This window comes from Rosa chinensis, chromosome 2 (genome assembly GCF_002994745.2).
Source record: "Rosa chinensis cultivar Old Blush chromosome 2, RchiOBHm-V2, whole genome shotgun sequence".
In the NCBI taxonomy this organism is placed as follows: Eukaryota; Viridiplantae; Streptophyta; class Magnoliopsida; order Rosales; family Rosaceae; genus Rosa; species Rosa chinensis.
Genome location: NC_037089.1, coordinates 14,100,382 through 14,160,340, shown reverse-complemented (window position 1 = coordinate 14,160,340; position 59,959 = coordinate 14,100,382). Strand labels below are relative to the sequence as shown.

Here is a 59,959-nt window from a genome sequence, read left to right as displayed (position 1 = left end):
AGTGCCATGATAGGGACCCTAGCACTTTCTGGACTTTCAAGGAAGTGAATTTTCTCTTTTCTTACAGCACTCTGCTGCGTATGAAGCTCTTCACCTTGTGGTCTACCATTTTCATAAAGCTCTTCAGCTAATGCAAAGAGAGCTGGGAACATCAGACCACTGCTTCTTTCTTGAAAGGCAAATAAGAGATTATCTAGGATTGCCTTCTAGTGATAAGCTAGTCTCTTGCCAGTTCGGAATACAGGAGTATCAAAAGTTCTCAATTCATAATTAAAAACATTTATAACTCCACTTGGAGTTGGTCTGCTTTTTGGCAAAGCAGCAACCATCAACGGTCTTGATGAGCCTTTACTGTCTGCCGTTTAAGACGGGCTAGCCAATCCTTTACCCTGGGATTGATCAGTTAAGGCCAAGCCTTTTGAGCTTAGCATAAACCTTTTAAGGATTTTTCTTTGGGATCCTCTTCAGGTTCTTTCCCAGTTCTTCTGCTTCTGGGATTACAACCTTCGTCGTCATCTCTTTGGCTGAACATTGCCATGTCTCTGGTCAATGCGTCTGGAAGATAGTTCTTGTTTCCTGCAATTAATTCAACAGTATAATCATATTGGTTAAGAAATAATTGCCAGTTTGCTAATCTTCCTCTATCAGCAGCTTTATCAAGTTTGAAATTTTTGAAATTCTTTACTCTAGCATAATCGGTGTGGACAGTAAAGGGTTTTCCAAGATAAGCTGGAGAATTTAAAATTATTTTCTTGACAGCCAAGATTTCTTTTTCCCCTGTGGGATAATTCAGTTCTGCAGGGCTGAACTTGCCACTACAAAATTTGCAGATCTTTTCAATGTTAGTCCCAGGCGCTCACGCTAGAACTACACCGGACCAGTAATTATCACTCGCATCTGTCTGGAGGATAATTTCATCATTTTCCTTTGGTTACTGTAGAGGAGGGAGGTTTTTGCAGATATTTTTTATCTGCTTCACGATCTTTTCATCGTCTTCTGTGAAGTTCCATTTTCTTTTGGAACTTGTCTTAGGAGATAACATTGCTGTTAACCCTGAGATTTTAGGGATGAAATCTCTCCCGTAATTTATGACACCAAGGAATCTCTCTAGACTCTTAGCATCAGGAATTTTATCTGGGAATTTCCAGATTTTCTCAAGAATATGTGGTTGGAGTTTTATCACTCCATTCTTGATGTTTATTCCTAGGAAATCAACTTCATCAAGGATAAAGAAGATTTTCTTTTCTCCTAGGATAATTCCACGCTGAACTATCAGCTTTACTACCTCATGGAGGTGTTTCATGTGTTCTTCTCTGTTTTTGGAGAAGACCAGAATGTTATCTATATAGACAACGCAGAACTCCGCAACATGTTTGAAGATGTTGTCCATCTTTCTCTGGAAGATTGAGGGAGCTTGCTTTAGACCAAAAGGCATTACCAACCACTCGTAATGACCTTGTGGTGTTCCAAATGCAGTGAGAGGAATACTCTCAGGATGTATCTTGACCTGCCAGAAACCCGACTTTGCATCGAATTTCGAAAAGACTTTAGCTCCTCTGAGCTGGTTGATCAGTACTCTTACTTGAGCAATTTGATAACCGTCTTTGACAGTCTTCTTGTTGACATCTCTGTAGTCAATCACCATTCTAGCTTTTCCTCGTAGATTTTCTGCATGATTTCTCACGTAGAATGCTAGAGCATGATGAGGGCTAGTGGAAGGTTGAATTAATCTCTTGTTCAGGAGATCTTCAATATCATTTCTGAATTCTTTTTTATCTTCCTCTTTGTACTGAGGAATGGCTTTGACATGACAGATGACATTCATGTCATGCAATCTCAATTCACAGACCACTGGGTCTTTTTCCCAAAACTTCTGAGGATCTACATCTATATTCTGCTCAAGTAGTTTCTTGATTTTTTCAAGAGTGAGAATTTGCTGAGACTCAAGCTTGTTTTGGAAGTGCTTGAGGTTATGCTCATGGATGAAACTAGCTTCTTCATCTTCACTAGTTTCTTCTTCATCTTCTTCTTCTCTTCAGAAGATTCTTCAACAAGTAACTCTTCTTGTTGCTTGATTTGGAGTATAGGCTCAAATTTGGGTTTGTAGGGGGTAAGATCACCACTATTCTGTTGCGATCTCTGATACTGAGTAGTAAAACTAGGACCTACTACACTTTTTACTTGTGTAAGTCGGTCTGCCCAGAATAACCGTTCTCCTTTTCTGAAGCCTATCGCTTCTTCATCCTGAATGAATCATTGTTGGAGAATAAAATCATTTCCCAACAAGTAATCAGATCCTTGGCCTTCAGATTGCCAAACATTCTGGATGATAAATGTTCCTCCACCAATGGTGATATGAACATTTTTTGCTACTTTTTTCATGGTGAGATGGCTCCCATCAAATGTAACACCAGTAGCAGATTTTTTCTTATCTTCTTTCCAGAGTTCGTCTGGAATTGCAAATCTCTTTGCAACAGTAAATCCCGATCCATTATCTACAAAGGCATGTAGATGATATTTTTTATGATCAGGGAATTTCAGTCCAATTTCTATGTAGTTGTTGTATCTACTAGTAGAGACGACTTTCGATTGTTGAACCTCATTTTCCTGAGCTTGTTCCTTTGGAATGAATGGTTTACATTCTTCTGGAACAATTTCTGGTGTTTCAACCAGTTCAATATCTTCATCAATTTTTTCTTCACCGATGATTTCTTCCTTTATTTCTGAGGAAGAAGGTTCCATGGTTTCCTGGAACAGAGTTTCTACTTCTTTCGCTTTTTGCTCAGCGAAATACTCTTCATATTCTTGTTCAACCAATTGGCTTACAAGGCGGTTCTTGGTTTTCTTTCTTGCTTCAGCTATGAAGCATTCTTTGTGATAAGTCTTCTTAGACTCTTCACAAAACATAGGGAGACCATTCTTTTCGTGACATTAGCAGTAGTTACAAACGAATGTACCAGGGTTTACCTGATAAGAAGACATAAAAGATTTTGTCTTGCTTTCTTCCCAGTTTTTGATTCTCAAAACATTCATTTGTTTGGATTCGAAGTACTCTACTTCAGAATCTATCTCAGACTCAGATGAAGTTTCTTCTTCAGACCAGGCAGAATAAACTGACCTGTCATCATCTTCATCATCAGAATAGACTATCTCATAGCCTTTTATGTTTGCAGTTTCTACTATTTGCTCATATTCTTCAAAGATAGCTTTAGTAGACTTTTTACCCTTTTCCGGGCATTCATTGGCATAGTGCCCTTCAGCTTTACATAACCAACATCTGCAAGCTTTCTTGCTTGGTTGCTTATGCTGATGAGTATTCTTCTTTTTCTTGAAGAATTTCTTTTTAGGATCTTCATCCTGCTGCTTCTTGTAATTGGAACTTCTCTTGAATTTCCAATCTCTTTTCTGATTACTCTTTTTGAATTTTTTAGAGTAATAATTTTTTTTCTTCTTTCTGTGGAATTTGGATTCATTACATCCCCAGTTTGTGGGCATATCCAGTATTCTGTAACAGAAATTTTCAACTCCTTTGAGTTGTTTCTTAGCCATCTTAGCTCTAAGATTGGCTTTGCATTGCTCTTTCAGTAATTGCCGGATTCTGTCGGCAATTCCTCCAACTGAAAATCTTTCAATTGGATTTTCAGCTATGCTTTCTCTCACAGCTGTTCTCCATGGTTCAGGGAGTTTTCTGTGCAACAGATTAACTAGATCAGTATTCTCTAGTTCACCAATTGTACAGTAATATTCTTGAAACTCATTCAAGTATTCTTCGAAATATCTCATGTCACAAATCTTGAGAGCATAGATATTCGATTTTGCCGTTTCTTTGGCTTTTTCACTCAGATTTGAGAGATCTCCACAGAACTGATCGTACAGGGGTACTGCAAAATCATACGGAGACTTTGAATTTTTGATCTCTTCAAGCCAGTCTTTTCCTCTGGCAGTTTCTTTGAAAGATAGGTAGTACTTTTTTGCCACTCTAGTAAGAGTAGTTTCATAGTACACCTGCAAATCTGGTGCTTCAAATTTGCCAAGGGTAAGTGCAGAAGCCATCATCAGGCTATCTACCCATTGGTTAATGGTTTTTCTTTTATCTAGACTCTTGTCTAGATTTAACCAGATGCCGTAGTTCGTGATGGGAACTCTTGGCAGATTGTCCTCTGGGACAAATCTTTGGGAATTTCTTTCCCCTTTTTGACCCGTGGGGGCTTTCTGTAATGAGAGTTTTACTTTCCCTTTTTCTCTGCTAATGAAAGTTCTGGAGCTTTCTCCTTCTTCCATTTCAACATCTTGGTAAGGAAAGACTTTTCTTGTCTTTCTGATTTTAAATTCTTTCATTTCTTCGATTAATTTTTCTAATCGTTCAGGATTTTCACAATTCTTAGCTTCTTCACAAAGATTATAGAGCCTCTTAGCTCTGAGCATATGGACTGGTCTGTTTAGATCAGCTTCCAGATCTTCTTCTGATATTGGCTCTTCAATGGTGGGTTTTGTTCCACTGACACTAGCTTCTCTAGTGCTGTAGTTTTTTCTGAGAAGATTTCTGTTTATGCTGATATTCTGATGACTGACATCACTTTTTCTGTGATTGTCAAAATTTAGACTGATTTCTCCAGTCTTTCTACTTTCGTAGATTTTTGCTTTTGCACTTTCTGCTGGTAGTTTCGGACCGGATAATTTCCATTCAATAGGAAAAGTTACTTCATTCCAAGCAACCTTGTGAATCTGTTGTGAATAGTTCTTCTGGCTGGTGAGGAACCCAGTAGTGAGACCAGGGATGTTGGAGATCCGTGTCTTCGGCTCTACTGTGGTGCTCATCAGTTTATAGTATATTCTGTATACTATCGCCAATTCCTGCATATCATTTTTCATTGATATGCCATCTGTCTTGACTCTTAGTCGAAGACAGTGGGCTGCATCCTTCAAGCTGGTTGAGAAGTTGGGAAAGCAGTTGAAATATGCCACTTGATTACACAGTGATGCTTCTAGAGTTCCCAGCAAACTAGCTTGAAAGTCTGTCAGTCTGTTGTCTTGCAGGACACATAGGACTGAACAGTTGATGCCTTCTCTTGCCAAAAGCTTTATGCCGACTTGGACTGCTCCAATGTGCATAAATTGATACATCTTTGCTTGTGCTCTGGCAACTTCAGCTGGAGTGATCATCAAGAGATCTGTCTCTCCCGCTGTTGAGGGGGTTGTGAATTCAAGTAATTTGAAATGATGGCTGTCCATCAGGTCAAATGTTCCCCTTTTGTAGATCTGTTTGAAATCTAGCTTTGGAATTGAGGCGTTTTTTACCTCATGCTCGATTTCATTGTATTCAAATTCTTCAGAATTCAGGAGTTGTACTCCTTTCTTTTTCCCGAAGATGCTCATCATTTTGACATCTCGAGTTTCTTTCGGATTTTCATACCAAATACTAGTCTGACTAGTAGATAGTTCCAGAAAAATCATGTTTGGAACACAATTTGAGTCTAGTTTCTCTAATGGTTTGAACCCATTAGCTTTCTTTTTTACTGTAGGCACTTTCTTGTCCTTCAGTATATTTTTCATAGAATCCAACGTTTTTTGCTGTTCATTGATTTTTCTGCTAACACTCGTTAGCTTTTCTTCTTCCGTTTTTGGAAGTTCCTTGATATAATCTAGTTTGCTTTCCAATCTTTCCAATTGGTGGATTATAGCAGGTAATTTTTCTAGATGAGTTTGACATCTAGATAATTCTAGTAACAGCTTCTGATATTTCTCATCAGAAGATTTCAGTTGAGAAATTATTTTCTCTAATAACAATTCTGACATTGTCCCCATTAAAGAGGGGTTCTCCTTGAGCTATTTTACAAGCTCTGATACCAGTGATGTGCGGATCTAACCAATGCTCAAATAATCAAGAGGTTTTTGTTCCTCTTCCAGAACATATAGGAGATTATCTATCTCTTCTTCTATTTTATAGATTTTAGTCTGAAGTTTATAAATGATATCCCAATAGTTAGGAGAATCTCTATTAAGTCTTTCTCTAAAAGCTTTCAACTTTCTTAGTTTTTCTCTCTCTTTTTGTAATTCTCTACTGGTATTTTTGCAGATTGCAATCAACTCAAATCTATCTACAATCGAAATTATGAATAGTAATATGCACTGTTTACCTTTGAATTTAGAGGATGACTGTTACCTCTGCATTTATATATTTAAATTAAACTCTGATGGGCCCACCACGTTTCTAAAACCTTTAAATAGACAATGAAACAGACCACAAACCAAGTGAAAGAGACAACAAGCATATGCATATGCAAACTCTGACAAACTTTAATATGAAAGAAAGGGTACTAATGGTAGAGATTTTGAAAAGATGGGTAGGTAGGAAAGGAAACAAGGAAAAATTGTGTAAGGAGGAACAAAAATAAGACACTGGGGGTGTATGAGAAGTATTCTCAAGAATTTGGGGTGTATGAGCATTAACCCTTAATTATTTCTGAATTATATATAATTATTTATATCCTTCGTCTTGTGGAGTTTTTAGCTAATTTAATCAATTTATACATTTTTTAAGTTAAATGGGTCGCATTGTTAACCTTTAAATGATTCATTTTGTCTAACACTACACTACCTATTTATTAAATGGGTTAAGCGGGTTGGAAACGGATAATCTGTTTAATAAATAGGTTGGATTTGAGTTTAAATTTTTGACACGATTACTAAATGAGTTAGATTTGAGTTTGTTTCTTGCGACACGACAAATACCTTCACCCAACCATTGACAGTCCTAGAATTTACCAAAAAAAAAAAAGTTCGCTCTGTTTCTTTTTGTTGGTATGGACTTCTTCCTTTGCCAATGGACCTTATCCATGTTCAACCCAAAAAGAATTAGCGTCGAAGTAAAGCAAGCGTATATAATTGTACTCGATCCCAATAAAAATCAGAATCACTTCCCAAACACCAAAAACGACAGGTCGTCCGCTTCATCACTCTCTCTCTCTCTCTCTCTCTCTCTCTGCAGCTTCTTCTCAAAACCCGGCCACCATCTATATATATTCATGTAAGTTTTCCTTATTATATTTCTCACAAATCGCATTCTGGGTGCTTAAAGTATGCGACTTTCTTGTCCTCTAATCCCTAATTTATGTTTATCGTGATTGTTTGTAATCTTAGGGTTTTGGGTTTTAGTATTGTTTCTCCTTTTGATCAAAGTTTTGATCTTTTTTCTTTTAACGATTTATATCATCTTCTGAATAACACTGTTGTTCATAATGAACTGACCCCAATTTCAATAGATTAATTTTGATTATGAGTAATTTTTGCGCTTGTTTTAACAATTTGGAATCAATATTTTTGTTTAGGGGAATTTTTTCTATCACAGACTTTGATTGAGACTTTCAATGTTAAGACCATGATTTTGAGACTAGAGTTGTAATTGTTTTGCCATTTAACCTGACAGACCCATAAAGAAGGGCAAAGGAGAATAAGACCAGTCAGCAGTGAATAGCAGGTTTTCTTATATACTTGTTTAGTCTTGAGATTCTATGACATTGTAATTGTTTGTTTGAGTTGAAGGCTACTTTTGTTGTTGTTGTGTAGCACAAATGTTAATCCCTATAGCTAATTAGTTTTCTGTTTTCTGTAGCAATGATTAGGCTTTTTAAGGTAAAGGAAAAGCAGAAGGAACTTGCTGAAGCCAATGGAGGATCACCTCTTAAGAGGCAAAGCGCTGGAGAATTGCGCCTTCATAAAGGTTTTTTTTTCTCTCTCTCTAAGCTTTTGATTTGTTATATTTGTGATTGCTGCTGTGACTGTTTCATCTTTTTTTTGAAGTTTTTGCATGCCAGTGATTTCTGATTGTCTTGAAAGACTGAAAAAGGATCAGTTGATTAGACGATTTCAATCATATGGAATGTTCGTATTGTTTGAATTTTGGTGATGAGGAGTTTGAGTGTTCTAAACCACAGTATTTATAAGTTGGTTTTGAATGGTGAATGTAGAACATCCTTATCGTTCCTTGGTTTAGTAGTAAGACTTAGCAAAAGGGTTTTCAGGTTTTGTAGCAAGTCAAATAACCTTTTCTAACAAATGGAATGCTGAGTGTGTCATCTTTCTTTAAACTGAATTGATAGATCAAGTTGAGGTAATTTTGGACTTGGCTACAATTGGAATGGGGCAATTGAAATTTCTAAGATTCTTGATTGCATGTTTAAATGTTGTTGCTATTATGAACCATTATCCACATTCTTTACTGTCTTTTTCAGCCTATTTGTGTTATTGTTATCCTGAATTTTATCATCAGTTTAACAGAAAGTACTTTGTTTGGCATCTGATGCAGATATGTCTGAGTTGAATCTACCAAAGTCTTGTGCGATATCATTTCCCAATGGCAAGGATGATCTTATGAACTTTGAGGTTTCAATTAAACCAGATGAAGGATACTATACGTAAGAATTGCTCTACTTTTTGTCTGCAAAAGTTTGTCCAAACAGAATCTTCTATCAAAACTGCAAGTACTAATTTTAGACACCACATACATGAATATACTATACCCAGGCTGAAGTGTATATACATACATATGTGCATGGATTTTCCATTGCCGGACATATTGGATCTTGTAACACAAACACAATCAACAGTGTTGTGGGTTGTCTATTTCTGTTTTCATTTAGTAAAATGATTATATTTCTAATAGTCTTACATTTGTTGTGACAGAGGTGGTAAGTTTTTGTTTTCTTTTGAAGTTTCACCTATCTATCCACATGACGCACCAAAAGTAAAGTGTAAAACCAAGGTAGACCTGCACATCATAATTTATTCTATGGCTTTCTTCTCTTCTAGTTGTTTCGCCTGTATGGTACATTGTCTCATACATGGTACAACCGATTCTCAGGTCTACCATCCTAATATTGACTTGGAAGGAAATGTCTGCCTCAACATCCTACGAGAAGATTGGAAACCTGTCCTTAATATAAACACCATCGTTTATGGATTATATCATCTTTTCACGGTATTAGAATCGTCTCGACAGTTCTCTGTGATTTGTTGCCATCTGGTGTCAGAATGTTGCTTATTTTCTCGTCAACTTTGTTTGCAGGAACCAAATCATGAAGATCCCCTAAACCATGATGCAGCTGCAGTGTTGAGAGACAACCCGAAGATGTTTGAGTCTAATGTAAGAAGGGCTATGACCGGTGGATATGTGGGGCAGACCTTATTCCCAAGATGCATATAGCTTTTATTTGGTTGCACCAAAGTGCTAATTGACTTATTATCAAACTTAAAATGGATGTGGGATTGTAATATTTGTTGTTCTGACTGCATTTTCTTTCTTCATCTTGTTCAAGTATGGATGGAATTGTGGTGTTTAAAACAGTTCAACTTTTGTGATGCTATTATCCTACTTCAATGTATTAGGGACAGAATGCCTGTACTTAATGCATTTTCTCTGAGTACTAGTTATGTTGCAGTAACTCGAGCCTATGCTTGATAGGGATTCAGCCGAGGCCATTGATGTTACTATTTCTAACCGAAAAAAATAGTAAAGTTTTGGAAACTAGTGCATAATATCATATTACCAACTGCAAAAGTACTTATTATTCTCTTTAGCATTGACATCAAGTTTTTACAAACCCCTGAGGTTTCAAAAATACACGAGCATTCCCAGAGGTTTCAAAGTTGTTAAAGCTCTAGAATCAAATCACATTGACCACAATGTTCATAGCCTCATAGATGTGTATTTCTCAATGCTCAGCTTGGCATTACCACCAATGAATCATAGAATCAGAATGGAATTAGCTTCCTGTCACAAATCTCTTAGCCTCAAAGTAGAGTATGACTCTTCACAAAATATATTCTCAAACTTGTCACTGTATATTCCGGGTGAATGCGTGTAACCTTCAAATACTAAATCTAAAGAAATTGCCATAGCCATGAGAAATGAGAAGCCGAACGAGTTCTATTTTCACACGGATTTGCTGCTCCTTCAACCTAAGAATTACCTCATTTCACTTCGTTAGGCTCATCTCTTCCTCTTTTGCACTGGCAATTCTAGCACTCTCGCGGTCCTTTCTGAAAATCACATACAAAGGCGTATAAAACAAGCAACACAAACCAAATGGAACTGCCATCATCGAAATAAGCCCTTGAGATAATGCAAAGGCCTCCCTAGTAGACCCTTTAATCGGATCCACGGATTTTGCATCATAGCCAAACATCTTCTCTGAAAGAATTCCAACCAAAGGAGCAGCAAAAGAAGAGAAGGATCCTTCGAAAGCCCGATCAAATGCATAAATCATAGTTCGGTGTTTGGTAGGAACAACCTCAGCAAACATAGGACCATTTGCAGCAGTAGCATTCCAGCTGATAGTTAAACCCATCAAGGTGAGAGTGACGGCAAAGGTGTAATAGCTGTCTACTGACTGCGGGATTACTTTGAGTAAAAACCAAGAAAATGGAATTCCCATGAAGGCGCTGAACTGTGCACACATGATGCGGCCAGTGTGGGGGTAGATTCGTGACATTCGATCTGCTATTATTCCACCAAGAAGAGACCCCGTAGCACATCCAACAGCAAAGAGACTGAGCAGGGCTGCTGTACTGTTGTGATCAAAACCTGCGAAAATGGACTAGAAGGTGAAAACTTTGTGCATAATGAAAATAGAACTGGAATTTGCAGTAGTAGTAGTTACCTATAAGTTCGAACCACATAGTGAAGAACACCATGGCAGTCCATGGTAGCGACCCAACAACGCCCTGCAAGACAATTATTTGAAATGTCGGCACTTTAACAACCGACTTCATGGCTGTCCAAGACTCTATCCAAACTGATGCTGCAGTTGAAGTAGTACTGCCCTTTATTATCAAATCATTCCTACAACATAAAACCCCCAAATCACTCTTCTCCACCCACAATAACAAAATCCACAATTTGTTCAGGAATTCAAATTTACAAGTACCTCTCAAAACTCTGGTCAGCACCATGAGTGATAGGAACTAGTTTTCTAGGGTCAACCACAAACATGAACACAAGGAACCCAATTAGTGAACTCAGTGCTGCCATTAGAATGAAGGCAATACGCCATCCAGGTATGCTCCAGTACATGTTACCAGCCATAAGTGTGGCCACAACACCGCCTCCAATGCCACCCAAAGAACCAACAAGACTTACCATCCCAAACCCAGCCCCTCTCACGCCATCATTATAGCTATCAGCAATGAAAGACTGAAGGGCTGGTATGACAATTGCCAGCCCGAACCCATTCACTGCTCTCCAGAGTGCAGCTTGAGCAAAATGGTGGCTTGCACCCACTGCAGCAGTTGATATTGCCCAGCAGAAAGTGCCCATTGCAAGCACGGTGGGGCGGTCGTATAAGAGGACTAGTACACCTGCAAGGGGAGATGCCATTCCCTGCACAAAGTTCCTGATGAATGTGAGATATCCGAGGTCAGATGGCCCGGCATTGAAAGCTTCACTGACTTCTTTGTACACAGATGGGAGTAGATTCTCATCGGCTCGCTCCATTATAGCAGCCAAGTTGATGAGAATGAGAGACAGAGAAACCCCCAAAACCTTTCTTGTTCTGTGAAAACAACACATATTGACAGGATAAAGAAAACACTGTCAATCAATTGTGAAACTCTTTCATCATATAAACTCTTCAGTACAGAGGATTTTGCAATCTTGTGTCATAATTAAAGGGATTCTCTTCAATCCAAAATTTCAAGGTGAATCAGAATCAACACAATCATATCCCCATGATGTTGACAATCTCACATTCTTAAACAAAACTGAAAAATTAGTAAAACCATGTAAAGGAACTTCCTATTTTATTGCATTGAAATACTTTAGTTCCATTCCATGATCACTAACCAAATCAAAACTTAGACACATACATCCCATAAGCATAAATTCAATAGCAACAAACACTAAAGAGCATCCCTTAAATGGTAACCCCTTCATTGTAAGGATGCGTATTAAGGCGAAAATTCTACGGTGCTCCGAAGTATTAAAACTCCTAAGCCATGAGGAGCCATTAGATTAGTCATTGTTTGAAGGAGTTTCAATACTTCGGATCACTGTAGAACACCCTGTATTAAGGTGAGGAGTGGCTTGCCAGATCTGAAAGCAATGCTAGAAATCCTAGAACACTCAAAAAGCATTGACTTTACCGATTCCAAACTTATCGGAAACTAAAAACTGATACTTCAGGCATCAACAACCCACAAAAAGCAACCAAATCCTTATATACCAAATTTTTCACTGACAAAACACATAGACATACAAACTGAAAGAACAACAACATAGGAAGAAACGACGGTTAGCGTCAACTAACCTCATGGCTTCCAAACGTCTAAAAAAACCGGGTGTTGATAGAAAAGAGGAAGATGGGTATCTGGAGGCCCGTTTAAGGCCCATAAAATCTTCTGCCCTCCAAAGAACTCGGACAAGCCCTCTGCATCTATGGCGGATCTGAAAACACACAACCCTGAACTCGATTCATATGACGTTGGTTGCACGGCCATTGCAGTCTCCTACTTGCTTACGTTTTTTAAAATATTTACGAGATTCGATTTTTTTTTTTTTATTGATTTTCATTGTTTTGGGTCGTTCCAAAACGCGCGCGCCCCGGATTTGTCTTGCCTATAATAAATTATCTTGTGCTTAATTTTCTTTCCGTGTACGGTCGGATCGAGGGTGATGGGATTTTGTTGACTTGCTTGTGGGTTTGATTTTATCCGTTGATTCTGTTTTTGTTTTGAATTTTATTTGGGGCTTTTATTTTCTTTGTATGCATTTTGTCGTGTTCTTTGATCTCCAGTCAACGCACTACTAATGGAGTGTTATGATTGTAACTTGTTTGGATAGAATCTTATCGGATATCTTATTTCTGTGTTTACTGTAAAGACTTGAAAGTAATTCAATGATGTATTATAAATTTAAGAGTTATGATCAACTTTAGAACAGTAGTGAGAACTATTTTTTGAGTAAATCCTATTAATCAAATTGAAGAAGAGTATCCAAATTGTCAAGGGAGAAATCTTTTAAACAACCCCTTTAAGAGAATATTTTTAAGTCTTCAACAGAGAAAGTCACGAGTGTTGTAGAGAATCTGAATTTTGGAGGAATTTGCTGTGTATTCTCATTGATAATATGAGCCTCTTTATATAGAGGATTACAATGTATAGAATCTCAATCATACAAGGAAAGTAATCGTACATTGAATAGGAATCTAGATCCTTCTAATTTAACCATATTACCACTAGGTCAAGTAACCTAGAGTTTGGGCTAAACACAAATAGAGATATCCTTAAACACTCCCCCTTGTGTTGTCCAAACGCGGTGCTTCTCTCGTTGCCTAGTTAAAAATCTTACCGAGTAACAAAAACCTAGTGGGATAAAAATAACCTCGGTCGAAGGGGAAAAAGAGCACAACACACCTTTCACGTTTCGAGACCATACATGTAGACATCTCCCCTTGATGTCTGCATCTCCCCCTGATGACTACGGTCATGGGAGTTCGGGTAACTTTCGCAAACGATGCTACTAACATGTCTCTCGAAAGTGGAATTTAGGCAATGACTTAGTGAGCAAGTATGCCTCACTGTCCTCAGATTGAACCTAGTTCACTTTGATCTCGAGGAGAGTCTGTTGTTGCTGATTATGCTTGGTGTTATCGCTTTTGATGTAGTCTTGCCTCATTTGTTCAAAACAAGCAACATTATCCAAAATGCTCGTAGGCTCATCTGTGGTAGACTTCAAACCAGAATTGTTCGAACATACGTAATTATGGATCCAATCCATTTACATTCACGAACCACTTTGTGAAGAGCAATGATGAGCATTCTTCGAAGATATAGCAACTAGGGTCTATTCTGTAGGCCTCCAAGATATCACGGTCTTTTCCCATGGTGAACACTTAACCAGATTGGGAATGACCTTTGTGTGGGTCAGAGAGATACCCAATATCAACAAAACCTTCAAAACACATGTTGTTTTAGGATGGGGATAATGGACGCAGGCCAGTGTTGGTGGTGTTCCTGGTGTGTGATGGGTCCGAATCCATCATCTTTTTGTAGGGATAGAACAAGCCCATATCAATCATACATCTCAAGTATCGAAAGATATATTTTACACCAATCCAATGGCGTCGCGTTGGCGCAGAGCTATATCTAGCTAACAAGTTCATTGTAAACGAGATGTCCGGTCTTGTACATTGAGCTACGTACAATAATGCTCCTATTGTACACAAGTAAGGCACTTCTGCCTCTAGCACATCTTCGTCATCATCCTTCAGACGAAGATGATCATTTTCAGGATCAAGACTACGGACAATAATGGGGGTGCTTGAAGGTTTGACCTTGTCAAAATGCCTAACCATCTATCGACATGATGCTCAAGTTCCAAACTGAGACATGATCGTGTTCTCCCATAATCCTTCATCTCAAAATCGGATTTCAAGTGTTCAACGGTTTCCCTTAACTCTTTAAGGGCTTCTAATGAAGATCATGTCCAACATGAACCACGATGGAATCAGAAACTTGTTATAGAAACACGTGGGCATATCCCTTCCCAATCAAGTAGTCATTTTAATGAGCATTTCAACCTCTTTGTAAACGCGCTCTGTGGTCTAGAGCCACTTGACTTGGGTAAATGAAGTTCACCATGAACCTTCATGTATATTCCGTATCTAGATCCTTATAGAGATACGTAGTGACTACATTTGTAAGCTGCATGTTCAGTTATTCGGAAACTACCAAACTGACAAGGTAGTGGAGTGCAATGACATCCATTACGAAAGAATATCTCTCATCATAGTCGATTCTAGGGCGTTTTATGAGAAGCCTTGCACCATAAGGCGAGATTACCATATCTTTTTCTCACTACGCTTTCTAACGAAGACCCATCAGTCAATAGGTTTTATGTTAGGAGGTGTTGGCATCACTAGCTCGAAAACCTTCCTCTTCGTTAGAGAATCCATCTTAACCTGGATCACATCTTTCCATTTAGGCCAAATCTCTCTACGTTGACATTCATTCATCAATGGAGCGTGGTTCGATATCATCTGACTGAACAAACTCATGCGCAACGAAATGCGCAACTACATCATCAATTATGATGGAGTTTCTATCCCACGTCTCATGTACACTAGTGTAAGTTTCATAGAGCTCTATATTCTCATGAATAAGTTCTGACGTTGAGGAGTCCCCCAACGATAACCATAACCCGGAAGATACTCATAAGATGAATTTTGAGTGTCGATGATCCAAGGCTTGGTTTGTGCCAAGGTATCCTTCGAACCCACGGGCCTCCCACGTATCCTAGTTGGGGCCATGGCCTGTAACGCCAGAGTGCCACTCTCTTTGGCTTTGGCGCCATGCCTACCTCCGTGTAGGGTGGCGCTACATCCTCTCGTAGGGACGTCCTTCCTTGCAGGCATATTTGCAGCATATTTGTGTGTTCTCGTCACTTTAATAGGGATTGAGATGAGACATAGTGGAGACAGACTACGACAATTCCTGTCGTTCCTGTTGAACATTCGTGTTCTTATTTCCCCTTAACGACTGGAAGACTGTCTCATCAAAGTGACAACCCGCAAATCTAGCAGTAATGAGATCGCCTCGCAAGGGCATTAAGTAGCGGACGATTGTTGGAGTCTCAAATCAAACGTAGTTGCCCATTCATCTGTAAGGACCCATCATAGAGCGTTGTGGCGGCGCAATTGACACATAAATTGCTCACTCAAATATGTGTAAGTACAATACTTGTACCCAGTTACTAGCTGTAACGCGGAGGTACATTGAGTGGCGGTGGGTCGTAGACGAATTAGCATAGCTGCATGCAATATTGCGTTACCCCAAGCGAATATAAGGAGATTGGTGCTCATTACCAATGTCCGAACTACCATTGTAGTAGTTTCCGCAAGACCATTTGGGTGTGTACATGGGAATATGATGTCCAACATCAGTCCTAATGCAATAACCATCGAAGGTCTTCGATGTAAACTCTCTAGCATAGTCAAATCCAATTGACTGAATATGATGATCTGGGGAGTGAGCCCGTTGTCATATGATATGTGCTAGGAGTGGAGCATAAGCAGCATTTATAGGTGGACAATGGCACAACACGTGACCAGCGTGTTTGCGTGTCAACCAACATCATGAAATATTTAAACGTCCGCAGGTTGGTTGAAACAGTCCACAGAATCCCTACGGATTCTATGTAAGAACGGAATGAGTATTTTCATATCCTTTGCATAGGACGGTCTCAGTCCTAATTTCCCAAAGGAACAGGCTTTGCAAAATGAGCGAGGGGCCTTAGAAGCAACCACTGAGGATTTTGGTTGGGCCTGAGCGTCTGTAGCGCTATTGGAAGCAAAATGTGTGACTACATCTCCCATCATGGCCATGGAGCCATGGAAATTAGCATGTATGGCGTCATGGCCACTAGGAGGAACAACCATGGCGTTATGCTCATGGTTGGCGCCTTTTATGGCGTCATTAGATTCTTGCTTCGTTTTGCTCAAAAGGATGGATGTCCGTGTGAAGTCTTCAGTAGACGGATCATCATGTCATGACTAGGATGATCTATCCTGTCGTGACAAAGCCAATATGTGTCTAAATCCAAAAGATCTTCTCTCATAGCTTTATTGGATTTAATAGCTCAAATAGTGACATAGAGTCTACTAGAGAGACACATAAACTTCTCTAAGATGCGCCTTTGTTCGCAATCATTAGAGGTATTGCAAAGTAACTCATCTCCGTTCTCTACATGCGTTTTCGTATGGAATCCGTTGGCTATTTATAGGGCAATTTTCCTTAAGAGCGTAGAGAGTTTCTTTGACAGTAATCAAGGTGCCATTTGGCAATGGGAACTTGGGCTATTCCATGTCCTTGAATTAATATTGATGGCCCAGCCATCGTAGTCACAAAGTAATATGCTCAGAATCAAAATTGAGTCATAATGAAAAGAACTCGGAATTTTATTTATAAGCCAACAGAGTACATCATTGTCTCTTAACCATTAGGAGAATCTAATCCTAATGCTAGCTAATGCAAAACAAAGGTAGTTGTTTGACTTCTTTTGGTAACTCAAATATGACCAGGTGAGTAGAGAGATGTCGGTGGAGCAAAGCTCGCTTAAGTACCACTTATCTCAAAACTTTCCTAGACATCACACTCATTTTGGATGAGCCTATGTGAAGAAAAACTAAACCAATGGCATTTACTACAAAGTATATGGCAATTGCCTATTACATCTCTTGGAAAAATAAAGACTTAAACAGAATTGGCGATATATCGATCCCAGCTAGATTTGTAGTCTTCAACCCTTCATTCTAGATCATCTTCTTGATCTTCTTGTTCCACATAGTGAGCTTCTCTTGCTTCACAATATGCTTTGTAGGCGGTGACAATTTCTTCACGAGCTCTACAAATGTGTGCCCAATGATCAGACACTCCACATTGAGAACATACATCTCTTTGCTCAAACTCCATTGATTGAGGCACTTTGAAAGCTTCATTTAGATGGCTCTTAGTGTTGGTGGCGCCACCAACATGGCCAGAGGCGTTGCCTCCCTCTCTCTTTCCACGTTGACCTCTTCGGTTCTGTGTTCGCCTATATTGGCGGTTACCTTCCCAAGTAGAGCGATTATATGGACCAGAACATCTAGAAGTATCCCTAAGGTTAGGGTTTCGCTCTTGGCGCCTTCTCTTAGGGGCGCGACTATAATTGGATTCCGGAATATGCTCTATTTCCACGGATCTCGAATTATAGTTATTCACAAGGATGTTGTCATGCTTTTCAGCGACATTCATAGCTCCAATGAGCTCATGAAACCTTGTGATCCGTCCTGTAGCAACATCGATTCGATAGTTCTTAACAACCATCAATGCAGAGACAGGGAAGGTAGAGAGAGTCTTCTCAATCAACATCGCATCTGTGATCTCTTTACACAGAATTCCATTAAGGATTTAATGCGAAGTGCTTCCGAGTTGTAGTCAAGAACTGACTTGAAATCACAGAAGCGGAGGCTATGCCATCTCACTTCTAGGTCAGGAAGCAGGGAGTCACGGACGTTGCCAAATCTTTCTTCGAGTGAGACCCACAGCCTTCTGGGGTCTTCTTCATTCATACACTCGTACTGAAGCGAATCATCCATATGACGATTCATTAGGATGATGGCTTTCGCCTTATTTACCTCTAAGGCTGCTCTATTTGCTTCCAAAGCTTGAGCTTGCTCAACAGTTAGCACGTCCTGGCTAGGCTCGAGAATCGTATTCAAGATTCCATCAGCCTTGAGATGGTGGTGGATATTACGAACCCACCTATGATATTCAGAGCCAGTTGTTTCCAATGGAGCAAAGTCCAATTTGTTCAGGTTACTCATCCTGAAAGAGAACAAGAAATTTGAGTTAGTTTCGGAGTGAAAAAGGCTACCACGAAAACAAATAAAATTTCTGAGCGTAGTCGCTTTCAAGAAATTACGAATTTCCGAGCGTAGTCGCTTCCAAGAAATTCGATTCCAAGAGGGGTTGGATTAGATCGAAACAATGATGTTTGCGGTCGATCGTTTTATCTCAACAAACTCTAAGTTTGGAGAACTCTACAAGCTCCAAGCTTGGAGTGAGCACGAACCCCCACAGTTCGGCTTAATTTGGTCTCCCCTATGATAACGAAAGGGGGGTAGAAGAAGGGAGGTTGCAAGTCCCCGAAAAGAAGAGAAATTGAATTTAACAACTCTAAAAAAAGGGGAACGTTTAGTAAAAATTACTTCGAAATAGGTCGCTGGAAAATTTGACTGGGAAAGTGGTCGGAAATGTCGTCGGAAAAAGTGAGCAGAAAAGTCGTCGGAAGTGGCCGGAAAAAGGTTGACCGGCGTTGACTGGTCGTTGACAGGAGGGTTGACTGGTCGTTGACCAGAGGTGCTGACGTGGCGCTCTGATGCTGACATGGCAAGTGATTGGATGACGTGGCCGCTGACTGGGCTTGCTGACGTGGCAGGGGCTGCGTCAGTGGGCTTCTGGCGTTGGGCTTTTGGGCTCCGCAGGGTTTCTAGCTTGTGGACTGCGCGCAAGGTTCCTGGGCCGAGTCTTTTCCTTGTTTCTGGGCTTGCTTTTTGGTTGGGCTGACAGAAGCAGGGGCAGGGATGATTAGGTAGGCTGCCGACGGTTCAAGATGGAACAGCTTCTGGTTGCCGGTTTGAGGTCCTTTTGGCTGGTTCCTGGAAAAATTTTTCCTGTTCCGGTAATCTGGGATCAGGTCGCAGCTTCTGGTGGAGTATGGCTGCAAGAGGATGGGAGGAAGGCTTTGAACCGGGCAGAGGGACTTTCGCTACTTCCGGTGGCCGGTTCGGTGGTTTTCCGGCCGGTTCTGGGATGGGGCCGTCGGTTTTGGACTCCTGGAGTTGGGATCTTCAAGGTGGGCGGCGGTGGTTTCTGGGATTTGAAGGCTACGAATTTAGGATTTCAGGGTTAGGGCTTCGTGCTGATAACGTGTTGTAGAGAAACTGAATTTTGGAGGAATTTGCTGTGTATTCTCATTGATAATAGGGGCCTCTTTATATAGAAGATTACAATGTATAGAATCTCAATCATACAAGGAAAGTAATCGTACATTGAATAGGAATCTAGATCCTTCTAATTTAACCCTATTATCACTAGGTCAACTAACCTAGAGTTTGGGCTAAACACAAATAGAGATATCCTTAAACAACGAGTAAATTATTTTCATTAAAAAAATATTGACTTTATCTTGCGTATATGCAGTGTTCTAAAAATCGGCCGCCCAGGCCGCCTAGGCAGCGCCTAGGCGCTGGACGACAGCTCTCCGCCTCGACTAATGCAAAATCGGGGCTTTTGGGCGGGCAAGGAATGGGCGGCCGCCTAGACGGCCCAAGCGAGCGACTAGGCGCTTGGGCGGTCGAGCTAGGCGGGTCTGTTACTGGGTTTTGCTGGGCGTCGGCATCAGAATCTCTTCCTTCCCCATCAGATCTTGGGTCGAGACATCATCGTTTCATAGCTTTGGATCACAAAACACATCGATGAATCCCTTTGAAACAATAGCAACAAGGTTGCTGACATAATTACAACACCACAACCACAATCAAAGACTTGAAATCCAAACCAAAAATTGAAGAAACCCAAACCAAAAATTGAAAAATCAGGAATGCCCAAAAGCAACAAGCATTACAAAAGATAGTAACAAAAGAAAAATCGTTGGTGAAGGCCATGACCACGAGCGAAACGCCGGCGAAGACGATCTGGGAAAGATGCAGAGCGAGGCTAGCTGTCGGCGGTGCTGGGCATGCACTGAACGAATTGAAAAGGAATTGAAAAGGAGAGCAGATCTTAATAATCTCAATGAGACTGTTGGGTTTGTCGGGATTTTGATTCTTGAACAAATTGAAAGGTAAAGCAGAGCTGCAGAGGTAAACAATGAAAGTTGGAAGTGAAAAGAAGAAATGAGAATGGGAGCTCGGCTCTGACATGAGCACATGGGCTGATGGGCAATGAGAATTAAAAATACTTTTCATATAATATTCTTATTACTCTTATTTATAAAATATAATAAATCTTTAAATATTTATTTAAGTCTTTATATATAATTATATATATATATATATGTACATAATATATTTGTATATGCATTAAAATTAAATTATAAATTAAAAAAAAAAAAAAAACTGCCTAGGCGCTAGTCTCTTGGCCACCGCCCGACTAGCGCCTAGCGATTTTTTGAACCTTGCGTATATGTGACTAGTGAATGTGAGATGAAAGTGTATGTACATAATTTACGAGTGTAACTTTGAGCTAATCAGGCATACATTAAAAAAAAAAAAAAAAAAAAAAAGTCTTAGCAACTTCAACATAAACAAACTTACTTTCTTCAAGCCAATGATTTTCCTTACTCCATTTCTTCTTGTAATTTGCTCACCAGATGAACTAGTGTTCAAATTTGTACGGTTGATTTTATTTTTTTTAATCGATATAGTTATTTGTTATAATATACAGAATCGAACTTCTATTTTAACGAAATAAATATATAAAATCGTACTCTCGACACGTAAACTAATCCTAATTTGTTATGTTTCCTCGATAACTGCGAAATTCATACAATACTCGACGTCTGTGTCTTACCGCTACACGGCGCAAAAGCATGTTTAGGGGTGGGCGTTTGAGGCCGAAAACCCGAGAGACCGATCCGATAACCCGAGAAACCGATGGATCGGGTCGGGCTTTGCACTGTTTTTTCACAGTCCGGGCTAAGACCGAACCGAAAGCTAAGAATACGGGCCGGTCTCGGTTTCTAATATTTCCAAATTCGGGTAACCCGAACCGGCCCGACTATTTGAGCATGTATACGTGTCAAGCTTTCATTGGTCATTAATTAGTCCCAAACCTAAGTCAAAACAGAAAACACGACCTCACTTCGACAGTTCGACCTCACCTCATTTCTTCCCCGAAACCCTAGCTCCCAAAGCCCCAAACTGTTCTTCCCCAATTTCTTCCCCAATTGACCAACTCGTGCCCAATTTCTTGATTTTCTTCCCTCAATCGAGTGTTTGTTCGATTCCCTGTCCAATATTCTGGCTTCGATTCCCTCTCCAATCTGATTCTCTCTCCAATTTCTTCAATTCTTCCCCAAAATCTGGCAAGGATGGCCTCACCTGAGACAGCAGCAAAGTCAGCAACAAGCATGGCTTCTGGGGGCGCCGGAAATGCTATCATTCCGGCAAGTTCAACAGCGGAAGCAAGTCAGTCCAATCCAGTAAGTTCAACAGCTCTACCACCTGTTGACCCGAAAGGGAAGGGGAAGAGGAAGAAGGGTGACAAGCCTGGAAAGTTTCGATTCGAAGTTTGGCTGCACTTTGAGAAGATTGAGAAGCCTGTGTTCGAAACAGTTGATGGGAAGATGCAGCAAGTTCGAACTGTCACTCGTGCCCAATGTAAGTATTGTTCAACCGATTTGGCTTGTGATCCATATGATAATGGGACTAGTTCTCTTAGGAGACACATTCAAGATGTTTGTAAGAAGTATCCGGGTAGGGCTGACATAGAGAAAGGGCAGACGCTATTGGGTGGTGATGGGAGTGTCAGTGTTAGTGGTGAACCTAGTCTAGCTGTTAAAATGTGGTCACAGGATCGGTGTAGGGTAGCTGCAGTTGAGATGATTGTGATGGATGAATTGCCATTTAGCGCAATTGAAAGGAAGGGTTTTAGGCATTTTTGTTCAGTGGCTGTCCCAAAGTGGGAGGTTCCATCTAGGAGAACAATAGTGAAACTGTTTTTGAAGATGTATGATGCAAAAAAGGTGGAGTTGAGGAAGGAATTGCAGAGTCATAGTGTGTGTTTAACCACTGATACATGGACATCAGTGCAAAACATAAACTACATGGTGCTAACTGCTCATTTTATAGATTATGGATGGAAGATGCACAAAAGAATTCTCAACTTTTGTGTAATTAGTAATCATTCGGGCAATAGCATAGGGAAGCTTATCGAATCATGCTTGATTCAATGGGGTATCGAGAGGGTTTTGACAATTAGTGTCGATAATGCCGCGGCTAATAAGCATGCAATTGATTATGTGAGGAAGAAAATGGTGAATTGGTCGAAGAAGCCGGTTTTAGGAGGGAAGTTTCTGCATGTGAGGTGTTTGGCTCACATTCTCAATCTCATTGTGAGATCAGGACTCACAATGTTAGATAGGTCAGTGGGTTCGATTAGGAATGCAGTTAAGTATGTTAGGAGCAGTTCATCGAGGCTTGAGGTGTTCAAGAAGTGTGTTGAGAAAGAGAAGCTGGAATCTAAGAAAATTTGTGTCTTAGATGTCCCAACTAGGTGGAATTCAACATTTATTATGTTGGAGACTGCCCTAGAGCTGAAGAAAGCCTTTTATAGGATGGCAGATGAAGAGGACAGCAAGTACGATAGCTATTTTGATGAACCTGAACCTGAAGACAATGATGGGGATCTTGAAGATGGTTTTGTAGTGGTTGATCTGAAGACAAGAAAGAGGATTGGACCACCAAATGAACATGATTGGGAGAAAGCTGCAATATTTGTGCAGTTCTTAAAGGTCTTCTATGAGGTAACCTTGAGAGTTAGTGCATCAAACAAGCCTACCTCACATCGAGCATTCCATGACATTGTAAGCATTCAAGCTGAGATAGAGGACTTGTTTGATAGAGATGAAGAAGAGTTTGAGCATGAAGCACACAGAACCCTTTACCAAATGGCTGTGAAGATGAAAGCCAAGTTTACAAAGTACTTTGACAAGCTGGAGGACATGAACCAACTTCTTTTGGTAGCTCTCGTATTGGATCCTAGGTATAAGCTTAGGAATTTTGGCAGTACTTGTCGGGATATGCTTGGATATGATGGTTTGCAAGTTAAGAAGGCATCGGAAGAACTGAAGGAGTTGGTTGTGCAGCTTACTGACTTGTATGCATCTTCAAATGGACCTCAGAAAGGTAAAACAAGTTCAGGGAGTGGCATTACTGGTGGAAGGACTGGAAGCAGCAGCTCTAGTACAAGGACCTTGAGTGGCAAGAGGGCTGACATGTTGAAGAAATGGAAAACAGAGTTGAGAGAGTCAGAAGAGGTGGTTGTACAACATGAAGTGGACAGATACTGTCTTGATCCAATTGAAGATCCACCTGAAGAAGAGGATTGGGACATTTTGATGTGGTGGAGGCTTAATGGAGTGAAGTACCCAAATCTGCAACTTGTGGCCAAAGATGTGCTTGCTATCCAAGTTAGTACAGTGGCTTCTGAAAGTGCCTTTAGTACTGGAGGTAGGGTAATTGATCCCTATAGAAGTTCAATGACTCCAAGAACTGTGGAAGCCCTCATATGCATGCAAAATTGGATCAATTCTACCAGCATATCCGAGATCGAGTACTTTCCAACTACCGAAGAGTTCGAATTCTATGAAAGAATGGAAAAAGGTGCGTGATTGTTTCAAACTTTCAGTACATTACTTGTGAAGTTTTTTTTTTTGGTTCTGCATTGAAGTGAACTAACTATGAGTATGTACTTTTGGTGCAGAACATCAACTTGAGGATACTGCCTCAAGTGAAAAGGCTCGTGTGGGAAAGCTCTCAAAGGCTGCAAAGATAACAATCGATTGTGATGCAGCAGAGGCTTCAAATACTTCCTCTTGAATGCTTGATGCATGATTGCAGGTTACTTACTGTCTTATTGTGTGTTTTTTTTTTTTTTATGTTCTTTAACATCTTTCAATTGTGTGATTGTTGGAATTATTACTGTTTTGATGATTTTCTCTAAGTTTATTCATTCTTTGATTGTGGAAACTTTAGCAGATGTGGGTAGCAGATAATCAAATATTGATATTAGTAGATGATATTGCATGAGATAAGGCTTAATATGTTTGTTAATCAAATACGATTGATTTTTGGGTTCAGTTGTATCTTGTTTTGAAGTGATAGCACAATGAGATAATTCAATCTATTTGAATCAGTTGGTTTAATCCCTAGAGTATTGAATGGATGGCCAACTTGGTTTAGTTCTCTTTTTCCTCATGTTAAGGCATCATTATTGCGCTACACTGATATAAATTTGATGTATTGTGGAACATATTGAGCAACTTGATTTCTGTTATGTAATAGACTATGTAATTTTCATGATTTGATAAGTTGTTGTCGGAAAGGTTGTGAATTGTTCATGCATTTTTTGTTTTGCCATCAGTGATGTGATTTATATGAATTTCAGAATTTCTATTGACTGAAAGTATATCAATGTGTTGAAATCCAAATGATAGCAACATTGTGTTGAATTTCTGTTGAAATCCAAATGATGGCAGCATTAATTGTGATGAATTTATGTTGAAATCCAATGTGCAGAATTTCTATTGGAGGCTTGGAACAATGTGAATTGCTGCTATTGGAAAGTGGTCTTGGAGCATGGCTTGTGCAATTCTTTAATCCTTTGTTTGATTGAAGTCATTGAACTGCAATCCTTTATGGTCATTAATTGATTTAATTCAATTGGACAATTTCAGTTTGTTCTATTTTTTTTTTCAGTTAAAACTTGTAGTAATTTGCCGGTGTGAGTCAACTTGTGGGCTTGTGGCTGTTCTGTTATTCTGCACTATAGCTGTTCTGGTTCTGGACATCTGCTATATTGGTATTCATGAGTCTGAGTTCAGTTGCAATGTTGCATTGTATGGATAATCATGAAATGTCTTGTGTAATAATAAACTAATAATGTAATCATGAGTTCTGTTATGTATTATTGTATTTCATTGTGATTGTGTTGCATTGCCATAAGAAGTTGTTGGAAAACAGGAAAATACCATTTCCCAGAAGGCAGATGCTGGAAATCTGGGCATGCTTTCAATCTGGTGTATTCATGTGTCACAGGACCGAAGGACCGAAAGCCCGGACCGAATATAATCGGTTCGGGTTCCAGTCGGTTTTTGAATGAAAAATACTCAGGACCGAACTGAGACCGATAAGTCGGGTTCGGTCTCGGGCCCACACAATTCCAGGACCGGACCGGACCGCGCCCAGCGCTAAGCATGTTCATGAGTGACGCTTGCTTATATCACTAGACACTAGTCATGCCTTCTGAACTACGATCAGTTTATTTCTTCGTTCAGTTAACTCGGGTCTGGGCCTTCTATTTTTGGGTTCTGACCTTCAGGGCCTGTTTTTCTGCGTCTGCCTTACTGGGCTTTGTATACGCCCCTAATTGATTTCATGCACCTCCTTTCTTTGCTTTATGAACCTCAGTCATCATGATTATCCACATCAGAAGGTAGAGCCTCTCGCCTCTTAATTTGGTTTCCAGTTTCCATTGAGGAATGCTAATAGCGGCTGTAATTACATTACGAGTAATGTTTCATTGCTACACTCTTAATTGGCATGTTATGTTAGGTTGAAACTTACGTAGTTTATGAGAAAATAAAATCTTCACGTAACATTTTTATATACTAAGCTAAAAGATAGGATATGCCCTACTTGGGATAAGCATGTATTCTATATAGTGCAGGCAAGGCAACATGAGGCTTTTGTCCAAAAGCCATTGTCGGATTAGCAAAGAGACAAAGGCCCAGTTTGGGATTGATTTTGGAGTTGATTCTGCTTTTGGGGTTTGGGTATGGTGTTTGGTAAATTGTCTAGAAGCTGCTTTTGGTCCAAATAGATTCTCACGGCAGCTAAAATTGAGAAGCAACCCTCACCATGCTTTTGGATTCTGCTTCTGAGTAAAACACGGAATGAATAGTGTTTTTTAAATGAAATTTATCAAATGACCAATTTTATCCTCATTCTTTTCTAACAATTACCTTTGAGCCAATAGGGTTACTTTTTAATCATCTCATTTCAGTCCCTAGCTTCCTTCCTCTGCCGTCAACGCATCCCAGCTCGAGAGATCGCACAAAATTCACGAGAGGCTCTGTGCTCCGACATCTTCAAAGGTTGAGAGATCGCTCTGTGCTCCGGCTCGTTCTGTGCTCCAACATCTTCAAAGCTTGAGAGATCGCTCTGTGCTCCAACTCTCACTCTGTGCTCCGACATCTCGACAGATCGCTCTGTGCTTCTACTCGGTCTGTGCTCCGACATCTTCAAAGCTCGATAGATCGCTCTGTGCTCTGACTCGCTCTGTGCTTCGACATCTTCAAAGCCGAAAGTGGTTAATTGATTCAGCAAATCAACCTCACTGTAAGTCGTCTCCTTTCTCCCCAAATTTATAGTATATTGATCGATGGGCTTCGATTCGCTGCGCTTCTTATGCTTTCTCTCCTCTAAAGTTCTTAGTTTTCTCTATATGCGTCCCCTGCAGAACAAGTAGTCACAGATCCAAACAAGAGCTGCGGCCCTGTTTCTATATTTGGTCGATTTGTGGTATTTTGGGTACTAAATTTCAACAGGCAGAGACGGGCTAAGTAAGAATCACTCCTTTCAATTCATTCCAGTCCCTCCACATTTTGCTAGTTTGATTTCCGTTCTTTGATTATGATGCTACTTGGAATTTTTTTTTTTTTTTTGCTACTGGTTTGTTTATATGGATATATTTCAACCTTTGTATACTAGTGTCAAATTGATGCATTATGGTTTTAAGTTCTAATTACAAATTGGTCATTGAATCCTCTGGTTTGAAACAAAGGATATATGTAGCTGTTTATTGTGGTCAGCAGCTTTATTGTGTGAGGATCATGTTAGGTGTTGGATATGGTAGTTTATAACAATTGTTTGTTTACTACTAAGCATGTGTTATCTTTAGATGGGAAAGAAGAAATCCACCGGTACTGAAAATGAGGGATCTGGAAAACCAAAAGCCACATGGCCTGATGAGGTAGCAGCTATATTTTGTGATATAGCTATTAAGGAAGTGGCCAAGGGAAACAGACCTGGTACACATTTTGATAAAAAGGGATGGTCAAACGTTATCAAGGCCTTTAAGGAGTTAACCGGAAGGGATTATGATAAACGGCAATTGAAAAATAAGTGGGATTCACTTAAAAATGATTGGAAATTGTGGAGTTCACTGTTGCATAAGGAAACTAGTATTGGATGGGATCTGATTAGGAAGACTGTCGATGCACCTGCTGAGTGGTGGGAATCCAAAATTCAGGTGTGTATTTTTCCTTCTCTACTTGTGCTTTTAATTTTTTTTTTCCTACTCTGAATTCTGTTTCTTTGTTTAGTTTTAAGTACATGAAGCTGCACTATGGTCTGTTTCTTATAATGTTGTAGGCATTCATGTGTATGATAATAGCTTTTGTAATTCTCCGTTATAATGAGTTTCAATATTATGTAATAAAGCATTTTTTTAAGTCCATTATCGATCTTATGATTATTGAGAAGATTGTTAAGTACATACAAGCTTGCTAGCTAGAGGCAGATTTCACTTGGCTGGAAATGTGAATGGATATTAAGCTTTGCCTAGTGCTTTTCTTCAAGATTGTTGATTCTAGCGAGTGTCGTTATTCATTCACATTGAAACGACCTTTTGTAATGATTGTTTTGTTAGGGGGCAATAGGTCTCTTAGAAGCCAAATAGGAAATAGTGTACGGTGTTGATGAATACATGTCCAAGTGGCCCAAAGGATCAGGGTGAGAATCGCGATTTAGGTAGACATGAGAACCTGGCTGAATTGCAGTTTTGGTATTCAGCTTAGATAGTTGCTTAAGATTATTACCCTTTTCCTGTTTCTTTTTTCTTCAGTTATAATATACACATTTCAGGTAGTTAGTTCAATTCTTTTGGGTTGGATTTGTTGTAGTACAACACTTTCTAATTTGAGTTCGACATATTTTTGTTACAGACTGTGTATAAACAGCCTTATTTTGTTAAATTTCTGTTCAGTTTTTAATAATAAAAAAAAAAACTTTGTATTTGATGAATGGGAAAGTTGAGAAGGAGAGGCCATATTTGGGTTTTGTTCCTATTTTTTTTTTTTCTCTTGAGCTCTTCATTTGGGAAATTAGGGTTTTGAGACTTGCATTTTTTCTACTGTATTCGGTCCATATATATAGCCATTCTTTTTTGAAAGGGGCTCTTGTCCGTTCTTTTGCCTATTGTAGTATTGCCACATTTTCAGTTCACAAAAATGTAAAAATAATCACACTGATGAAACTTCTGTCAAATTTCAGCAGAAGATGAGAAGATGAAATGCCAAAAACTTACAGTCAGCAATGATTAAATTTGATAACAATCTTACAGTCAGCAATGAAAATGTTATACACCAATCTTAACTCATAAATAAGTCGAAAATGCAATGCAGTGATTCTTATACACTAATACAGTGATTTTTTCCTAGAAGATCCGGTCTTAAAGTTTGTTTTATTTATTTGTGTTATAAAAAAAAAGTTTGTTTTATTTGATTGGAGATATATCTATTGTTTTGCATTTGCTGTACATCTTTGTGATCAATATTATTATTATAAGTAACAATCTTCTCTTATCTTCCTCTTTGTAGATCAATCCAGAGTATCGCAAATTTCATGACGTTGGAATTAGTCCTGAAATGATGGCTGTTTATGATAACATGTTTAGGGGTAGCACAGCCCTAGGTCACTGTGTCATGATTCCCTCAGCTACTATAGATATTGAAGAGGTGGTGGAGGATTCTGAGCGTAATGACATTTCTGGAGATGATGAGGAGATGGACCAGCAAGGTGAACCAAGAGGGAAAAAGAGAAAAACTGTGGAGTGCCAAACTGGGCCTAATAAAGAAAAAAAAGATAAAGGAGTTATGGGAGGGCCAAAGGGGAAGAAAGAAAAGGTGGGAGGTGCAGCTCAATTGTCTAAACAAATTGATCGTCTTGTTGAAGTAGTCGAGAGTAGGAGTACAGCTACATCTGTCCGTAATACTAGTACAGAACAAGGAACTAGTATTCAGGAGGTGATGCGAGTTGTTGCAACTTTACCAGGAGCAGAAACTGGTACCAAGGTATGGTGGTTCGCAACAGACTTGTTTTGCTCTCAAGAGAAGCGAGAGATGTTTTCTATTATGACAGATGATGATCTCAAGCTCCCGTTTCTGATTCTTAATCAGAAAAAAGCTGAAAATTGAGTAGGCTGATCCTACTTTGTAATAAGATGCGTGTTGCTTGTTGTTTAGACCTAAGCTGAACTCCTTTCTATTTTTGTGATTTTCCAGGAACTAAGATTGCGTGATGTTCATTGTGTACGGTACTTTATTTTACTAAGCTGAAAGTGATATTGATGCATCTTTTAATTATTGCTTTCTGTTTGTTTCTTTGAATTCTTTGCTTCCTGCTCCATTACATGTTTATGCTTTCATTGTTACAGCCATTTTATAAATTGAAATTTGATGAACAAGTATAAATTGGCAGGTTTGTTTTGTGAAGTATGGAGGCTTCTGGAGATGAGGAGGAGATAGACCAACTTATATGTGTAACTGGTCGTTTTATTCAACTCTATCTTGAAAAGTACATTCAGAAAACTCCATGTATGACAAGCTCCCAAACAGGTTATATTTGGTTAATGGAAGTGTTAGAAGGGAATGAAAGTAGGTGTTATAACCAATTTAGGATGGATAAAAACTGCTTCTTAATGCTATTGAATGATGTTGAGAAGATGTTGAAGGGTTCAAAAAACATAAGTACCGTTGAAATAGGAATACACAAGAGCGTTTTCAACGTTCTGGTGAGACGGTTAGTAGATATTTTGATAAAATGCTCAAGATTTTCTATAATATGGCAAAAGTGCTCATAAAGCCAGAAGATCCCGAATTTACAAGCATCCCAAATGAAATTCTAAATGACTCAAGATACATGCCTCATTTTAAGGTATGTATAATGTTTTGATTTATATGCTTTGATTTTTTGCTCCATTTATATAAATTGAATATGTCATCACACACACACACACACACACATAAATGCTTGCTATTTTGTTATGCAACATTAATTAGAATTTTTTTTTAATACCTATTACAAATAATTTGTAGGATTGTATTGGCGCTATTGATGGTGTTCATGTTCAAGCTTCAATTTCTCCATGTGACCAAGTGCCATACATTGGCCGAAAAGGAACACCCACCCAAAATATTTTGGCTATATGCAACTTCAACATGCAATTCACATTTGCATGTGCAGGGTGGGAAGGCACTGCCCGTGACAGCAGAGTATTTTTATCGGCTTTCCGCAATCCTCAATCGAATTTTCCTAAACCCCCAAATGGTAATTTTTTTTTCCTACATTGCACAAATAATAATCCTAAATTATATCATAATCAATCATTCATTATAACTTTTAATTTCAGGAAAATATTATGTGGTGGATGCCGAATACCCACAAATGAAAGGTTTTTTAGGACCGTATAAAGGTGAGCGGTATCACCTTTCACATTTTCGTAGAGGTGATGAACCGACGGGTCATAAAGAAATATTTAATCATGCACATTCTTCACTTAGGAGTGTTATTGAGCGCACTTTTGGGGTATGGAAAAAAAAGTGGAGTATTTTACGTGATATGCCAAGCTTTCCTTATGATAAACAAGTGAAAATAGTTATTGCTACAATGGCTCTTCATAACTACATAAGAAGATATGCTCAACAAGATCATGATTTTAATGAAAGTGAAGATTACTCAAGTGAAGACAACAATGAAGAGATGGAAGACAATGCATACGAAGAAGATGGTCTGGGAAGACAAGAAATGGAGATGTTAAGAAATACAATTGCACAAAGTCTAATGAATGCATCTACTTAGCATTTAGTTGCAAAGTTGTATTGACTTTAATACATTTTGTGTAATGTTTCCCGTATACCATGGTGGGGGCATGTTTTGTGTAATATTCTCAACTCATTTGTATAATATTTAAGGGTTTAATGTAATCTTTTATTTGATCCAAGCAATATATAAGCAAACAAATTACAAAAAACTAAAATTGCTTATATAATTTGTAGAATTAATATACATATTGAGATAAAAGTGATGAATTGATAATTTAAACTAGTGTACAAGGACAATACATGAGAAATTATTTAATTTGGTATAGTTACATAATCATAAAACAAAGTTATGTAGTTTAGTAGCATCTTTTATCATCTATGTCCATTTTGGTAATTATACCAAACCAAAGCACTTTTTACTTATAATTTACCAAACACTCAGAAATTGCTTTTGGTTCACACAGCACTTTTAAAAACAGTTTACCAAACACATCAGCTGCTTCTTCTCGCAGCAATATCAGAAGTGCTTTTTCTCGCAGCAACATCAGAAGTGTTTCTTCTCGCAGCACAGCAATCCCAAACTGGGCCAAAGAGTCAAAGACTACTTCCCAAACCTCTTGGTGCAAAGACATATTTCACCCAAAAAATAAAAGGCAGACAACTAATTAAATATAGATAAAATCTTTATATTGTACCTAAACTATTACAAAATGTATTTTTTGGTACTTATAAATTTTCAGGGAGTCTAGTGGTACTTATACTATCATTCCGTTAACCATTTTAGTATTTCCGTCAATTATTCGGTTAAAGTATGGGTAAAATCGTAAAACACCTATTTTTTATATTTCTTACAAATTTTTTATTAAACTAAATTAAACTAAGTTAAAGAAAAGACCTAGAATTAATGAATATCTAGGTTTACCCACCATCTCTATTGATTAATTCTATTAATTGTTCAAGAAAAAAGTTATCTCATTAGTTGACCCAAATTAATATTAAATTTTCATAAAAAATAAACTAAGCAAAACCAAAAGTACTTAAATTAATTGCCCCAAGTATGCGGAGAACCGTGATCAAAGAATAAATTGGGTATTTTTTTTTTATGTGTCAATTTTTTTTTAATTATAGATATTCAATATATTAAAGTCTATAATTTCTAAATATGAATGAAATACTATTTTACTCACATAAGTGTCACATGACCGCTACATAGACATTTTTAATGGAATAATAGACGGAGGTACTAAAAGAACTAACGGAGGGATAATACAGGTATCATTGGACTCCCTGAAAATTTGTAGGTACTAAAAAATGTATTTCGTGATAATTTGAGTATTATATGAGGATTTTACCCTAAATATATTATATTTTATTTTAATTTTTAGTAGACACGTGGAATATAACTGCTCACGTATAACAAGTAATTAGTGAGTTAAATTTACGACTTTTTACTTACAGAAAAGTATTTGTGTTATTAGACCAAAGAAATCATACACTACATATTAATACTGAATTTAATTTGAGCAATTGAAAATGAGCTCATCGATCTAATTTCCGAAAGAATAAAAGTATATTCTATCTCCAAAACAATATACATTTCAATTTGATTTGTGTTAATAAATGCAGGATAGTGATCGACATAGGAATTTCTCTTTTCTATACCCATTTTTTATGAAGTGACTAATTAGGATTAGGATTAGGATGTGTAATTAATAATTGATTAGGGCGTTGGGCCATTGTTAATGGAGCCCCACGTGGTCTCTTGGACCGACGAAGACCAATGAGAAGAGCAGCCCCTTTCTAGGAAAAGGATGAGACAACGGGGTTCGGTCCCCGCACAAACGGTACGCACGGCTGTCTGTCTCCCTCTCCTCCCGCACGTGTGCCAAGTCGTTGTTGCCTTAGCCAAGCCACTGCCAGCTACTCCTCACCTCTACCATCCCTCTCAAGCTTAGCTGGATCCGCACGTGCTTCTTCCAATGGATTTAGCCATGATATTTCTATTTTGGTCCTCCATTTTTCATTATGGATTATACTTGGCTGCCCGGTCATGGTTAGCCAGGGCTGACCAGCCTCATACTTGTGCCCATTTGTTGACACATGTCCGTTCTATAAAATTTGTTGTTTTTATGTTAGTTGGTTACTTAAATTACAATTGAAGGATGCCTAACCAAAGCCATCTATTTTCTGTTTATTGGAAAATCTGACCAAAATCATGTTGTTCTCTTCTTCTCTTCCAACTTTTTGCATTCCTTAAGTGTAATCCATGAGAGATGAACTTAAAAAACTTTAGAGACCTGATTTGGATTCACTTTATTTTTTGTTTAAATCGAGAAATTATAGATTTTGTGGATTTTGAAAATTTGAAGTATTGGTTTCTTCTGAATTGTATTGATTGCCTTATAAAACTGGTGTTATATGGTGCTATGTGTATCATGAGAATTTTGATTATAATGCGTTTGGATCAAAATGGGTTTGCTATCTAATTAATACTCATTGATTAGGTTGCTGAGGAAGAAAACATAAAATTGCAAATGATGATTCTGAATGTCTTTCGAATGGATGTGGATGATTTTTGGGCTAGCTGAGCTGAATAGTTTTAGCATGAACTTTGAGTTCATTTGGATCGAAGTCTCTCTCACTTGGATTTCACTCAGAGGAATGTAGACGGTGGGGAAGTTATTATTCATTTTGAAGGAAAAAGATTATATTAAATTGAAAGGACACATGGAAAACAATGATTAGTCCACATATGAAACTAGTCGGCCCTGGCTAACCATGGTTGGGTAGCCAAGTATCTTCTTTTCATTATTACGATATCAGGTTGTTAAAGCTTACTTGTAAAACCTAGTTGTTACTGCTCTTTTCTTATCCACATATTCATATTTTTGTACGTGTTTTTACTATTAATTGTGAGATAGTTTATCTTTAAGCAAATTTATTAATTTTTGGATGGTTTGTTGGATTTCAAGTAAACTAACCTCATTTTATTGTCAAAAAATGAGAGCTTATACTCAAATTATAAGTTTCCATAGTGTCTTAGGACTAGAGAATCTCCAAGTTAGCATTTTAGATATATTTTGAACATTTCCTTCGCACTTCAATCTATAAAAATGATGTTTTGCTCTTGTTTTGTAATGATTTTATAAGGTATAGTCTCTTAGATGATAAAGATCATGACCTCATAACTTCCATCTTGAGTTATCTTATCCTCTTATCACGTTATCAAATGAAACTAAATAAAAGACGGTGTAATGTATTGAATTGGGTGAAGGACGATAGTACCCAAAAAACAACTTCAAATTGACCTTATTCATAATAGCTATTGTCTAGTTTTTTTTTTTTAAATCTTTTGTCACATGTGGAGGAGAGCAAACTTCTGAGTTCTGACCTGCTTTATTCCTAATCTTATTTTCCATCACTGTTCACTCGATCAGGGTAACCCTCAAGTCTTTGGCAATGTCCATTTATAATTTGTAAATAATTATATTTGAGCTAAACTATTATTTTTTTTAATACATATTTTTTAATTTTTAGATCATGGCTTAGCCGAGCCTAGAAAGATGAAGCAGCACAAAAGCCAAAGAAAGAAAAACCAGAAGAATATGGGTGGGAAGTGGGAGCCACATTCACGTGGTGAGCCAATGGGGGACACGTCAAAGGGGGTTGCTTTTTTTTTCTTCTTTTGTTTGAAATAAGGGGTTGCTTTTTTAATTTTATAGATTTCTGTGACGCACGTGTGGACTGACACCGGTGCAAAAGTACAATTCCGCAGTCTCTCCCTTACCATGATACGATTTGGAGGGTAATTTAGAGCGGGAGCGCTGGGTCCCACAGTTACTTGTCCGTAACTGTTCCGTTCAAACGGAACGTCACGTCACGTCACGTCGGAGGAACCCGGCCCGGATTAACGGAAAGGATCCTCTGCGAGCGGGACCACAGTTGAGATTGATTAACATTTGATTGATGGAACATTAGTAGTAATCATGTCATTCAGCCTTCGGCTATGAAGGTTTATTTCTTTTTTAGGTTATGGGGTAATGTCCGGTATGCCAGCCAAGTTTTCATCAAATATGTTAGAAATTGTTTTAAAATGTATCTAACTCGTCGGCTCTTGGTCGGATAAGAGGTGAGGTCGGTGATATGATTTTCTTGTAATGTCTGTAATCTTTGAAATTTAACTATTTTGAGTATGATAAACGTACAACTATTATTAAATATATAAACTATTCCAAGAATCTGAGAAGTTATATTCTCATTTATTTACTTATGCTTCATCTTTATTTTGATAAACTTGATGATATTTCAAGATTAAAAACATTCAACAAGGTGACATTTTATATTGTGTTAGTCTAAAAATAAAATAGAAGGTGTTAAATGAATGAGTATTCACAAATGATTGAATGCTAATGTTTATCGTAGAGTTAGTTTCTCTATTCCCTAATCCCTTTAACAGATTTAGCTATAAACTTTTCACAAATGCTGTAGCTAGAAAATATGCCTGAAGAAATATAATCTGAAAATAAAACTGGGGTACTTGGTACTTACTACTGTAGGAGAATAGAACTACTTATTGCTACACTAGTGAGATGAATAGAACCTTATCTACTTGTAGATTTCTTTAGGTTGCCAATCTCATTCAAACCTTGCATCAATAATGGACTCAGCCATATCATTGCCTCTTTTAGAACTGGGATCACAGTGTTTGCTCTAGTGGATATGTGTTATTCATAGATCCACATCTTTTTGCAGTTTCCTTGATTATTTGAGTGGTCTTTGGGTTAGTGTGGCTATGATCCACTAAATGACAAGTGTGGTGAATTTGAGTTGTTTTTTTCACTTTGTTAAGGGGAACCTAAAGGCTTCCTAGGACTAAGATAAACTCCTTCGGCGCATGTGAAATGCTCCAACTGTGCATTGCAGCACAGTGTCTGGCCACTTTGACAGCTTCGGGATTCGAACCTAGGTTGGGGAGCACACCCAACTAGACAAGAACCACTAGACCACTTGAGTTGTTATTCAACAACTAAAGATTTGAAATTATAACGCTTGAGTTTATATTTTGTCTCATACTCGTAAGTTTTAATAGCAAGTCACTCGTGCTGATCTCATGACATTTTTTTTTGCTTGAATCGAATTTGTTTTTTTTCTATTTCATTTTAAGCTCATACAAGATTTGTAGTTTCCACAAAATTTTTTTTTTTTATGATTCTATACATTTGGTTTTTATTTATTCATCTAAAATGTATATTCATTTCACTCTCATTCATCATGTGTAACGTCTTGACCTCTCTTTCAACAAGTTGGGTAACATCGTCATTAATCTTGAAATAACTACAGTCTAATCAACTCATTACCTCTACCAAAATTTCAAGCAAAAAGAGTTTATCTGCTACTCCATTATTTTTCAACGTTTGGAATTTAGAGTTTAGTTATCAAGTTTTTAATCATTTTTGTAATACCTCTTCAAAATGAAAAGTTGACGGTATTGATAAATAAGTCAGTGTCCCAAATATTATTATTTGTAGCTTTCTTGTGACTTTAGAACCCTAATCACCTTATTATAGAGGATTAACATATAATACCTACTCACCCTTTTATGATAAAATCTCTGAAGAAATTTGCAATAATTTCCATGCTCTGTGTGAACAGAGAAGGGATAGAGCAAAGAAAAAAGGAAACAACCAAAAAACAAAAAAACAAAGGGGAAAGAAAAAGAAAAGAATCCAGTTCTCCTCTCACACAGTTCTCTTGAATAAAGAAAGACACTTTCCTCGTGAGAGAGGGGCACACAATACAATAGTGCTCTCTCTCTCTCTCCCTCTCTCTCCCCTCAAGGCCTCAACTGACTCTAGAGAGAGAAAGGTCAGAAGGGTCGGAGGTGGTGCTAGAATGACCGGCGGTGGGTCATCGGGGAGGTTACCGACGTGGAAGGAGAGGGAGAACAACAAGAGGAGGGAGCGGAGGAGGAGAGCCATTGCTGCTAAGATATACTCTGGCCTCAGAGCCCAGGGCAGCTACAAGCTTCCCAAGCACTGCGACAACAACGAGGTCTTGAAAGCTCTATGTGCTGAAGCTGGTTGGGTCGTTGAAGAAGATGGCACTACTTACCGCAAGGTAGTCATCATTTTGCTTTCGTTTTTATTGGTTTTGATTTTCGCAGATCTGTATGGGAATCTTTGTGAACTTGAACTTGAACTTGGTTTTGGTTGGTGTTTGGTTTTTAGGTTCTTGTGAATCCATTTGTTCATTCTAATTAGTAGCTACCCTTTTGGAAGATAATCTTGTAGGAACAGATTGAGCAACTTGATTTCTGTTCTGTAATAGAATATCTTTTTCTCTGTTCTGGTTCTGCTCAGGATCTGAACTCTGTCACAAAGGCTGTATCTGTAGATTATATTGGATACGTGCAATTTTCATGATTTGATAAGTTATTGATGAAGAGGCTGTGATTTGTTCATGCATTTTTTGTTTTCTCATTGGTGATGAGATCTGTGTGAATCTCTATTGACTCAAAGTATATCAATGTGTTGAAATCCATTTGATAGACAACTTTTGATGAGTTAGATTTCAATTGGGTGCTCTCTTTATTCACATAATCTTATTGTTTGATTATCTTTGCATACAGGGATGCAAGCCACCAATTGAAATTGCAGGCACTCCCACAAATATGAGTGCGTGTTCATCTATGCAACCAAGCCCACAATCCTCATCTTTCCCAAGTCCTGTGCCGTCATACCATGCCAGTCCATCATCGTCCTCCTTTCCCAGCCCAACTCGTTTCGATGGAAACCCCTCCTCTTACCATCAAAACCCTCCTCTTACCTTCTTCCATTCCTGCATAACTTGGCTTCCATTCCCACGAATCTTCCTCCTCTTAGAATTTCCAACAGTGCTCCTGTCACTCCTCCTCTTTCTTCTCCAACCTCTAGAGGATCGAAGCGGAAACCTGACTGGGAATCCCTTACTAATGGCTGCATAAACTCCTTGCGCCACCCCCTTTTTGCAGCCTCTGCCCCTTCAAGTCCTACTCGGCGCCACCATCTTGCACCTGCCACAATTCCAGAATGTGACGAGTCTGATGCTTCCACAGTGGACTCCGGTCGGTGGGTGAGTTTCCAAACAGGGGTACCTTCAGTAGCTCCACCTTCGCCCACATTTAATCTTATGAAACCGGTGGCTGAGCAGAATGTTCTTCAGCAGACTGTTGTTGGGAATGGGGGGATTGGTTGGGGGAACCCTGTGGAGAGGGCACGAGGCTCCGAGTTTGAGTTTGAGAGTGGCAGGCTGAAAGCTTGGGAGGGTGAGAGAATACACGAGGTTGGAGTGGAAGATCTGGAGCTTACACTTGGGAATGGGAAGATGCATACTTAAGCATCATCCACCAGAAGATTTAGCTTGAGAATGTGTCTTTATAAATGAGAGGGAAGACGTTATGTGGATTTCACTGGGCATTTCGAATACTTTGGCAGCTGATTAAGCATTGCTTGGTGTCTACTTTCACTTCTGTTACAATTTGCATCACTTCAAAATCATTTTCGGTGCATCATGTATTTCCTTAATTGTACAGTTTACTCTCTCCTGGAGCCATTATAGGAAATCTAATCTCATTGAATCTCTTGGTTATAAGAGCGAAATTACAGGCACAATCACAGAAAGCCTGCATTGCTCAAATCTTTCATGTGCTGGAGAAGAACATAGCAAGTTAGAATTGAGGATGTTATTTTCTGTCTTTAGAATGGAAGGCCCCTAATTAAGTCGTCGTCGTCAGAGGGATAGTGTCACGAGTTTAAACAAAGAATGCGGTTTCTCTGTGGAGCACATGATCCATTGTAGACTACTATATTGGAGAAACACATGCTCATATTTCTTGAAGGTAGCTGTTATTATTAGATCCTTCTTGTCAGAAATAGTTTTATTCTGTTACGATTTAGTACTGTATTAGCAAAATCCATGACATCAATTGTTTCATTTCGTGTTCAAATTGTGATCGATTTGGAGTCATAAATGGGGATGACAGTAGTAGAGGGTTTGAATGTGATTTTTCTTCAGTAGGGTCAATAATTTCATTCTGGCTAGAAAGAGTTTTGTTTTCTTATCCATTCATATGTACAGATTGATACACATCATACTGAGAGATTAGCTTCCTGTAGATTGTTGCCTTGTAGTGACGGAGAGAGTTGTGGGGGTCAAAAAACGCATCTCAGAAAGAGAGCTAATCCTCTCCTAGAAGTGGAGAGGGTCCCTTTGGCCATGTGATATGTAGCATTCTGTGAATGCATGTGAGTTATGTCACGCTTGATGTCGCAGTTTACCAACCATTTTTGCTTCCACCAATTATTGGTGGCGCTGCTTTTGACCCCTCCAACCAGTCTTTGCAGTTCAATCATCAATATCAGTTTCTGTACCCAGCGAGTTACTATATGTGTGATCATATTCAGCAATAGAAAAGAAATAGCGTGGCAGCACATTTTGGTAGACTTTGAAAGAAGCTAAGGCTAACTCCAACCCTTTGTCAAATGGTTAAAATTTGATAATTTTCATGTCCAACTCAAATTGTTAAGGGTAAAAGGGCTACTTTTTTTTTGAAAGGAAGGGGCTATTTTTGAGGGTCAAAGTGCAACTTAAAGGACTAAATATATCTCTTGATTTAGCCTATAGCCTTTAGAAAACTAATATTTTATTCAATGGGGAGACCCAACGATTGGATCAGAAAGTGGGGAGGCCCACGTCATGTGATACAACTTGCATGCATGTGTGAGTGTATTTTCAAATTTTTAAATCAATGGTCCATATTGATTACATCTTATAATTTGACAGCTATAAATGACTATATGACGTCAGCAACGGCTAGTTATGCTGACATCATCTAGGCGTTGTGTTTTTTTTTTACTATAAATACCAAGGTTTCAAATTTCGGTTTCAGTTTTGATTTCGGTACTTCAAATTTAAGGAAATTTCGGAGAAAGTTTCGATTTCGGTGAAAATTTCGGTTAAAAATAAAGAAATCACATTAATTTCATTTATAAAATGATATTTTTGAATGAAACTTTTATAGACTAAACTAACCTATAATAAACCTATTTACAATATAACCTCTCTAAAATTATACATAAATAATAGAATTGTGATATTTAATATAGACGAGTAATTAACTAAAACTGTAGTAAGTTGCTAAACTAGTGTTTTTATCTATTTTTAATTATATATGTTCTGTATATTGACAATGTGAATGTGAATGTGATTTATTTATTTATTATTATTATTTTTTTATGGCTGGAACCAAGTGGGAGGCTTGGCCATCACGCTTTTTTCACTAATAATTAGAAAAATACAATGGAGGGGACGTAATACCAAAACCCCGTGAATGAAAATAAACAAGTACAACAAAAGTAATATAAAGTATTAGTAATAAGAGCTACTACGATGTGGTTCGATCTATGTGGTTAAACTGCTCCCATTTAGTATTATACAATACTGGCATATACTGCTCCCAAGTACATGAATTTTGGAACTAATTTTGGTACTTCATCACATGGGTAATGTATGTGTGTTGATCTTTTCCCACATGCAATCCATATATCGAATATTATGGAATTACCCAATATGGTGTTTCATTGTATGAAGCATACAACATTTGGGACGAAGAATGATAAAAAAAAAAAAGGCCATATATGCTTCCACCTTGTGAGCTTGATCCAATTCCGTAAGTATTTTATGAGGTAGAACTCATTTCATGATGAGGATAAAGAGAATGGAATGAGTTAGGGTTATCACTATATTGAGTTCCTGTGTCCATTGGGTCAAGACTTGAAGAAAGTGATTCAAACTCATTTGGAGACAAATGGCTATCGTGTCTTCCTTGTGCATCCCTAGCTCTAGAATTGTATTCATGATTTGCATCATGATAAGTAGTATGATCATCACTACTATATTGGTTGTAGTGCCATGATTTGCCACTCCCCCTGTCATTTCCATAATTTGACTCACAATTGCAAATAGAATCATGATGTGGTTGGAGACTTGGAGCATGAGTACTTTGGTAGCAGATAAAGTAAAGAGGGTTTTGTTGTATCCAATTTCAACTTGATTGGGAAAAAAAATCAAAATTTCATATTTTGTCAGTGACAAACGAATTTAAGAGAAATTTCAGACAAAATTTAAGTGTGAATTTTTTAATATATTTTGTGTGTGTAGATATTTCAGAAATTAAGAATTTCACGGAAATATACTGAAAATTTAGGAAAATTTCGGGAAACTCCTGACGGAAATGATATAGCATATGAATTTCATTTCAGTACTTTAAATTTACGGAAATTTCGGCAGTTTCGGAGAAACTTAAAACCTTGATAAATACATATCACCTCAACTTTATTCTACTTCCTCATATATATATATATATATATATATATATTCTTAATCTTTCATTTTCTCCCTGAACCGAAGGATGTATTTGCACCCTGGAACCGACCCACCCCATTGTGGTTGTGGACAGAGTTGTTCATTAGCCAACTAACTAGCTGCCATCGTCATAACTTGTGTTGCATGCATTTCCATCACTTCATCTTCTTCATCCTCTTCATCTTATGTGCGTTATCTTTCCTGCCACTTATTGGACCAATTAGAACTCATTGCAAAAGTGTTTTTTTTTTATTTTTTATTTTTTATTTTTTAAGTATGAAGCTGATGAAGGTGAGTAGAGAGAAGTAAATGATTTTGTGAGTTATGCTAGTTTAAGCACTCGATCAGTTTATAAAGTTATTTTTTGCTGAAGATAACGAGTGCCACATAGACATCATATCCACTCCAAAATTTGATAATCCAATGAAAATGGAATACGTGTCATTCATGAATTATATCCGAAAATTTGATAAGATTCGATCAATCTAAAAATTGCTTTACATCCATTTCGAAATTTCACAAACAAATCACGACGAAACACGTGGCCTCAAAATCATATCCGAAAATATGATAAGATGCGATCAAGCCAAAAATTGTTTTATATCCATTTCGAAATTATTAAACAAAACACGTGGCCTCGAAATCATTTTTGAGAATTTAAAAATATTTCATTAAGATAACATATGCCACATATATAAAATCGAATAAGAAATCTACAACATTGCCTGTGAAGAAACACGTGGAATTTGAAAAGTACAACCGGAAAAAATATTCTTTATTATAAAAATAATTTCAATTACTCTAAGGGTGATTCTAGTTGGACCTCCAAATTTGCTATTTGGACTTCTAATACTCAGTACACCTCTAATTTACCTTTTAGAATACTTGAAAAACTAAGTGGACCTCCTTATTTTTACCAAAACGCCATTAAACATGAGATATAACAATCTTTTACTCTATTTTTTATATCTCTTCAACCACGTTGGTTCTCGATCTTGATATGTTGTTGGAATCTCTATGAATTTGCTAAAAGAAGGATTTCAAGGGTTTTTGGGTTAGAAGATCAAGTAATAACTATATCATAATATTCAATTAATTTAGTTTAAAAAAAAAATCCAAATCAAATTGTTTTGAATTTATTTTTGTATTAAATGATGGGCCATGTGTAGAAATTATTATTTTTACTTAATTATTTTAGGTAAATTATCATAGGCAATATAAACAAATTTTGGAAAAAAAAATAATTTAATTGAATGTTATATTTGATTGGAGGAGGTAAGAAGAGTATTTATTTATTTATATTTTTTTTAATTTTCTCTCTTTGTCCTTATTTGTCTTTTCATATAACTTGACAGAGTCTATTAATAATTGAAAAAAGTTGGAGGTGTAAATATCAAATTTGGAGGTCCAACTAGAATTACCCTTACTACAAATAAGAATCTGATAAAAAAGAAGAACACACACACACACACACATATATAACATATTCTATTGTAAATATTATTATATATGTGGCTTTCCACATAAACACTAATTAGTTATGTACTTTGATCTAAATCTTGCCTCTATATAAAGGAGGTTAATGAGACTGAATGAGAACACTTATACTTCCTTCCAACTATTCTATCTTTATCTTCTCTCTACTTTATAACATGTTCAAAATTTTAAAATATATTTTAGGGCTATAATTTAGTCTTGACAGGTTGGAGACAGTTGATGTCACATCGATGAATAGTAAAGAAATCAGGACTAAAATTTAGCCCCAAGGCTATTTTTAGCCTGATGGGTTGGAGATGGCCTAAGAGAAAGTTTTAGTAGGGGAGGAGGCCCTCTAGTGACGAACTTAGAATAATGACTCGATTAAAATTTTAAATTAATGTCCACTAGTGGTAGGCCTCATCAACGGGCCGGGCCTTGCTATATTTTTAAATAATAACGGGTCAGACCGGACTTTATTGTAAATCGAAGGATCCAAGCTCATCCATATAAAGCGGGTCTTACGATCTTTTCGGGCTTTTGCGGACTAGGCCTTGCGGACTTTATTTACAAATAAATCTTTAAAGATACTAATTTTTTAATAAACCTATATTTATATATCATACACTCCAAAGAGCAACCTCTATCAATTCAAAGAAAATGAGAAAGTTAACCGTTGGATGTGATCATTACAATAAATTATGAGTGTGGTAAAAAATTTAGCCAATTTCACCATATTTTCGAATCCGATCGAATTGGTCAACCGTCGTCACTTCTATGTCTTCTTGGTTGACTGACGGTGTGACAATTGTGAAATGTGCTTATTTTTTTATATCACGTCTATAAATATTCCATCGATGGATATGCGTGGACATAATATAAAAATTTCAATTTTAGTTATAAAGACGTTGACCTATACCAATTTGCCTCCTAAAGTTGTATGACTTATATATTGCATTTAAATTGTTGAGGTTCACTCTAAAGCAACCATGAAGTGGAAAATGAATTTAGAGAAACCAACCGCTCGATAGAGAGATTGTAATATTTTATGGTGGTTGCAAAAAATCCAACCAATTTGGTTCTCATTTCGAATTCGATCAACTAGGTCAAACTTAGTTATTCTTGTAAACCTATATTTATATATTATACACTCCAAAGAGCAACTCCTATCAATTTAAAGAAAATGGAAAAACCGACCGTTGGATGAGATTATTATAATAAATTATGAGTGTGGTAAAAAATTTAGCTAATTTCACCATATTTTCGAATCCGATCGAATTGGTCAACCGTCGTCATGATATGTAGAATATGTATGCACATATTCTATATAGAAGTATGAGACCTTCTACACACACACACACACACACACACACACACACATATATATATATATATAAATACATTCTATATAGAAGTATGAGAACTTCCACACACTGACACACATATATAAACACACACACACATATTCTTATATATATATATATATATAACACATATATAATTGTTTACAGGCTTTTACGAACCGAGCCTAGCGGACTTTTGGAGGGCTGGGCAGGATTTTTGCGGGCTTTTTGACTAGCCGGCCCTCTACCCACTGAGGCAGACTTTTGTGGGCTTTTTAACGAATCGGTCTGGGCTTTTGGTCCTAAGGGCCGGCGGGCCTCCATCGACCCACTTGATCCGCGGGCTTTTTGATGAGGCCTAACTAGTGGTATAAGTAATTTTGCTAATGTCAAGTACCTAAAAAAAAAAAAAGTACCTCAACTTTACCATATGACTATTGAAACGTCTCCAAAGGCTTTCGAAATCGAAGATTGAAAACTTCTGCGGCCTAAATTAGTGTGTCCATTAAAAGTCTTATCTTTTGGTCTGATTGTCCATTGAAAAGTTGAGAAATTTGAAATGGGCTACCTATTTGCACAATTGCACATAAGTTCATTGCGTTTCTTCATTTCTGAAGCCCTTAGAGCATCTCCAACAGTAGGAAAACTTTTTTAGTTAAATTTAGCTAGAATTATGAAATATAGCTATTGATTTAACAATGTTGCTTCAGCAATAGTAGCTATTTATAAATAATATACTATATTTTATCGAATCATAAACTGACACGCGGACAAAAGAGGAGAGAGAAATATAACTTTTGCTTTAGCTATGCATGATTCTCTAGCTAAATATAGCTAGCCAATTTAGCTAAAGCTAAATTTAACTTGGCTATAACTAGTATGTTGGAGTTGAATTTTGCTTTCAGAATAGCTATATATAGCTAAAATTTGAATTTAACTAGGCTGTTGGAGATGGCCACAAATAATGTTTTTGGTGCATTAGACCCTAATCAATGTGGTTTCATTCGTCCCTTGTCCTCTTATTGGACCTCAGGCTTGGTGAATGCCTCATATTAACATTAAGGTGAAAAAATTTGTTTTGTTTTATTTAATTTTTTTTTTTTTTTTAGAAGAAGTTGAAAAAAAATAGTTGAAAAGGAAAGTGAAAATATTGGATACAGGTTTAGAAATATAACAAGTATGGACAAATGAAGAAGACATAGTTGTGTCAGCTCAGTGGTTAGAGCACTCACTACCTATGTAGGAAGTCATGGGTTCGAGTCACCATGAGTATAGGAGTGAAATCCTTTGATCCTCTTTTATAAGAAAAAAAAAGAAAAAAAAAAGAAGATATAGTTTTCTCTTGGGATAATGATAAAAGAGATCATTTTAAAGTAACTTATTATAATTCAGATAACACAAATATCCCCATGATAATTAAGGTCACCTCTTTACAACCAGACACTAAAAATATAAATAGTTACAGCTTATGCCATCCTCTCTCTCTCTCTCTCTCTCTCTCTCTCTCTCTCTCTCTCTCTCTCTCTCTCTCTCTCTCTCTCTCTCTCTCTCTCTCTCTCTCTCTCTCTTCCCCGATCTATTTCACTCTCTTAAGAGCATCTGCCACGGTAAGCTTTAATTGATAGGCCATATAGCCATATATGGCTTATGCCATGTAATTATTGTACAGAATATTTGATACATGCTGCCACCATAAGGCATAATTGATAAGGTATAATGGAATTAACAGGACACAAATGGAATTAAAATTCTGTAAGTTGAATGAGGAGGGATAAAAGAGGAATAAAAGAATTAAATAATAAAATATTTTATACAGATGGCTTACCTGATTGCAAGCCATATATGGCTTGGACCATAAACCATACGGCAAAAATTTTTCTTGGGAATTGTAGAATGGCTTACCATGGGAGAGAGGAATAAGCTCTATATGCCTTTATGCCATACGGTGGTAGATGGTCTAAGTCTCAACTAACTTCACTGCCATGCCCCCTTCGACACCGCCGACGGCGTCTACGACGTCACCTGGTCTGAATCTCACGACTCCCTACTCGTCACCTCCATCACCAAGGCCTCCGTCAAGCTCTACGACCTCGCCTTCCCGCTGACCTCCAACCTCCTCCGCTCCCTCTTCAATTCTACTCCTGCTTCATGTATGGTTCTCTCCACCCTGAATATCTATTAGCGCCTGTTCACAAATTCCTAGCAAACCTTCTCTGATTCATTATGGGGAGAAAGAAGAAGTTCATCGACAAGAAAAAGGCTACTTTCCAATTAATCTCCCTAGATTCCTCCGATCCCAACTACGACGACTCACCCGGCGGCGACCGAGGCTTCATCCAAGTCTCCGGCAACCCAACGATGATCCCGATTTGATCTTGGCCGACGCGCCTGAGGACGAAGAAGGTGACAACCATTACGACCACGCTTTCGAAAACTCTGTCACTACCAGAAAAATGGTCTTTTACGGCCCTTAAAAAGCGTCGTAAAAGACATTTTACGACACACAAAAATGCGCCGTAAATGAACATGCCGTAAAAGACAAAACTCTTTTACGGCGTGTTTCCAAAACGCTGTAAAAGACCCTACCAGCACGCCGTGAAAGACATAAAAGAGCGCCGTAAAACGGTTTTAGAGATTCTTAATTTCAATTTTCAAATACAAAGCGCGCCGTAAATGACCAAATATGTGCGCCGTAATTGATATCAAAAGCATGCCATGATTGATCTCAAAAGCACGCGGTAAAAGACAACAATGAGCGCCATAAAAGGGGTTTAGAGATTTTTTATTTCATTTTGAAATAGAAAAGCACGCCGTAATTGATGTTAGAAGCACGCCATAAATGCGGTTGTAGGATATATTTACAGCACAATATTTGCACCGATTTTTTTTTTTCCTGTAAATTGTGATACCATTCAAAATCTATACAATTTATTGAGATGAAAAAGAGATAACAAACTGCAATATCACATTACAAAAAATAAATTAATATGCCAACAACAATACTATATAAAAACAACTTAATTAAACCAACAATTTATCATCACTGTCCTAAAATGTAAAACATTCTAGATTAACAGGGAGCATCCTAGATTAGAATCGTCTTTGTTGATTGCAAAAGATAAATGGTCAGTTATCCATGCTGTGGCCTTTTAAATATCTTCATATTATGTTTGATGCCAACTTTTACCTGCATAACCAAAACAAACACAAACAGAGCAATGAAATCTAGTCTGTCATGTGTCTTTCATTCAAGGAAAACACATGTAGCTAAACTTCTAATTCAGCAATTAATGTATCATAAGCAAATAGAAGCACTTCTTTACAATTAATGTTCTGATTCAGATTATAGTGATGGAATCAATATATGTCTATCAATCTGCAATGAATGTCAATAAACCAGAATTAATGTGTCACAATTTGCACTTCTTTACAGTAAAAACAATACTACTAAGAAACCAAATTGTGACCAAATGCATGAAGGTGCATCATGATTCTTGATTTTGTTTAGAAACTGGGAACCCAAAAGAAGTACAAAGATTATGCTTAGTTAATTACCTGAACGTCGAAATCAACAAAATCAATTGGGAATTGTGCAGCAATATTGAAAGAGAGGATTGAGTTCTCTTTGATTCCTCTCATTCTGATATCAGAGGACTGCAACATGTTCATTCCATTTCCTCTGTGTCCTATCAATACCAACTGTGGAACTCATTACTCACCCATATAGGCTTTGTTTCATTGGCTAATTCCCAATCCCAATACTTCTCAGTTATAGTCTTCTTTTTCTTCTCACCCTGATAAACAAGTACATAAAGCTCAATGCAATGTTTTCTAAGAACATTGCCTACACTTCAGATTGCATGTCAATTACCTCTGGCTTTGGTTCTTCTCCTTCCTTTGGTTATTCCTCCTCTTCAACCTGCCAAAAGTTTGAACTTAGTACTGGCGAAAATGCTAATTGACTCATTTTTTAGTGAATGAGTACATATGATTTTTATAAAGAGATACACAAACTTGAGGATTATTATGTAAGGTCAACACAATGAAGACCTTATCAAGAGAGTAACATTTTGAAGAAATATTAATTTTCTGATTACCAACTTTTAACTAGAAAAGAAGTAACAATCTAACCATTAGAAAAAAAATAAAGTGGAACTATGAAATCTGCTATATTTATAGAGGGGAAAACGTTTGTTACAAGAAGAAAACAAACCTCAACAGTCCTTGATTTTTCTTGCCATGTGTAGATGGGGAAAGAAACAAATTGTGAGTAATTCTTTACCAAACTCTGGATCCGGGCAGGCTCTGAGAACTCATACTTGTCATCCGGCTGCAAGAAGAAAAATATAAGATGGCCATCCAGACATAGTGTTGAAAAAAAGAATTGAACAAATAGCTGGACACACATTCATTGGCCAACAAACAACACATGCACATGCAAAATGACCAAATGTCATGAAATGAGAAATGAAGGAGGTAAGGTACCCTTAAATATAGTTTGATCTGTGTCCCATAGCTAATGATATTTTTTGGATCAGTTTCTACCCTAATCATATAAGAGCTACTCTCAGCAGCTAATTCCCAGACGTATTGCTTGTCTGATTTTGGGCTTTTTGTAGAAACAACTACCTGATTTACACAATACGTAAAATAATTAGCAACTACTCAAGACAGTCATCCAAACTAGAAGCTCAACTATGAGCAGATAGTTTTTACAAGGCATAAGACTAAAAAAAGTGTGAAACCAAAACTGCACCTTCTCAGCAACAAGAAAATCAGAATAGAACCCAACACCAAATTGACCAATCAAACCGTTGTCTGCACCAAGATCCTTATTTTCCTAACAAGATATAAGCACAAAGATCAGATTCAAAAGCATCGATAAACAAAAACAAGATTCAGTAGACTGCAAAACAATGCATTATGAGAGAGACCTTCAGAGCCGTAAAGAATTTTGAAGTACCACTCTGAGCAATGGTACCAAGGAAGTCAATGAGTTCCACCTTAGTCATCCCAATACCAGTATCCCTAAAATTCAGACACCAACATGTCAATCATCTCCACTAATCCATCAAGGAACAAAACAGACTTAACAATCAACTTAAAAAAATTTAGCAGCAACATACGTTATAGTGATAGTCCCATTCTCTGGGTCGGGTTTGATGCGTATCTGCAGCTCAACAGCATCTCCAAGCAGCGAGGGCTCAGTCACACTCAAAAAATCTCAACTTGTCCAAAGCATCACTTGCATTACTAGAGCATTATAACAAAACAAGTTAGCATATCAACAAAAACCATAATGCACATATTATTCCATTCAAATTCTATCTATGCCACAAATTAATCGATGCGTATGCATATTCAGCTTACCTAACACGCTCCCTAAGGAATACCTTCTTGTGGCTATATAGACTATGCACTATCAAATCCATTAGCCGATTGACCTGTAATTAGTTTCAAAGTCCTCAGCTTTCAATTCAAAACTGATAAAGTAAATCTCAAAAGCAAAAAAAAAAAAAAAAATGAAAATGAAAACTGTAAACAGTCCCAACTATGAGTAAATTCCCCATAATTTAAATCCAATGCATCCATTTTGATTGCCCATATAACAATAACACCACAAATCATCTAAAAGTCAGAACCCAATTGAGTCAGAACCCAAAAAGAACCAAACTTCAGTAGAAACAGAGAGAAACCCACCTCGGCTTGGTACTGGAATTCCTCACTGGGCGTATCGGCGACCGCAGCATCGCAGCGAACAGTGACCTGCCTATTTTGGGTCTCAAGCCTCCATTTCAATCCACCGCAAGCGAAGCCCTTTCTGAGCCCATTTTGGGGCACAAAGGCACTTCTGAGGTTCAAGGCATTGTTGGGGTTTCTGAGAGTCAAAGAAGGAAGTGAAGCAAGAGATGCTGTGGAGAAGGCGAGGGAGACGGTAGAGAGAGAAAGAGCGTGAGGTTTGTGTAGGGAAACGCCACCGGAAATTCGAAGGTGGAAGATCTGATGATTACATGGGTAGGTGATTTTGGGTGTTTGCGATGATGGATAGAGAGGGAGGACGAGAGAGAGAGAGAGCGCCTCCATTTTGGGTGAGTTTTTTGAGCCGAGGGCGAATTCGTGGTTTTCATAGCAAACTTCCAGTATAGAGGGAAATTAGAATTTGAGCCAAAAATAAAAGCGGGCTCTTCAACACTTTTGGTTTTTAGTCATTCACGACGCACATTAAAAAAGGCCATAAAAGATTAAATTGGGAAGTCTTTTACGGCGTTCATACCAAAGAGAGAAGTCTTTTACAACTCACATTGAATGTACGCCGTAAATATAATGTGACATTTACGGCACACATGATATGCACGCCGTAAAAGATAAAAAAGAGAAGTCTTTCACAGCGCACATAAAAACACGCCGTAAAAGACAATCTTTTACAGCTTGCAAAGCATGCACGCCGTAATTTGCGTGTCGTAAAAGACAAGTTTTCTAGTAGTGTGTGGCTGTGGCTCAGCCCCTGCTGGAGAAACAACTTTGATAATTTAGGTGAGGAATCTGCATTTGCATTAAGAAATAATGCATCTGAAATAGATATAATAAGTAGAACAAATTTTGTAAATATGTTGGATTGTTTTGAGTAGAGAGAGCTAGATTATGTTTCTAAGAATTAGCAATCATCATTTTATAAGACTGTAAGTAGTAAAGTATAACCAGATCAAATTGTAAATTTCCTAGTATTTGAATTCATGCTATTAATTCATGCTATTTGAATATATTAAGCCAACACTTAAATACTTGTCCATTATAAACATGCTGTTTCTCCCATCTGTTTTTGATATATTTGAACGTCCACTGTGTAGGTCCATGTAAAAAGAAGAATGACCAAGGAGGAGAAGCTGGCATTAGTGAAAGTAGGGAGGGAGGAAAGAGGGAAGTACATGGCTAGAGCTAGGGCTGTCAATGGGTCGTGTCGGGTTGGGTTCGTGTCGGGTCAAGGTATTTGTCGAGTCGCCAGATACAAACCCAAACCCAACCCATTTAATAATCGTGTCAAAAATTTAAACCCAAACCCAACCTATTTATTAAACGGGTTACCCGTTTCCAACCCGCTTAACCCATTTAATAAATAGGTTGTGTTGTGTTTGACAAAATGACCCATTTAAAGGTTAACAATGCAACCCATTTAACTAAAAAAATGCATAAATTGATTAAATTCACTAAAAACTTTACAAGACGAAGAATATAAATAATTATATATATTTCATAAATAATTAAATCCAATAATTATAAAGCAAAATATTTCAAATTGTCTAATCCTATGATCAAATACTCTCAACATCTAAAATTTCAGGATGAAGTATAGCATAATCGGGTTATACGGGTTCACTTCGTGTTGGCGGGTTGACCCGTGGCCGACCCATTTATTAAATGGGTCATAGCGGGTTGACCCATGGCTGACCCGCTTTTTAATCGTGCGGGTTCAACCCGCTTTATTTCGTGCGGGTTTCGAGTCGTATTATTAGGTCGTGTCGGAATTGACAGCCCTAGCTAGAGCTGCTATAAAAAAGAAGAATGTATATTTTACTGCAATTCTTTGAAGTTATCATGTTTTAGAGTTCTACAAGCATCGTCATGGCTTTGAACTTTGCCATTTGTGAGTTAGGCTATAACCGTCTTACTGGATCCTACTATGCACCCGTTAATAAGTGAATAACCACTAGAGCTCCTATATGGATGTGAGCCTATTTTCTTTCAACATGTTGATCAATTTTGCAAGAGGGAGGCTCGAGCAATAAGCAGAAGGAACACAAGTATGCCACTTGTTGCAAAGAGGGCAAAGGTAGCTAAATCTCGAGTGGCAAAACGCAACAAGCAGCAGCTTTCTGGCAAAAATTTCCGAGGGAAGAAAGCATGGAAATGATCCTGAATAATCCAGTTTTCTTTTTGTCCTACTTCTATTTCAGTTCAAGTAAATTTTACTTTTACTGTTTTTGGTTAGAAGTAAATTTTACATTTAAGATGAAGACTTCGTTGCAACTTGATCGTGAGACTGAGGCATTTCAGTAGCTCATTCTTTCTCCAGCCTTCTCTTTTGTGTGCTTGTGGTTAAAGCTTATGGTTAGAGTAAGGACCTTACTAATCAACAGTGGAATATGATTCCAAATTCATGGTAGAAGCTAGGCTGGCAGAAAGAAAGTGTAAGGATGGCGGAGTTATAAAGAAAATTCTTACTGAAGGGGAGAAATGGGAGAATCTGAAAGACCTCAATGAAGTATTTGGTACATTACCTATCATAATGTTGTTTCTGTTGTTAATACACTTGTTCATGAATGAATTGGAATTGATTGTATGTCATTGACCATGTCACTGTTGTACACATGTCACTGATCAAGTCAGTAGCTAAGTCACATTGCATGTCACTGATATATTTTACAATTTTTAAGTCACTGTTATATCCAAGTCACTGATCAGGTAACTGTTAACCTCATGTCTCTGTTATGAACAAGTCACTGTCATTTCCATGTCACTGACCAGGTAACTATTAACCTCATGTCTCTGTTATGAACATGTCACTGACCAGGTCACTGGTCATATCTAATGTTGATCACAAGTCGATAGCCAAGTCATTAACCAAGTCACTGGCCTATCACTGACTAGGTAACTGTTAACCTCATGTCTCTGTTATGAACATGTCACTGGCCAGGTCATTGGTCATATCTAATGTTAATCACAAGTCGATAGCCAAGTCATTAACCAAGTCACTGTCAATTACATGTCATTTGCCATGTTATTGGCTAAGTCACTGTTATTTTCATGTCACTGACCAAGTAACTGTTAACCTCATGTCTCTGTTATGAACATGTCACTAACCAGGTCACTGGTCATATCTAATGTTGATCACAAGTCGATAGGCAAATCATTAACCAAGTAACTGGCATGTCACTGACTAAGTCACTGACCATGTAACTGTTGACCTCATGTCTCTGTTATGAACATGTCACTGGCCAGGTCACTGGTCATATCTAATGTTGATCACAAGTCGATAGCCAAGTCATTAACCAAGTCACTGTCAATTACATGTCATTTGCCGTGTTACTGGCCAAGTTACTGTTATTTCCATGTCATTGACTAAGTCACTAACCAGGTAACTGTTAACCTCATGTCTTTGTTATGAACATGTCACTGACTAGGTCACTGGTCATATCTAATGTCGATAGCCAAGTCATTAACTAAGTCATTGGCATGTCACTAACTAAGTCACTGACTAGGTAACTGTTAACCTCATGTCTCTGTTAACCTCAAAGGGGGAAAAAGAAAGAAAAAAAAAGAAGCTAGGCATGGCAGGGAAAGGAAAAAACAGACTTCGTACAAAAGTTGAGCATCAATTGGAATAAGGGAACTCATAACTTAAAGGAGCCTTATAATGCACTAACAAATTCCTCTGGAAGTGTGAATATCAAGATACAAAAATAACAGAAAAAACAAGTTGCACTAGCTTGTATCTTAGCTTGTCAAATGGGCTCAAAAACGAACATAAAGACATATTGGGCCACACATTATATATTTTATTTATAACTCACTCCTTCACTAGTTACAGCCTCACCAATGCAGTAAGCTCCATTTCCATCCTCAAGGATTCAGTGGGATGCCTCCTTACAAGAACCATCCCAATACCCATATTAAAAGTTCGTCTCATTTCAGCATCTTCTACTCTTCCAGCCTAGTATTAGCGTTAGATAAATAAAATGAGAAACACATAAGTTACTTAAATGCCAGAGAAAAGCTCAGAAGTTAAAAAATGAGATTACATGAAATTCTCATTATCTCTTGGATCCATTTGAAAACAGCTTGGACTTCCCATGAATGATTATAGATGACAGCTCCTAGGCCTTTTGGAAATACTCTAGGTATATCCTCCACCTAGGTACAACTGAACAACCAAAAAAAAGTTAAAAATAATCTCTGATGCTCGATTTAGTGCTAGTCATAATCTAACAGAACAATGTTCAAAGTCGAGTAGACATTTTTCAGAAAATACAGCTGCATGCAGTTGCAACTAAGTCTCAACTAACAGCAATTCCACACTTCCACTACATCCAGGCCTCAAGGTTTTAGTTATGATATAGAGATATAATAACTTACCAGAGTACAATTCGATCAGGCTTTCAACTCCAAGGTGATTCTAAATGCTTCAAGCTTCAATATATATTAGCTCTATATGTATCTTGGTACGATCTTCTTCTACATTAGATACAAAATCAAAGGACTTAGTAACTGAATCAATAGAAATTAGAAATTAGAAAGTAATAATTTCTACACAACTTGCATATGAGGAAGCAGAATATTGTTAAAAATATATAAAGATATAAGTTAAAATCAGTAGAAAAGACACAGGCACAACTTAGGTAGACCAAAGAAACAATCCCAATTTGAACATTCTTCTATGATGGCTCATAGTCACACCTTAACCTCACAACCATGCATAGCTTCCTAACAAAGTCGAGACACTCGAAGAGATGCCTCAGCTGCTTGGCTAAGCACCATCCTCAATACATCGGATTAACCAAAACGTTACAAGGAAATGTCTTGGCCAATAACTTGCACCGAAGCCTATATTCTCCAAGCTTCAGCTCAGCATCCAAATGTTCCTTCTCATAAGGACGTCTTGGCTTCTCTAAACATGAACAATTGTCTCATCACTACCCAAAGCCAAGGAAATCAACAATTTCAACCACAAACACAAACAAAGACCAACCAAAAATTTTACAGACTAGCATCCACTCATAAGTCATAACTATTTTAATTTCACATGGACGAGGGCGCTAGAATGATAAAAGAAACACAACAAGAGCCTAATATTCTCCCATAGAAATAGGCAAAAATACAATGCTCTATGTCACCCAACAAGCAGAAAGTGAAAACTGAATCATCGTGTAAACGACCTATCAATATTCAATTATTTTCACGTGAACAAGCTATCAAGCTAACCCACCCTACAGGTGCACATATCTTATATTTGCAGCCAGATGCATTCATTAAATCAGAGCCTCTAAAAGGAAACAGAAAATGAAAATTTTGCCTAGTGACATATATCAAACACTTCTTTATGCAAGAATATACTTCACATAATAACCTATCATTTAATGACATAGAAAGAAGAAAACAGAATTGCCTTAAATTCCCTTAGTATTGAAGCATATACAAGTTTTCACAAACTACACAACACTAACCTAGTTTCGGTTACAAATCTCTATCTACTAGTCCAACTTCGATCATTTCAGGAATAACTGACAATACTATTATAACAAAAGTGAAAGGGGTGCCATACCAATAAGTTACCAAAAACCTGAATTGCAGCCAAACGAATTGCAAAGATAATCATGTCCAAGAAGCTGAAAAGTATTCAAATATTCCCATATAAATCAAGGCTCAGAGAAACAAGAAAAATATAACAATATAAACTTATGCCATCCAATGTAAGCCAAACATAATTGTTGTATATTCAAGACAATGGGGATTAAGTCCAGGAGCCATACCTCTGCATTGGACCTCTGTGCAGCTAGTGCAACATTAGCTCAATCTCCCATCAAGATCATTCCCCAGTGAATTTTGCAATGCCCTAACCACATTGGAGCTAGATCCATTCAATTTCTTCATCTCCACCATACAATCCAAGCTCCTGGTCATACAAGTGTCTGGCCTCAACCTTGGCGGCCACCGGTACTGCTCCATCAGTCTGGAATTCTCGCTCTGATCCGGTCTCGCCGGCGTCGAAGCCTTCCTTCGCTCCGGCGTGCCTTTCCTAGCAGTCGGAAACGGCGGTCGCTTCGCTTTACTCACCTAGAGCGCGTACGACTCGCCCTGAAACGAAACTGATAAACTCCTCGTCGAAGTGACCAACAGCTTCTGAGACGCCGACATTTCACCGCCGCCAGCAGCTCCATTGCCGGCCCTCAAATCCAAAGAATTAGGTCGAGGAGTGACCGTTCTCCTCCTCTCCACCTTCTTTACAGCCAATCTCTGCAACTTGGGAACCTCTTCAAGCAATCGAGCCTTGATGTTCTGAGAAGGCTGGCTTGAGAATTCGACTGGAATTGGAAATTTTTTGCTCCTTCCCTTTGTCTCTCTCTGAAATAGCCAAGAACAAGAGAGAGAAAATTTGAGCTTTAGCATTTTTGACTTAAGGGCAGAATGGGAATAAAAAAACTAAAAACTGACATTTTTTAACATCACCTCATTATTAATAAGGACTAGGTTAATATTACTACCAATTCATAATGGACTTTTTTATCAAGTGGGAAAATATGCGACTTTTTTATCATTTCACACTCTAATGTGACTTTTTCCATCATTTTCCTTTTAAATAGTCGCAAAATCTAAATTTTCTAGTCTCAAGTATCTCTTCAAAATTTCGCCCTCAGATCTCGTTTTACATCAGATTGGAATTGCCCTGATTTCACATCCACACCATGCTTTAATACGAGCACAGATAACTGCACCAACCTTGAATATTATTAATAATGCTAACGTACAGCTAATAATCTGAAAAACAAAATTGGTTCACAGAAACCTTTGGAAAGTAAAGGAACGTTTTAACTTTTAACTCAACATTATTGATGGAATAGTCAGATCGTGCCCCTGACTGCTCCTAAATGTTGGTGAACACTTAATATATGAAAAGAAAAAAGAATGACTAATTCGTGATCCATGCCTACAATCAAAATGACTAATACGTTATCCATGGGCTTAACAGATATCATTGTATTTGGATGGACAAAAATTCCGAATGTATAGAACTGGAAACCCTATTTCGATCACCAACCTTATACAAAAGTATAAAGTAGAATGATTCATTTGGCAAAAGCAAAACAAATACAAACAAGAGTTTTACACTTGTTTTAATTAATAGCTTGCATAATTTGGCGTGTTGTCTTCTTCTTGTAATTCTCTTCTCAAATCCCTGCATATCACTACTTTTCCAATAGCATGTCTCACTTGGCATTCACAGACTCGTTGACTTCTTGTTCTGAGATTAATATTTAATACCCCTATCAAATCCTCTTTACTTGATTGTTACGCCTCTAATTCTTCCGCCTTATTAAACAATATATTATAACTTAATTTACCTAATACATATCATATACTATTGTGCTTCACAATATGATCATTTAAATAAAGAAGAACGCAATGATTTAATTAGATGGTGAGTGCCACCAAATATATTCTTGTAGATCATCATGCATGACACGAATTTAAACCTAGCTGATTACCATTGCAGGGATTTCGTTATCAGAACGTGCATTGACTAAGAGCTAAGTTACGTGCAGTTAATTTATATCCTGCCAGATAATATTATTTAGGCAAGTTCTAGAATAACGGGAATGGACAAGCAGTTCGCGTATTTATAAGTGCTATATAACTGAGCTCAACTACAAGTCTAAGACACACTTGTTGAGCTATTCTGGTAACGATGAGTAGTTCAAACTCAAAGCTACATGCAGCGATACTCAGCAGTCCAGGATTGGGCCACATCATTCCGGTCCTCGAGCTCGGAAAACGTCTCGTCGCCGCCGACCAAAACATCGCCGTAACAATTTTCGCCATGTCTCCCACGTCACAAGCCGAATCCCAAACCATCAAACCAGCCTCTACCCCGAAACTCAACGTCGTAGAGCTCCCTCCGGTCGACATCTCTGGCCTCGTCGACCCAAAAGCAGCCGTAGTCACGTGCCTTTCCGTCATGATGAGAGAGGTACGACCTGCGTTCCGGTCGGCTCTCCGCGACATGGCTTCTCCTCCTACCATGCTCATCGTGGACCTCTTCGGCACCGAATCGTTGCCTATCGGCGACGAGCTAGGGATTCCCAAGTACGTTTATGTTGCTTCCAATGCATGGTTTCTCGCTCTCATGATGTACTCTCCAACCCTAGACAAGGAAGTGGAAGGAGAATACGTGGACCGGACCGAACCGCTCAAAGTTCCTGGTTGTAGGGCACTTCGGCCTGAAGACGTGGTTGACCCGATGCTGGACCGGACCAATCAGCAATATTCTGAATACATACGATTTTGTGCTGAGATTCCACTCGGTGATGGGATTTTGCTGAATATTTGGGAGGAGTTGCAGCCTACAACACTAGCTGCGTTTAGAGATGAAAAACTATTGGGTGGAGTGACTAAAATGGTGCCTGTTTATCCAATTGGACCGTTAACTAGACCGGTCCAATCGGGTTGTCCGAGGGTTAATGAGGACTTGTTTGATTGGCTTGACAAACAACCCAGTCAGTCGGTGATATTTGTGTCTTTAGGGAGTGGAGGAACACTGTCTTATGACCAAATGACAGAGATGGCTTGGGGTTTGGAGTTGAGCCAACAACGATTCATCTGGGTTGTACGGCCACCCACAACAAAATCAGATGCTGCATTTTTCACTTCAGGAAATGGTACATTTCATAATTTCATTATTAGCATTTTTTCTTGTAGTAGTTTTTACATACATCGATCTATCTCCTTTGAGGCATCTTCAATCATACTAATGCCTTTGCTTCAGGTGATTGTGACCTATCAACTTTTATGCCTGAAGGGTTTATGACCCGGACTCGCGGTGTGGGTTTGGTTGTGCCTCTTTGGGCCCCCCAAGCTGACATCTTGAGCCATCCGTCGGTCGGAGGGTTTTTCTCGCATTGTGGGTGGAATTCAACGCTAGAGAGTGTGACAAATGGGGTCCCAATGATTGCTTGGCCACTCTACGCGGAACAGAGGATGAATGCCACGTTGTTGACTGAGGAGCTTGGGGTGGCCGTCCGGACAGAGGTGCCACCGTGGAAGAAAGTGGTTGGTAGGGAGGAGATAGAGAGGATGGTGAGGAAGATCATGGTGGAGAAAGATGGGTTTGAAATAAGAGGTAGGGTGAAAGAGCTAAAACAAAGTGGAGAAAAGGCTTTGAGGGAAGGTGGTTCGTCGTACAATGCCCTGTTTCAGGTGGTAAATAAAGCAATGCAAGATCTGAAGAAATGATGGCTCAATGATAATGCAAATGAAAATATAAAACCGATGTGTGTGATGAAATAAAGCTCGTGCCACTATACAGCCTCATGACTTGTATGTATTTGCATATATATATGTTGCTTGTACTAGTTCGTGGTGCTGAATTACTCGTTCAAAGTAATGCTTGATTTCATGTATTTTCCCTAAAAAAGTGGCCTAGTGTGTAGTAAATAACAACAACAAAGAATTGTACTAAAAAAATAAATAACAACAGAGAAACAAATTACATATGTGATATACTATTTAAGACCGCGCTTTATTGCGAGTGTGTTATCTACCTAAATTTTATGAATGATATGGCTGAGCTTAATAAAATAGTAATTACAAACACTCGATCAAAGAATAAAAATATTGCCATCTATAACTTCTAACTCTTAAATATTTTTTTTTGGCTCTAGCCTTATCTGCTTTGGACCCTTTGTTTGAACTTTTATACAGGGCCATGATCTTTTTAGAGCAAGTTCACCTGTAGTTAAGAAATGTCAAGGTCGAAAAGTCAAGGCTTCGACTAGTCAAGAAACTGTTCATTGCCACTGGACATGGGTTTCCACCCGTTTTGTTTATTGAC

General features: G+C 38.0%; 6 protein-coding genes, 1 long non-coding RNA gene and 1 pseudogene across 8 annotated transcripts; 5 read left to right on the top strand and 3 right to left on the bottom strand.

The window, feature by feature from the left end:
• The first annotated feature begins 6,881 nt into the window (after positions 1-6,881).
• LOC112186668 (NEDD8-conjugating enzyme Ubc12) lies at positions 6,882-9,425 on the top strand. Of its 2 annotated transcripts, none has more exons than XM_024325166.2 (7): positions 6,882-7,027; positions 7,427-7,477; positions 7,613-7,720; positions 8,306-8,414; positions 8,683-8,761; positions 8,861-8,977; positions 9,065-9,425. In XM_024325166.2, the coding sequence occupies exons 3-7, from the start codon at positions 7,615-7,617 to the stop codon at positions 9,200-9,202; spliced, it is 549 nt and encodes a 182-aa protein (XP_024180934.1). In that variant the 5' UTR covers positions 6,882-7,027; positions 7,427-7,477; positions 7,613-7,614; the 3' UTR covers positions 9,203-9,425. The 2 variants fall into 2 exon arrangements, with proteins under 2 accessions (XP_024180934.1, XP_024180935.1); XM_024325167.2 differs by having other exon boundaries at positions 7,000-7,077.
• Positions 9,426-9,539: 114 nt separating this feature from the next.
• On the bottom strand, positions 9,540-12,574 carry LOC112186667 (multidrug resistance protein 2). The gene is made up of 4 exons (XM_024325164.2): positions 12,303-12,574; positions 10,926-11,549; positions 10,659-10,840; positions 9,540-10,582 (listed from the first exon to the last, which is right to left on the bottom strand). The coding sequence occupies exons 1-4, from the start codon at positions 12,383-12,385 to the stop codon at positions 9,975-9,977; spliced, it is 1,497 nt and encodes a 498-aa protein (XP_024180932.1). The 5' UTR covers positions 12,386-12,574; the 3' UTR covers positions 9,540-9,974.
• Positions 12,575-27,216: 14,642 nt separating this feature from the next.
• LOC121051179 (L10-interacting MYB domain-containing protein-like) lies at positions 27,217-29,674 on the top strand. The gene is made up of 2 exons (XM_040513268.1): positions 27,217-27,567; positions 28,916-29,674. Exons 1-2 carry the CDS (start codon positions 27,217-27,219, stop codon positions 29,510-29,512), a joined length of 948 nt encoding a protein of 315 aa, XP_040369202.1. The 3' UTR covers positions 29,513-29,674.
• A 484-nt stretch (positions 29,675-30,158) lies between these two features.
• On the top strand, positions 30,159-32,769 carry LOC121051178. Its single transcript, XM_040513267.1, has 4 exons — positions 30,159-30,251; positions 30,413-30,644; positions 30,727-30,789; positions 32,765-32,769. Exons 1-4 carry the CDS (start codon positions 30,159-30,161, stop codon positions 32,767-32,769), a joined length of 393 nt encoding a protein of 130 aa, XP_040369201.1.
• A 4,012-nt stretch (positions 32,770-36,781) lies between these two features.
• On the top strand, positions 36,782-39,107 carry LOC112187433 (BES1/BZR1 homolog protein 2-like). Its single transcript, XM_024326212.2, is given in 3 exon segments — positions 36,782-37,255; positions 37,767-37,955; positions 37,958-39,107. Coding segments are annotated over 3 exon segments (969 nt in total). The 5' UTR covers positions 36,782-37,030; the 3' UTR covers positions 38,513-39,107.
• An 8,153-nt stretch (positions 39,108-47,260) lies between these two features.
• Positions 47,261-50,498, bottom strand: LOC112190632 (annotated as a pseudogene).
• Positions 50,499-53,683: 3,185 nt separating this feature from the next.
• On the bottom strand, positions 53,684-55,778 carry LOC112190114. The gene is made up of 4 exons (XR_005805665.1): positions 54,811-55,778; positions 54,490-54,588; positions 54,156-54,277; positions 53,684-54,067 (listed from the first exon to the last, which is right to left on the bottom strand). It is a non-coding gene; the product is annotated as an uncharacterized LOC112190114 (long non-coding RNA).
• A 1,964-nt stretch (positions 55,779-57,742) lies between these two features.
• On the top strand, positions 57,743-59,638 carry LOC112183355 (anthocyanidin 3-O-glucosyltransferase 5). The gene is made up of 2 exons (XM_024321710.2): positions 57,743-58,787; positions 58,895-59,638. The coding sequence occupies exons 1-2, from the start codon at positions 57,818-57,820 to the stop codon at positions 59,359-59,361; spliced, it is 1,437 nt and encodes a 478-aa protein (XP_024177478.1). The 5' UTR covers positions 57,743-57,817; the 3' UTR covers positions 59,362-59,638.
• Positions 59,639-59,959: the final 321 nt, after the last annotated feature.

Bases quoted from the DNA above. Each gene is read 5' to 3' on its own strand.
- LOC112183355 (XM_024321710.2), top strand. From the start codon at position 57,818: ATGAGTAGTTCAAACTCAAAGCTACATGCAGCGATACTCAGCAGTCCA. The intron at 58,788-58,894 runs GTACATTTCATA...CCTTTGCTTCAG, and splicing joins ATTTTTCACTTCAGGAAATG to GTGATTGTGACCTATCAACT.
- LOC121051178 (XM_040513267.1), top strand. From the start codon at position 30,159: ATGGCAAAAGTGCTCATAAAGCCAGAAGATCCCGAATTTACAAGCATC. The intron at 30,252-30,412 runs GTATGTATAATG...AATAATTTGTAG, and splicing joins GATACATGCCTCATTTTAAG to GATTGTATTGGCGCTATTGA. The intron at 30,645-30,726 runs GTAATTTTTTTT...TTTTAATTTCAG, and splicing joins TTTTCCTAAACCCCCAAATG to GAAAATATTATGTGGTGGAT.
- LOC121051179 (XM_040513268.1), top strand. From the start codon at position 27,217: ATGGGAAAGAAGAAATCCACCGGTACTGAAAATGAGGGATCTGGAAAA. The intron at 27,568-28,915 runs GTGTGTATTTTT...TCCTCTTTGTAG, and splicing joins GGTGGGAATCCAAAATTCAG to ATCAATCCAGAGTATCGCAA.
- LOC112186668 (XM_024325166.2), top strand. From the start codon at position 7,615: ATGATTAGGCTTTTTAAGGTAAAGGAAAAGCAGAAGGAACTTGCTGAA. The intron at 8,762-8,860 runs GTAGACCTGCAC...ACCGATTCTCAG, and splicing joins AAGTAAAGTGTAAAACCAAG to GTCTACCATCCTAATATTGA. The intron at 8,978-9,064 runs GTATTAGAATCG...CTTTGTTTGCAG, and splicing joins GATTATATCATCTTTTCACG to GAACCAAATCATGAAGATCC.
- LOC112186667 (XM_024325164.2), bottom strand. From the start codon at position 12,385: ATGGGCCTTAAACGGGCCTCCAGATACCCATCTTCCTCTTTTCTATCA. The intron at 11,550-12,302 runs GTTAGTTGACGC...TTGTTTTCACAG, and splicing joins AGACGTTTGGAAGCCATGAG to AACAAGAAAGGTTTTGGGGG. The intron at 10,583-10,658 runs GTAACTACTACT...CCATTTTCGCAG, and splicing joins TATGTGGTTCGAACTTATAG to GTTTTGATCACAACAGTACA.